Raw genomic sequence first — 72,089 nt, 5'->3', positions numbered from 1 at the left:
CTATGCACTGAGCGTAATGTGCCAGGCTCTGGGTCAGGTACTTTATATCGACTCTAATATACATATATATATAACTCTAAGTCCTGTCAGTCACTGGCAGGCCTTTCTCCAGGGGAAGACCCACCTGGGTGGGCTCATAAATCCCAGAGGTGGAGAAGATGGTTTGTCAGGCATGGCCACTAGGTGGCGGTGTGACACCGTCGTCACCTCTGTACCTCGCTGTGGGGTAGTGAGCAACTTGGACCAATTCTGAAGGGCTGGCACGATGGCTGGGGGCATTTTGGTGACCAAGATGGCCAAAATGGGGCCCGGACACCAAGCCCTGTGGTTGAGGTTGAGGCTTTTCCAGTTTATAACCACGAGGGGCCCTTTGAGAGGACCCTCACTGAGCCAGGGAGCATTTTCTCTTTGTTGACGTCTGAAAATTATTCACTTCACTTCATTCAGTTTAACAAGGAGTTATTAAGTCTCAACTCTCACCAACACCGCCTTTGTCTCCACACTCTCTATTTTAGACGAGGTTGGGAGGGGCAGGAAGGGCATTAGGCCCAGTTCTCACATTCATGAAAGACATGCTTAGACATTTAATGTTACATCCAAACAAGACCATACACAGATGGTTGTATTCCTCCCAAAGTTAAAGTTGTGCACTTGTTCCGTGAAAAATACTTAAATTATACCACTCTTTTTGTACCCTCTTTTAGCTTATCTACATCTTTTAATACAGTAGCATTCTCAAAAATTGGAAATGTCCAGGGCTTGTCTCTCAACTTTTAAAGAACTTCCGCTGAAGTTCCTGTAGTCCCACCGAAATGACTAACTGGTCCTGTTTCCTCTCATCTCACGGTGTTTGTGCTTACTAATTCCCGCTTCTGGAACCCTTCCGCTCCCCCTTCAGTTGACTAGCTCCTGCCTCTTCTTCAGATCTCAGATGGGGCATCAGCTCCTCTGCAAAGCAAGCCCTTTGCTTTGTTAGGTGCTCCTAAAGCACCTCTGTTTACCCCATTGCAGTGCTTAATCCACTATGCTGTAATTCCTGCTTCCTTCACTGTGTCCCCTGAAAGACCACAGGTTCTCAACTTGGGATCTACAGGAACTTTAGGCTATTCATAAAGCCCTTAAAATTTTGAATGGTTTATAACCTGTCACAATAATACTGGATACAAATAACCCCGACGCCTCAGTGGCCTCCCGCAATAAGTGACTATTACTTACATGTCTGGAGTCAGCGGGGGTTCTCTCAGAGGCTCTGCTCATCTTGAATGGGCTTGATTAAATCTCTGGGGATTCCTGGCTGTTGGCTGATCTAGGTCGGCCTTTGCTGGGCAGCTGGGCTCTGCTCTACCCGTCCTTCAACTCCCTTCTGGACTAGAGAGCGACCCCAGGCTCGTCCTTCTCGTGGTGGTGGAGGAAGTGCAAGACATCACGCCTCAAAGTGCAAGCCCATTTCAAGCTTGTGCTGTGTCATTCCCACTAACATCCCATTGGCCAAAGCAAGGTACACGGATAAGCTCAAAACCAAGTTGTGGGGCAGGTCACCCCACCCTACCCATGGTGGGAAGACTCCCCCAAGCTACATGGCCAAGAGCATGACACAGAAAAAAGTGAAGAATGGGGGCCATTGCTGCTCTTTACAAGGACTGTATGCCAAATTACATGTATTTTCTAGAAAGATGATATAAGACCAACTTCTCACTGCAACCCACGTCCCCAAAATTTCAAGAACCTCCAATATGTACACATCCTTGAGTTCAGGGACTACATCTTCTTTATTCTTATATCTTTAAAGCTTAGAATAGGACCTGGAGCATACCAGGTACTCAACAAGTGTTTGTTGAATGAATAATTGAATGAATGAATGAATTAACAAATGAGTGCCTTCTTTGTAGGCTCTATGCTAGCTTCTGGGGATACAGAATTGAACCGAAAAGGCCTCTACTCTCAAAGACCTTCTCTCTCTGAGAGAGTGGTTCGGAGGTTGGGGTCAGTAGGTGAGTGGACAGCCTTCAGCCTCAGCCGGAATAAAGTTTGCATCGTTACGAAGTCCTGGGGTTGAAAGTCAAGGAAGGATAAACTTTAGAGGAGACAGGATAAATCAGTAAGCTTGACTTCCCTGGTTCCCAGTGTGGGTTATCATGTAGAAACCATACACCGTGCAAATCAACATATATGCAGGCTTAAAAAATGCAAGTGGAGACCTCATATTTATTGGTTTCACAAAGTGAATAATGAATTTTCTTAGCAGCTAGTTCCAGAACCCTCTCAGAGAAGGAAATTGCCTCTGTCCAGGAAAATATCTTAATAAGCTGCTCAGGGCAGAAGGTGAGACCTTGAAGACATGGATGTCCAATGAAACGAATTGTTTTCTCTCACACAGAAAGAGAGAGAAAGGGGATGGGGGAGGGGGGCAGGATAAGGGACGAGATAAGACCTGGGGTGTAAACCAGAGCTGAGACCCATGTAGGAGAAAAGAGCAAGAAATCCCTGTAAGAAAACCAGTTAAAAAAAAACAATCCCTGGGTCTTTGCAGAAAATGTCCAGTAAGTGGCTTTTGGCGGATCGCTGAGAGGTGTTGTGTGTGTAGTGACCCCAAAATTGACGACACTCGCAAACTCATCCTGCATTTTGTTTGCTCTTGCTTTTGTGGGAACTGAGAAAAAGGCTGAGTTACTCATCAGGATCAGTGTGGTCCAAACCCATATGGCAGATCTGGAAGCAGGAGCCTGGAGGCAGAGATGCCTGGGCTCATCTCAGGACCCGGGGGAATATTTTGAACATGCAGAGACTGTGGAAGCCAGGGCTGGCCTAAGGTCAGCTAGATGGCAGGTCAGGTGGTCTGTCTGGTCCCTGTCTACGACACTACTTGTGCAACTTTGGGTTGGTTTCTGAAATTCTCTCTGCCTCTGTTTTCCCATCCGTAAGCTGGGGATAACAGTAGTGTCTCCATGGGCTCCTTGGGAGAGTTTATTGAGTTAATGGCTACAAGGCATGCAGCCTAGCACCTGGCATGTACGCTCACAGCAACCTTGTTTTAGTTGTTGTTATTATTGTTTTTGTTGTTATTAATGGCTGACATTTGGGTAGCACTGGCCTGGTGGACTGGAAGTAACACAGGACTGGGAAGCAGAAAGCCAGCGTCTGAGTGCCAAGGTCTCATGGCACTCAGCTCTGCCACTGAGTGCCATGAGACCTTGAGAAAGTCACCAGGCTTCCCCTTCCTCTATTTACTGAGTGTATTTGACAAGGCTCTCTCCAAGGGTTGTTTTCTCTTCTCAACCTTTAGGAGGCACCGTGGCCCCACAGCTCAGCCCATGGGCTCCTGCCCCACAAAGCCTGACTTGACATTGGAGGAAAGAGCCCTAGGTTGCAGTCCACTCAGAAATCCATTTTCCCCACTCAGCATAACACTGAAATGAGACTCACTTGGTGTGTTTGTTTACACCCCTTGGGAAGTTATTTCCCTTTTCACTTAATTACCTGATACCCAGACATTGCTGTGCAAAATTTGCCTCAGATACATTTTGTAAAGTCATCTAGACTCGCTCATTTGGTGCTTTGATTAAAATGTGCAATCTTCCCCAGGCTTCAGCACCTCATTAAATAATTGCACCTTCAGTGAGAAAGTAAACAGCACACTCTGGGGCACAGAGAACAAGATAAATGTAGCGCACATCCAGCATGTTACACTCCGTCCCCCAGGCAAATGCACAACTGCTGGGTCCAGCGCTGGGCAGATGGATGCTGGCTTTAGATTGCTTCCTTTTCGCAATCTTGTTGGGAATAAGTGTGACCCAGAGGCAGAGCAGAATCCACTCTGCCCACCCTTTCCTGCCATCATGTCTGCCTGATTTGGGTCTACTCCTGGGGAAAGACTGGCCAAGGGTTGGTTGCCCACGGGGGAACCTGACTCAGCCTCAGGCAGCATCAAAAATGGAAGTCTCCCTTAACTAACTCACTAACTCACTAACACACTGACTCAGTGTGCAGGGGTCAGGGGGCTGGATGCAAGACCACTTCTCAGAGGGCATTACGATGCTCTTGAGCAGTTGGCAACATTGGTTCAAGTTCCACCTTTCCCACTAATTAATGATGTTGACCTTCAGCATTTCACGTTACCTTTTTTTTGCCTTCTTTTTCTTCTTCTTCTTCTTTTATAAAACGAGGAAGTTTGGCATTGCAGACAGCCCTGGGTGAAATCCATCTGTGCCCCTCACTTGCACTATGACCTTCAATAGGTGATTTATAAATGTCTCTCTGAGACTCAGTTTTTTCATCTGCAAAAAGTGGCTGAGAGTTGACATGAGGATTAAATCACTTGAGGTAATGTGTTTAATGTAAAACACACAGTATCAGGCACAGAGATGGGGCCTGTGGGGGTGACAGTACGGTGGTCTGGAGTGAGCAAGGGTCAGATTTGGGTTTGAATCTTGATTCTGTCGATTTTTAGCTGTACCTTGGGCAAGTTGCTTATCTTCTGTCGGTCTCTGATTCCTAATCTGTAAATAAAGATAATAAATACCTATTTTATAAGATGTGAGGAGAGTGAGATTAAATGAGATGATCTATATTATACACACATTGACCTGTCTGGCATGGAGTTAAGTGCTCTCTAAGCACTGATTTCATAAAAATGATGATGATGACCAAAGGCATAACAAGCCATTTTGAGCTCCAGAATCTTTGTGAAGTTGATCCAAGATGATGTCCCAACTGTTGTGGTTCAAGGAGAGGCTGAATAATGCTGGTTGGCGAGGGCGTTTGTGGAAAGTTCTTGTCCCTAGCATTCCAAATCCAAGGTATAGGAATTGAGAATCTAATCACCAGGCTGACATAGATTCTTCCTGAATTTTTCTTCTTGTTCCACAGAGCATGGCAAAGAACTTGAGGAACTAGAGTGGGAATGAAGCAGACCATCTGACAGCTTCCCAACTTACTAACCATCCTTCCATCCATCCACCCATCCACCCATCTATCCATCCATCCATCCATCCATCCATCCATCCATCCATCCATGCTTCCATCCATCCATCCATCCATCCATCCATCCATCCATCCATCCATCCATCTGTCCATCCATCCATCCATCCTTGATCAAGCTCTCACTAGTGCTGTTCTGTATAAAGTGCATACTTTTTACTCTCGAGGTGTTGATATTGCCAGAGGGAATGAAACTATTCCTCCTCTCTCATGTGTCTACTTGTATCTTCAAGCTGACATAGAGAAGGCTTATTCTAGGCACAGAATGCTGGAAACCTTCCTATCCAATCTTCCCTGGGCCTGGGTGTACCACGGGAACATGTTTACATCTGGGAAAACTGAAAATGCTTTGTCACTAAAGGGTTGAACATACAGGGTCTCCTCTCTCCTTTACCATCTCCCCTGAGTCTGCCTTACATGTAGCTAAAAACAGAGGCAGAGCTATCTGGGTAAATGAATGCCTGAGAATATGGAAAGTTCTAGGACAAATTAATATGGGCGTGTTTATGCCATACTTCTTTTCTTTTTTAAACAGAGGTAAGTAAGAGATAAATCTGATCCTTAAGGAGTTAACATAACTTAGGGTCTGGAAACCATGATCGTTTTTACCTCAGGATCTTGAACATGTTAATTATATACCCTTAATTCACTTTGTACTTATCCTTCACAACACTTATCAGCGATGCGTTGACTTATATGTCATCAATTCCTCAATTTTTGTCTGCCCTACTAGGGTGTAAGCTCCGTGGGGACAGGGGACATTCATACCACAAAGAACTACAACTCACCCACACACATTCCAGGCACTGTTCTGAGCAATGCAGACACAGCCTGCCTCATAGAACTTCCATTCCCGTTCCAGGGATGGGAGTAAAGAGTATCACTACTACTTAATATGGTGGTCAGGTGGCATTCAAGAAGAGACCTGAAAGAAGCAAGAGACCATGTCATGAGGAAGAGCATTTTGAGGAGAGAGAAAGGAAAGTGCAAAGGCCTCGAGGCTGGAACGTGCTTGGTATGTTCAGGAAACAACAGGGAGACCAACGTGGCTGATGCCAAATGATCCAGTTCTAGAGTGGTAACAGATAAAATCAGAGAGGAAGCAGGTGGCCCTGGCTCTTACTCTGAGTGAGATGGGAAGCTATTTTTGAGCAGAATGATGGCATGATCTGATGACCATTTCAAGGATTCCCCTGGCGGCCATGTGAATAGACTGTCATGGGGACAAAGGTGGAAACAAGGAGTTATTTGCTGTTACGCAATCCAGGTAAGAGTGGCTTAGACTGGGGTGGTGAGAAGCAGATGTTCTATGTATTCTGAAGATAGAGTGTCAAGCAGAGTACTATGTGCCGCTTATCAGTCCCAGGGGAGGGCTGCAAACACTTCTGCCCATTGCATCTTGGTATTGGAGTCACCAAGGAAAACACAACAGTCCAGCACTGAATGGAACAGCACTTTTCGTACACAGAGAAGAGACAGAGCAAGATCAGCTCCAATAGTATGCGTCAGTCCCTCATGGCTAGCAGGTTCCCCCAGCAGCTGAGGCAGGGCAATTGGCCTATGTGCATCCCTCTAGTGCCACAGTGGAAAGATCTCAACATCTCCCCTCTTGAGTCTAAAACACTGAAAGCTGGGTGTGTGCCTGAGGGCCATTGATGTATACACGCTTACGCAGAACGAGGGAGCACTAACTGTGCCTAAAACGGAGAAGTATTCCCAGATGATAAGCCCAACACAGGCTGTGTGGGCTCTTTCTCTCTCAGTAAGGAAGTGTTCCAGGCCCAAGACCTATTCTTATGCATCCAAGTAGGGGTTAAAAGATAGTGTGCATGAGACTGCCTTTCTCACTATAGTCTACAGGATTTGTTGTTTGAGTGTTGGGAATGGCGGAAAGAGAGGCGGCGAGATTAACTCCAAGGTTTTTGGATGGAAGAATTAAGGTACCAGTTACTGAAGACCGTGGAGGAACAAGTGAGTGTGTGTGTGTGTGAGTGTGTGTGTGTGTGTGTGTGTGTGTGTGTGTATTGGGGATGAATCAGTTCGGTTTTGTTCATGTAAAATTTGAGGTTCCCATTAGAAGTCCAACTGAGATTTAAAGTTGAGTTGAGGTATCTGGAATTCAGGAGAGAGTTCTATCTGGAGATAGAAATTTAGAAGCCATCAGTGTAAAAGGGATTTAATGCCATGAGACTGCATGAGGTCCCTAGACAGGAAAGTAGACAGACAAAAGAAAGCTGAAGGCTGAGTTGGGTCCCTCCAATGTTCAGAGATCTGGGATATGAGCAGTCAGTGATGTAGAAGGAAAACCTAGCAAGAAAAGCATCCTGGAGGCAAATCATAAAAGGATTTTAGAGAGATGGGAGGGACAGACTTTGTCAAATGTTCCTGTGGTTAAGTAAGATGAGGACTGAGAATTGACCATTGCATTTGGCAACATAGAAGTTATTGATGACCTGGATAAGAACTGTTTTGATGGAGTGATGGGGAAGTAAGTCTGTGAAGACTGCACTTAAGAGAAAAGGGGAGGAGAGAAAGTGGAGACAACTCTGCGAAGGGGAGCAGAGAAATGGGAGGCAGAGTTGGAAGGGAGCAAAAGGTCAGGAAGGTTCTTTTCTTTTGTATCTGATAGGACTGATCAAGAAGAGAGGGAAAATTTGATGATGCAGGGGAGGGAGTGATTGACTGATCAATGACCTTGGTATTGAAAAAGAGAATGAAGATACAGGGTTCAAGCAGAGGGGCTGGCCTCAGAGAGGAGCTTTTCAGTTCATCCATGGCAATGTGAGGGAAGACAGAGTGTATGGGCTAGATGCCCTGAGGTTGGTAGATGTGTTGGTGGGAGGCTATGGGATTCTTTTCTGGTTGGTTCTGTTTTCTTGGCTGAGAGTGAAGAGTGGGAAAGAGGACAAGTTGTAAAATAATTGTTTAATTGTCTGATCAGAGACCCTCAGCATTGCATTGGGCAGGAAAGTGGATGAATGAATGCTTTGGAAAATGTGGTAGGATTGCAAGATAGCATTTGGTTCCACTAGAGGTTGGTCACCACGCGTTTGAAGTAAGCCTGTCAGTATGCTTGTGTATTTTTCTCCCACCAAGTTCCATTGCTTAGATAAAGGTTTAAAATAGTTGAAGAAAGGTTGTATTTTTTTCTAAGTGAGTATTACGGAGAGAGGAAGTAAGGGTTTGGAGTATATACTAGGGAGTTATGATAATAATACATATTTGAATATAAGCAGGGTAAGAAGAAATACGAGGATGTGAAGAAATTGAGGGACAGTAAAAAGGTGGCAACGATCATTGTATTTAGGTTATAGAGGGGTCACTAATTTTTGGAACTGGCAAACTAAAGATGAGAGATAGTAGGAGTTGGAAAGTAGGATCCTTAGAATTAAGATAATGGAGGAGTGAATTACTTGTACGGAGAGGTCTAGGGTATGCCCATGGGAGGGAGTGGTGGAGTTAGGATGAGTTAGAATGGGAATAGAGAAGGTTGCGGAACAGTGAGTTCAGGGCATGGCAGGGATTTTCTCTATGGAAAGTGACATCAATGAGGATCAAAACTGAAGTAGGATTGGAGAGGGTGACAATGAGCTGGGTGCTCAGATCTTGTAGGGACGAGGGGAATGACCCAGGGGTCTGTAGATGACTGCAACAAGGAGAGGTAGTGGGTTATTCAGTCTGGAAGCATGACCTTCAAAACCAAGAGTGTTGGGGAGCAGTGGTACAGAAGATTAATAAAGAGCAAGGAGGATCCCTACCCTACCTCCAGGCCCGGTGGAACAAGGGGTATGAGAATGAGAAAAAAAAATGGCCACCTCTAGAGAGGACAGTAGGGGAAGCTGTGTTCTTAGGGGGAGCTTTGAGATTTTCTTAGGGGCGGGTTCCAGACTCAAGCAGATTTGGACTCCTCCTAGTGCTGCCTCTCTGTTGTCGCCCATGTTACCTCTTCTTGGAGTTGTCTTCTCTTTGACCACAGGCCAGTCTGTGAAACAATATGTCACAGTGGTTGCACGCGTAGGCTTTGGAGTCCAACTGCCTTGATTCAAATCCTGTATTCCTGCGCCACTACTTGTTAACTCTGTGAACTTTGGCTAATTGATTAACCTCCCTGTTTCCTCATCAGAAAACAGGGGGGTAATGGGCTTAATTATCGGGTTGTTGTGAAGATTAATGGAATCGATATAGGCACAGTGCTTGGAACAGTGCCCAGAACATGGAAAGTGTGAATATTAGATTTTGCTGTTAATATTATAATTTTTAAAATTAATATTATGCTCTTGATGGGCTCCTTGTTCTGTTAGGACAGAAAAGTGAAGGGAATGTTTAGAGATGCAACTGAAGCTATAGGGATTTTGCTGATAATGGCCTGTGAGTTCCCAAAGACCCAATGGGGGAATTTGGGGAGGTAGGGGTAGTCAGGTCAGGGGGTGGACAGAGGTTTAAGGAATGAGAGGCAGCATGATGGAGATGAGTTTAGGGAGTCTTAGGGCTTCTTATGCAGAAGTGAGCAGAGATGAAGAGCTGGATGGAACCAGTCCTGTTGGTGTCTCAGGTAAGGAGGGAAGGAAGGAGAGTGTTGCCAGGGGCAGAAAGCCCTGGAACTCCTGTCACATCTGCTACTGGAAGGGCAGTGTTGGGCAAAGGGTGATCTTGCCTGGACAGTGCAGAATTCAGGAGCTTCCTCTTCGCTTCTACCAATAGGCTTTGTTACTGTGGTTCACGGCTACATCCCTGGTGTCTAGTGTGGTGCTTGGCACAAGGAAATCCCCTCAACATCCCTGCTGAAGAAATGAAAGATGCTTCTGAAGATGAACACCTTGTCATGAGTTTTCCCATCAGTTCAGCCTCTTCTAACATCTCCCACTACCCTTTTGGAAATCAGTTTAATCTCTTGGTCAGATTCCCTCTGAATTACACCAGGCACCTTGGCACATCTCTGTATCTGTGATTGTCTTGCTTGTACTTGTAGCTCACCTCACCTAGAGTTTAGATAAAAGGTGTCTATAATGTTCCCACAGCTGTGTCTCATATTGCCTGAGCAGGTGCTACTGCTGCAGAATTAGCAAAGATGTTAAAATTGAGACCATAAAGACTTGTTGAGCACTGTAGTTTTCTTACGGGACAGATAGTTCTCTTCTTCCTTGGCTCAATGCTCAAGATTTCATCAGACATGAAGCCCTCCTGCTGCCTTGCCCATGGCTGCCCATCCTCATATCTGTGCCTGTCTGCTCTTCAGTTATGGGCTGTGCTGTTCAATTCTGAGGGACCCATTGAAGACCTGGGTCCTAGGGGACAGCACTCTTCCAGATGGTAATCTAGGGATCAGAGACCAGATGGAAAATTACCCACAAACATATGCTGTTTGGCTCACATAGTGTTTTAAAAATCAGGAAATTTCATGTAAAATTCCAGATTTATGGCTTTTTTTGGAAAATCAGAAGACCCAGCCACACCGACTCTGGGATCGTACATGGCAACCGTTGGCTGGAGTTGTGTCATGGCACCTCGTCCAGACAGAGCATGTGCTCTCTGAGTCACTAGAGGCCCCTCCGTGTATGCACCTTGGGACACTAACATTTATATTACGGGTCTGCTTCTCATGGCATTGGCATTTGTAACTTGAGCCACCCAACCTCGGTAAAGGGACGTTTGAGGGCATGTGCAGAATATAAAGTAATCTGTGAATGATTAAAGACTACATGGAATATTGACGCGAGGCCACTGAACAGCACTGGGACTCTCCCTGGCTATTTCTGAGAGTAAACAACTTACATAATCTCTAAAAAAAGGCAAAGACCTAACTAATTGACACATTCTGCTCTTCCTGGAAATTTTAGCTTAAATTAGAAGCATGGGGAACTATTGCTTAAATCCTTATCTTATGCTTGAGAATACAGTGGTTTTCAAAGTAGAAAAATGCCTGATTCTTTCTCAGGACAGTGGAGACTTTCACAGTTTCCTGTATTCTTTCATGCTGTAGCAACACCAATTATCACCCGCTGGACTCTTCATGGTGTCTGGGGGCTTTGTCACCCAAAGCTTTCGGAAACAGGTAGTGGAGGGTATTGTGTTTCTTGCAACTGCAGTGTAAAAAACTGAACAGTCTCTGACAGAGGTTATTGTTTTCCCCCAAGAACAACTCAGCCCCTGACTAGCTGTGATCTTGGAAGAGTTATTTAACCTCCCTGAGCCTCGGTTGTCACCTCTATAAATCTGGGAGGAACAGTTTTATTTCACAACAGTTTCGTGAGGATTAAATCAGATGCTCTATGTGGAAGTGACTGGCTCAGAGCCTCTCACTGAGAAAGTTCCCAATACGTCTTTCTATTCATAAGACCCCAAGCAGAGAGGGAATGCCGGGGGATGCCCATAACGAACCCCCAAAGCCTAGACTCAGAATTGTGGTCTCAGGGATGGGGATGCTGAGGTTCTGTCTTGTGGAAGAGGACAAAAAGATTTGAGAGACAGTGGCTGCTCATCTGATTTGAGTTACCAGCCCTGGGAGATTTCTCTTCCTTCAAGAACCAGCTTTATAACATTGCTGCTCAAAGCAGTAATTTCCCCCGGGGAACCAGTGAAGAAAAATTATTTGGCCACAACTCTTTGACTCTGATGTCTATTTTCTGGGGGTCATTTCCCTAGGGAGATGGGCCAATGAGCTAGAATTTTCTAAAATAGTCCAGATTAAAGCTAGTCCTTCCCCTTAGTGGTCAACCTTGCTGAGATCATAAGTATTTATGGAGCTTTTCTAATTGCCAGGCACTGCTTTAGATTCTGGAGATACAATGATGATCAAGACACGTCTCTGCCCTCAAGTCACTAAGAGTCTAGTGGAGGAGATGGATGAGTGAACAGACAACTAAATACAGCATGATAACTCTACAACTGGGGTAAGCTCAGGATGCCATAGGAGTTCATGGGAAGGGCAACAAAACCACTTTGGGAAAATTCAGGAAGGCTTTATAGAAGAGGTAAGTTCAAGTTGAGACGTGAAGAATAAGTAGGGGTCACCAGGCTGATAAGGAGGGGGAAGACGATTCAGCCAGAGAGAGTAGCTTGTGCAAAGGCCTAGGGGCAAGACAATATGGCAGGTTTAGAGGCCTGCTGGTGCTCACCAAGACTAGCTTGCTGTTGGGAAGTCCCCGTGGGGATGGTCAGGGAACCAGGGCCCCATCATGAAGAGCTTTGTTTGCCATACTAAGGAGTTTGAGCTTGATCCTTGAATTGTTCCAGACATCCCAACATTTTTAGGCCCAGTCTACATCTCTGAGATGACTTCACATACCCAGAGGTGGCATACACGCCTCTCCTTTTGAAATGCATGGTCACCGTATCTGTTACCCAGTCAAGAATGGCTGTGCTCCTGATACAGAAAGAAGATGGCCTGGGCACATACACTTCATACTTTCAGGGACAGTCACTTTTACACGTGTTCCATGGTCAGACCAGTGCATCCTGAATTTTGGTTTGGACAAACTAGAATTTATACATGCAGCATAAAAATGACCTACTGCTTCTGCTGCCCCTGCTCCTACCACTGGTGTACCTGTGCTCACATCTTTGAGCTTTCAGGATTTTAAAATATGACAAATGCCCATTTTATAGACTTCCAATTCAGGTTTGCAAAATAAAGGGTAACACTCTACTTTTGCCATAACTGAATTTGATTTCTATCTCCATCTCTATGCCATCAACAGTGGAAACTTAATCCTACTCATTTCAGGGTAAACTCAACCAATTCAAGGTTTTCTTAGTCAGTGCACAGTTCTCCCCTCTCCTCTTTTCTCCTTGATTACACCTAACTTCCGGGAAGCTTGAGTGCTGTCAAGGCTTTGGGAGTGTCATCTGGTTCTTGGCCATCACGTCTTCTCTTCTGCTTCTACCGCCATGACCTCACTTTTACTGGCCTGTTCATCACTGTCCATCCTTGCTGACCTCATTTTGGATGGCTGAGCCCTCATCTTTTCCCTGGTGATTGGTCCATAAAGGCTACTCTTTTATCTCTACAAGCTGACCAGGAGACATTAAGGTCCACCAACCCTAAAGATTGAACGGGAAGCATTCAGCCTCTTACCTTACCATGTGCAGCCTGAGAAAGGAGACCCATTTCCCTAGACCCTTGAGTCAATTTCTCTGTCTGTGGCTCCATGATGGGGCAGAGGTGGAGAACCCCAAGACCTTCCTCACTCTCCTAGGCTTGCTCAGCAAATAAGCTATGGTTCCTTCTGCTCTTGGCTTTACGCTTCTTCCCCATCCCTATAGACTTGACCCCAAAGGGACAGAACACAAAGCCTTCTCTCAGGACCACTCATTGTTACCCCCCTTTTCCACTTTAGGAGATTTTAATCTAATATGAGTGGTAGTAAAAACTCACCCTAACCGATTATGGATGCTTTTTGCCTACTTTTTTGGTAATAAACTTTATGCTCTGGATCTTTATGGGCTCTGCTTTGGAGCTCTAATATCTCTTTCTCTCAAACTTCTGCCTTTGCCATGAGTTCAAATGTTCATTTTGAAACATGAAAGCTGAGCATGGATTTATTTATTTTTTCCTTCTTTACTCCTGTGACGACTTCCCCAAGGGAAGTTGGAACAGAATGGTCTCACTCTCAGTCGATGGAAGGTAGAAATATGGGAGTAACCCGGCAAAACTCTCATGGATTACCTCCATACTAGAGTATTCGTCACAAAGGGGTCACCCATTGTGAGTAATAAACAGGAAGCACTGATAGATCTTAGAGTGGACTACAGCAGCAAGACGATGAACTGAATCCATAGTCCATGTGACTATGACATACGTCCATAGAGCATAGTCCATGCTGTCCATGGTCTAGCATACTAGGTATAAAGGGCCTATTTACCTTCTTCCCTACTCAAAAGATATATCAGAATGCAAGTGAATGATAGAAATACTATGCTAACAAAAACTAATCTCTCTCTCTCTCTCTCTCTCTCTCTCTGTCTCTATCTCTAATCTCTATCTCCACCTCTATTTCAACTCTTTACAAGCCTGTGCACCCAGGAGAAAGTGATAGCTGTTGCTTACTGTGCCCTCCAGTTGCAAAACGATGGCTATCTCAATTCTGTGCAGTAAACTCATTGCAAAGCTAGACCGAAACACACCAGCAGCTTTCTGCTTGCTTCCTCAACCTGGTGTTTGGATCTGGGAGAGTTCTAGCCATGGGGCTCCCAGGAACGTGATCCTAGCACATTATGTAGAGAAGAAATCTTCTGGTCCCTGTTCCACTGTGTTTATAAAGGCCTAATGGGTATCAGGGACTTCTTCTGAACTCTTTTTCCAAGGTTGGGCATTAGAGTTGTCTGTTTAATTGTTTGCTTGATTCTTTTACTGTAACTGAGAGAGTTGAACCTTAGACAGACTATAGAATGGTCTGAAGTATGAAAGTCCTAGGATGAGCCTCAGAAACTGAGCTCATCAGGAGCCCCAAACTCAAAGGATGACATTCTAGCTTTAAATGAAAAGTTTACCCTCAAGTGACTGGGTCATCCCTGGTCCCTAGAGGTCTCTGTGGTGTTCTGGGTCGGAAACGGTCTCAGGTGTCACACATCTGGTTTATTCAGATCTCTGGCACTGGCGTGCTGTAAGGGTTAACTCAGAGGGCTTGGGGCGCTCAAACCCTGCACATTCTATGGAAAGGACTGGCCCTTGACAAGGAAGACCTTCTAAACCCTGGGAGTTTTATTCATGATAAGAGTGTCTTTGTATACCTGGGCCTTGGGCCACCCCAGATAGTTTATGGCCACAAGTGATTTATGGTGAATGCCTGCTTCTGTTTGCCTAGGGCCCTGGGCCATGCTGTACCAGTTTGACCTCTTGAAAGGCTGGAGACTGAGTAGCTAAAGTCAGTCATGTGGGGGCTCCATGCCTTTGTGACTGACCTCCAATAAAAACCCTGGACGCAAAGGCTCAGGTAAGCTTCCCGGCTGGCAATACTTCATCTGTGTTGTCATACATCGTCACTGGGAGAATTACGTCTTGTCTGTGCCACTCTACTGAGAGAGGACAGCTGGGAGCTCACACCTTGTTTCTCCTGGTCTCTGCCCTATGCACCATTTTCCTTTGTGAATTTTAATCTGTATCCTTTCACTGTCACAAACCATAAACATGAGTATAACAGCTTTTCTGAGTTCTAAGAGTCCTTTTGGTGACTCACTGAACCTGAGGGTGATCTTGGGGACCCTGACCCAACTGGGAACCCTGCAAAGGGAGAGATGCCACCTCTTGTCAAGTTTTAGAGTTTCGTTGGCCCTTACAAATTTTTTTTTCAGTTGACTTAGGGCTGGTTCTTCTTCACATAAACCCTCCTAGGCAGTTAAATTTTCCTTGTGATCTCCGAGGTCCCTGACTCCTGGCCCTCTGGCACAACCTCAGCATCCCTGTTGTTGAACCTTTCAACTCTCTGGTCACAGATTGCTTTGACATCCTCAGCTGCAATGATTCAACTTCCATTCACTTCAGCAATCCATGTCCACTGCCACCTCCTATACCTTGTTCATCACTTGGAGTGGCTCAACGTACAAAACCACATGCTCAGAAGTCTAGCACTACGACACCACTGGGCTAGACAATTAAGAGCATGAGCCTTGGAGTCAGAGAAGTTCAGAGTTCTCTGAACTGCAGTTACTCTTCTGTAAAGTGAGAGAGGGCTAAATGAGACCATACATGTAAAGCTCTTAGCATAATGCCTGGTGCACAGATGCCAGGGATTACAATAAGAGCTACTGTTATCAAGCTTGTGATGGTTAATTTTATGTGCCAACTTGACTGGGCCGTGGGATGCCCAGATATCTGGTTAAATATCATTTCTTTCTGTGAAGGTGTTTCCAGAAGAGATTAGCATTTGAATCAATGGACTCAGGAAAGGAGATGGCCCTCCCCAGTGTGGGTGGGCATCATCCAACCCATTGAGGGCCTGAATAAAACAAACAAGCAGAGGACAGTTGAATTTTCTCTTTCTGCCTGACTGCTTCAGCTGAGACATTGGTCTTCTTCTGTCTTTGGGCTTGGACTTACAACATTTGCTCTCTTGGTTCTTGGAATGGAACCACAGCACTGGCTTTCCTGGGTCTCCAGCTTAAAGATGGCAGACGCTGAGACTTCTCAGTCTCCGCAATTGCATGAGCCAATTCCTTATAATGAGACATTATAAGGGATTGGTTCTGTTTCTCGAGAACCTTGACTAATACAAAGCCTTATGCCTAAATACGTGCTCTATATATTTGACACCTGATTTTGCAGGCTGTCAGACCTTTCTTGGCCTTGCCCTTTTCTCCTTCCTAAGCTAGATTTAATTACACAGTCCTTCAAGGGCACTCTCCTCCAAGCTCTCATCTCCCTCTCTCCTTGTCCTCCTTCCACAGCTGTGCCTCCCTTCCATCCCCAGTGCTGTGTCAATCCAACTTCTTGTTTTCTCTCTCTGCTCTGGGACTGCTGGACAATGCTAGAGAAAGATCACATAACCATATGGGATTTGTTCCATTACAAATTTATGGGCCTCCCAGCCTCCGCTGAGCTGCCAGTGCTGCTGGGTCACCTTTTTTTTTTTTTTTTTAAAGATTTCATTTATTTATTTTTTCCCCCAAAGCCCCAGTAGATAGTCGTATGCCATAGCTGCACATCCTTCCAGTTGCTGTATGTGGGACTCAGCCTCAGGATGGAAGGAGAAGTGGTGCCTCGGTGCGCGCCCGGGATCCGAACCCGGGCCGCCAGCATCGGAGCACGCGCACTCAACCACCAAGCCACGGGGCCGGCCTGCTGGGTCACCTTTTAATTACCTCTAGTTGACTTTCTCTCACTTTCCCTTCAGCTACTGCCCCTGACTTCCCCTCACTCTACCCAACCCACTGTCTCCCTCCTCATTCCCAGCACAGGGACCGGCTGAGGCTCCACAGAGAAAATAGAGACCGTCAGAGGTGATCTATCTTATGTATGCCCCTTGTCCTTCTAAATATGTCTATATTATTACCTCTATTTGCTTTCTTCATAATTCTGTCTGAAGGAGTTATTACTCATCGCCAAAGTTAACCTTTCCATCAGCAACTGCTGACTCCTTTGCTTCCTGTTTTCTTCTCTAGGAAAGATTTAATTCCCTCTCTCATATCTTCTCTCTCTCTCTCCCCAGGCTTTTCTCCTTTATATACAAGTATGTCCATATTTCCTCTTTTTCATCCTTTTTGCTTTTCTTTCTACTTTGCTTCCCTTTCAAGATCAGCCCACTGGGTCCCTAGCTTCCTCACTGTCTAAGTCATCCCTACTTGCTCTTGTCAAGTGGCTCTTCCCTTTTCTGCCCAGTGAAATCACATAGGGAAGCTTTTAGAAATCTCCATGCCTGTTCTACCTAGCCAAGGGCTGACAACCACACTCTACTGCCTCACCTCCTATTTAAGTCTCTGTGCATGACAACCACATTTCTTTTTGCTACCTCTGTACTGAAACTGAACTTCCCAAGGTCATCGAAGACTCCTTCAGTCCCAAATTCTGTGCCCACCTTTCAGACCTCAGGCTATTCAACATTTATGGAGCATGCCTCTCTTAATGCACCCTTTACTCTCTGGACTTCCATGCACTGTTCTGTCCCAGCTCTTTGCCCATCTGTATTTCTCTTTCATTGCCCTTTTTGGCTTCTTGTCCTCTGTTGGTGTTTCCATGTCTCTGATCTTACCCATCTGATTCCACTGCGTACATTCTTCAGTGGTAATATCATCCACTCCCATCTCTTTCCTCTCTTGTCTCTGTTCCTTCTGTATGTGCCCAACATTCCTCCTGTCCCCACAGGCTTTTGTCCAAGCTACAAAAACCTGGAGGCATCATTGACGTACCTCCCTCTCTTATGCCTTCATCTAATTGGCTAATAACGTGTCAGTTCAGTCTCACTCTTGCTTGAAAGCCTCTGCTAGGTCTCAATTTGCTACAAGATAAAGTCTAAACCCCTCAGCCCGCACTTGAAGACCCCTCATAACCTGGTTCCAGTCTGCTTTACAGCCCCATTTCCAGCCACATCTTGCACCTGAGTTTCACCCCACTGATGCGCACTGTTCACGGAACACGTTTTTATCCCTCTGTGCTGTACATGCTGTTTCTTGGACTCCCTGTCTATCCTTCTATCTATCTGATGACCTTCTACTCACCTTCAAGGCCCAAATAAAGACTAGGTCTCCCTGGCACTCTCCACTCATTTATATTCCCATAGAGGCTTATAATAAACTCTAATTAAGCACTTACCAAACTGTCTTATGATTACTGATTTATTTCTCTGCCTCTCCTGCTTGATGGTGAACTATTTGAGGCCAGGGGCCATGGCTCATCTATCTTTTTATCTCTAGTTTCCAACATATGGAACACTGCAGGAGACCAGTGGGCATCTGTTGAGTGGAACCAGTAAGGATGGTGTGCAGGTGGTCCAGAGAGAAAGGAAGCGTAGGAAGCTGGCACACCATGGGGCTTTGTGGACCCAGAGCAGCACTTGGCATCCATGTCATGTGAAGCAAGTACTAGAGTTGCTCACAAAATATTCCTTGCTCCTGGTGTCAGGGACAGAATGCTGAGCTAGATAGAGCCTGCATCTGACATAATACGTTATATATTATGGTTTTATGCCTGTGTGCTGGAAAGGAGCAGAATTGGATTATCTCCCTGCCCCAGGAAATAGCCATGTAGTAAGCAGTAATGGGATCAACGTGCGCTGACTGAAATTCTCTGCAACCTCCCGGGCGGAGATCAACGGGAAGAAGTCTGTGTCAGGGAGACAATGTGTGGGCTTCAACCTTGGGGATAAAGAGAGACCTGTCAAATCAGGTGATAGCTTTGGGAGCTGCCAGGGCAGAAGGTGCTGCCAGAGCCCCTAGGTTGGACAGCTTTCCCACATGCCTCTCTAGCCATTTATGCTAAGTGAGATTCTCTCCTTGTGTAAGAAGGGCATCAACAGCCCTTTCTTCAGGGCACAGGGCTACACAAAGCTTCTTTCCCTCTTCTTTTTACTCATTGTGTCTGGATTTTTTGCCCACATCGCCATTATACAATTTTCAACCATATAATGTAGCAGATATTTGGCATTGAGGATGTGACATTAGTGATTTCTGCCTTATGCATCATATCCCAAAGACCCCTGGCATGTAGTAATTTGTCATCCTGCTAAGGCACAAACCTGCATGACTTGCTCTGTGACAGGAGGGCAGGAGTTAGTTAGCAAGTTAGTGAGTCTGGTCACCTTCTCAGCCTCTGCATTTCATTATTGCCTTGTCCATTCATTCATTCAACAAATACTATTTTGAGTATCTACTATATGCCAGCTCTATGCTAGGATGTCAGTTTGGAGGTAAAGTGGTGAATGAAAAAGTTCTCTGTTCCAATTGACTGTACTTTTGGGAGGAGTGTGGGAGGAGGGAAGAAAAAGAAACAAAAAAAAATAATTTCATGTGGTGATATGTTCTATGAAGAAAATAAAACAGAGTGATGTGATGGAAAGTGAGAGAGAGAGGTCACCACTAGAAAGGAGCCCTGCATCATTGCAGCCTTATTCACAATAGCGAAAAGGAGAAAACAACCCAAGTGTCCACCAACAGATGAATGGATAAACAAAATGTGGTGCATTCATGAAATGGAATAGTATGCAGCCAATAAAAAGGAATGAAATTCGGATAGATGCTACAACATGGGTGAAACTTGAAAACATTATGCTAAGTGAAATAAGCCAACACAAAAGGATAAATAGTGCATGATGCCACTTATATGAAATATCTAGAATAGGCAAATTCATCAAGACAGAAAGTGGATTGAAAGTTACCAGGGGTTGGAGAAAGGGGGAGCTGTGGAGTCATTGCTTAGCAGGTACAGAGTTTCTGTTTGGGGTGATGAAAATGTTTGGAAAGAAGGAGTGGTGAGAGTTGTACAACAGTGTGAATATACTTAATGCCACTGAATTGTACACTTAAAATGGTAAAAATGGCAAATTTTATGTATATTTTACCACAATTTGAAAAAAGAAGAAAGGAGACCTGCAATGACAAGAAGGAGCCAACCGTGTGATAATGGTGGGGAGAGGACATTCCTGCCAGAGGGAACCACAAGTGCAAAGGCTGTAAAGCAAGAAAGAGCTTGGATTATTTTTGGTTCTTTATTGCTCTGTGCACAGTAACTACCATGAAGGTCAAAAATATATTTCTTTGTAAAAAAAGAAAAAAAACAGCATCGGAGAGGAAGTCGATTGTCAGGGCTGGAGCGGGTAGTAAGGAGGTCTAAAACCAACGGTATGTGCGAGTTTGGGGATTTTCAATCCCCATCGAATGCGTTCCTCAGGAATGCTGAGAGTCCTCTGCAGTTGCTGGTCTGCATGTCCAGCCTCCCATCAGGCTGTGAGCACCCTGATGCTGCCTGAGATTGTGCTGCTTTAGTTCTGTGCCTCCTGTACCTGCATTTGATGAGCGACGGGGCCATTAAGTAGATGGCCCATGGTCATCTGCTTGTGGGACAAGGAGCTGTAGGGTTGACAGTGCTAAACTAGGAAGCAGGAGAAATGGATTCCAATCCTAGTTCCACCATTAACTAGTTGTACGTTTATAGATAACTGGTTCAGTCTATCTGGGCTTCAGTTTCCTCCCCCATATAATGCTCGCTTTGGACAAAATTAGAGAGAACAGCTACCTGATGTGCATCCTCCTTCCCACCTGTCTGGCGGCAGGGCCAGGTAGTGACGTCTGAGCGTGCCAGGCCTAACTGGCCCTCATCCAAACCAACATTCTTTACAAATATTTTCAATCTTTATTTGTCTGGGGAGGAGGGAGAGGTTAAAAGCAACTGATTTTTTTCTATTAATAAAAATTGTATTTGGTAATTTACTTCAGCAGGGCAAAGCAAAACACTGATAAATTCTCTAAAACATTCCCTTTTTTGTGTGTGTTCTTGTTCTGTCTTCAGGTTTCTTTAGTCCACTCTAAGAACGTATATAGTAAAATCAATTTCGTCTTCTGAGAAAAAGGCAGTATATCATGAGATGGTTAGACTGAGAATTTTAGCTCCCCAGGACTGCCTGAGAAGGTTGTAAAAGGCCTCAGCAGAGACGGACTTTTTAAATGTTCATTTCAGGGTGCTGTCTGCTTTGGTGGGAGAGGGATAAATCACATCTAACTGGTTTATCCTGGGAATGTTTTAGAGTTCCTTTTGGATCAGTAGTTCCCAGCACCCTCCCCAAAGGCCTGGAGTTCCTGCAGTGGTCCAGGGCAGACATTGCTAATGGATCACAGAACTCCAGGGCAGACATTGCTAATGGATCACAGCACTCCAGGGCAGACACTGCTAGTGCATCACAGCTCTCCTTCCTCAGAGCCCAGTTGGGACTCCAGCTCCCTTGCCGCCTTGCACCAGGCAACCACTTCCAGTTATGAATTCTACTGGCCATCCTTGGCCTGAGTGGATGCTGTAATTCCCTCCAACATCAATGTTTTAGGATTCTGTGATCTTAAATTTTACATGGTTTAAAAGGGGTCATCATTTGTCTGGGAGCTGAGTAACTGACATGTAACTTGGTTTTAGACACGTTGATGTTTACGTGACTGTTTGTGCAGAAGAAAATGATGTTGGAAGCTAGAAAAATCCCTCTTAGAAGTTTTTCCTGATTTTATAGCATTTAAAAGAAGCAACAATTGAAGAAAACTTTGTGGGCATATTCTGGGCAACTGTCAAACAGTACAGAGAGCAATTTAAGGCCGAACACAGAGAGTGGACCTAGAACCTGGAAGGAAAGGAAGACCTTGGTTTTTAGGGATGAAACAGCTTTAGCATTGGATTGGGGTGGAACAGGAGCTAAGACTATCTGTAGACAACTGCCAAGGCTTTATTTATGTGAACTCCCTCAAGTGCCAGTCTGAATTTAGTTGAACTTTGAAATAGCCAATGCTGTAGCAGCGTAGCTTTTGTGCCTAAAGTCTGACAGTGAGAGTATTTAAGGAATATGAGCACAGGCTTTAGACATCAACAAACATGGTTTGAATCCTGGCTCCTGCAACTGTTTGCTGTGGGCCCTTGAAATAAGTAATTTATCGTCTTTAAGTCTGTTTGCTTATCTGTGCAACGAGAATACTTACCATTTACCTTTCAGTGTGTGGTGAGGCTTAAATAAGACATTGGTGATGAATCACCTCATCGGGCTCAGAGCAAGCATTAAATACAAACTGGGTGATTGAATTGAGCATGAGGAGTGCTTCATGTACACTGTCCAGGAAGGACCCTGTGCTAAGAGCTCCATGGGGACATGGAAGAACTTGGAACCAGAAACTGGGTCTGTGAAAGAGACTTACGAATCAGTTGGACAACCCAATGGAAAAACAACATCAAGAGGCAAATCACAAATTAATTAAGGAAATGAAAATGGATACAATATTTTCACCTATTGAACGGAGGGAAGATAATCCTACTGTTGGTGGGATTATAAATTAGGATGGCCATTTGGACAGTTTGGTGGTGTCTGTCAAAACTCTATTCAGAAATGTCCCACTCCCCCCAGAGATGATGGTTCTGCCCTCTACAAACCACCAAAAGCTTAGACACAACCTTGGGAAAAGGGGGAAACTCTTGCTATGATTTATTTACTCTGTAGAAGTAATCAATTCCTAACATATTACATATGTATTCATTTATTTATTGTTTATTACCCATTGGAACGTGTAAGCTCAGTGAGGTCAGGGTCTTTGTCTCTCATGTTCATAGTCATATCAACACGAAATTAAGAACATGAGTGTATAGGAAAGATCCTACAAAATTCTAGACAGAGAAGAAAAAAACTTTCATATAAAGAACAGAGAATCAGAAATATGTTGTATTTAAGTACACAGAAATAATACCCTCCTGTAGGCATTATTCTGCACCTTGCCTTTTCAGTCAGTGGTTGGCTTGGAGGTCCAGCCATATTGGCACTTATAGATCTATAGCACTCTATTTAACTTCAGATTCTGTACTCAGTGCTTTATTGCAGGGGTAGCAAACTCAAATTCTACAGAAGTTATGCAGGAAACCTAAATGTGAGGCAGCCCAGGAGGAAGACGTGTTATAATCAAATGTTATGCCTGCCTAATTACATGGCCATATAAAACATTGTATATGCCAAATAAAATCACCAAACAAAACATATACTTGGGCTATATTTTGCCTAAGAACTAGTGGTTTGTGAACTTTGCTATTGTCTTCTCATGTTTAATGTTATGGGTAATCTTTTGTGGGTAAAAATTGGTATTTTAAGTTATTTCCTTTTTCCCTCTCAAGTTAGGACTAACTTTGGGATTGACTTGAGAACACAGAAGATAGGAAAAGGAAGATCAAAATGTCTCTTACATTATCTTAAAGCTGATTGGAGAAAGTGGTTTTAGATCTGTGGCCAGAGGGGCTTATTAATCTCTGTCTTCCAATTTTGACAGAATCATGGGCAGAGTCAGGGTACAGCTGCATGTCCCCACTGAGGGCTGGACTCCTACCGCCTGGCAGGAAAGGAGACACGGTGCATACTTTTTATAGCTGATGAATTTGACCAAAGAGACAGGAGTTAGAGCTGGGCTGGGCATGCACAGTTCCTTCTCTCAAATGCAAATACCAGAGAAATCACAGCTCCTCTCATGTGGAGAAATTAGTAGGGATGGAGAGAGAAGCTAGGAATATTATTGTCATAGAAGTTCCTCTTTGTGGAAGCATGAGACTAAGAGAGAGACTGGTTCCCTTAATAGTAACCAGCATTTTCTATCCGGAAACTTGTTCTTGTTTCATCTTTGTTTTTATAATATAACAAATCTAACTAAGACGGCTCTGGATCTTGATCCCTTGTCATTAATTTTTCCAGCTATGTGGGAAAAACATTTTCATTGGTAGCTTTGGTATTTCTATAAGTCATGGATTCTTTCTTCTGATACAGCTTTGATTACTGTTTCTATTCTATTAGCTTTGATCTGTTCTCTTTTCATTGTCATTTCTTTTATGTTTTTCAACTTTTTGTTATTAAAATATGTTGACTTCCATAGGTGGCTTTATCCCCTCCGATAACTTCTTTTTCCTCCTAAAATTTGTCTCCAGCCCAGACCTCTGTCCTAAGCTTCAGATCCACATAGCCAACTATAGACGAGTTCAGTGAATCAAAAAGAAGTTCTTAACTTCCCCTTAAAACTTGTTCTTTTTCCTGATAATAGCCTATCTTAACCTTTAACCCATGTGGAGTTAAAAATCATGTCTACTTTATAGGGTTCATTGGGCAGATTAGATGAGATAATGCAAGTGATTCCTGCTTAGATATCAAGAAAAATAGGACATAAAAGTCTAATTGCAGAATATAAGCCTGCATTAGACTGTAAAGCACAGCTGTTATCCTCGAACTTCTTCACTGTCCTCTGTTGCATTTAATGTTTTCTTCTTGTGCTTGGTAGGTTCCTAAGAAAGACTGAAGAGCAAGGAAAAGTTTTGAGTCCTTATATATGTCTTAAAATCTCTATATTCTTTCTCATGCTCAATTTATAGCTTGGATGGGTATAAAATTCCAGGTTGGCAGTATGCTTTCCCATACAAAAACTTCAGAATTCAGAAGGGTTTGCCACATTTTATTCTAGTGTCTAATGTTGCTTAAAAGAGGCCAGTTGTGTTTCTGATTTCTTATCCTTAGCATATGACCTATTATTTTTTCCTCTCTGGATATTTTTGGAACTGTTTCTTTATCCTTGGGGTTCTGAAATTTCAGAACAATGTGCCTTATTTGAATTTTTATTATTCATCTTGCAGAGTATTTTATGAGTCCTTTCAATCTGGACATTTACGCCTCTCAGTTCTGAAAAATGTTTTCCTATTATTTCCTTTTCTTTATTTTCTCTGTTGTGTGGAAGTCCAATTATTTAGATATCACAATTTCTGAAAAATACTCTTTTCCTTCTTTTTTCCTATTTTCTACCTCGTGATCTTTTGGTCAATTTCTGGAATATTTCCTCAACTTTATATTCTATTATTGAATTTTTGTTATCTAATGTTTTAATTTCCGAAAGTTCCTTTTTTGTGTTTGAAATAATCATTTGTGTAGTATGCTGTTCTATTTGTACTCTGTGGTTTATAGGGGCAGTATCTTCTCTCAGCCCATTAAAGATACTATTTGTAGATTTTTCTTCTGCCTCTTGAATCATCTCTGTATCATCCAGTGTCCTTATTCATATTTATTGTTTTGCTCTCTTTCTATTAGAGGACTTTCTTAAGTGTCCGGTTATCCTTTGCTGGCCATTTTTTTTGTTGTTGTTGTAAGATATACATAATATAAATTTTACCATTTTAACTATTTTTTCAGTATATAATTCAGTTAAGTACATTCTACATTTTGGGCAACCATCACCACTATCCATCTCCAGAAATTCCCATCATTCCAAACTGAAATTGTGTACCTATTAAACCATAACTCCCCATTCTCCCCTCCCCCAGCCCCTGGTAACCACTATTCTACTTTCTTTCTCTGTGAATTTGACTATTCTAAGTACTTCATATAAGTGGAATCATACAATGTTCGTCCTTTTGTGTCTGGCTTATTTCACTTAGCATAATGTTTTCAAGGTTCATCCATGTTGTAGCATATTGCAGAATTTCATACTTTTTGAAGGCTGAATAATAGTCCATCGTATGTCTACACCACATTTTTTTTATCCATCCATCCACTGATGAGCACCCAGGTTGCTTCCATGTTTTACTATTGTGGATAATTCTGCTGTGAACATGGGTGTACAAATATCTGAGTCCCTGCTTTCAATTTTTTTCATTTGTTTTTTAAAGTGAGACAGTAAAAGCTTATTTGAGACTGTGCGTGTGTACGTGTGCTGCCTGTCATGGAGGTCATGGTGGATGGAAGGGTGTCAAACCAGCTGTTGGTCAGAGGATCCCAGGAAGAGCATATCCATTTCCAAGGCATATCCATCAGGTTCATGCTTTCTCCTCTATATCCAGCAGAAATATCTGAACCTTTATGACATACACAGCACCTGGTCCACTGCCTGGAGCTTACTGAGGGAATGCCATGTGAGTGACTCTCTCTTAACTTCCAGAGTAGTTTCCCCATACCTTGCTATTTCTTTGATCATTGTAGTTGTGATGTGGGAGGTCAGGACTGGGGTGGGAGGGGGAGATCTGTACAGTTATGTGTTTGTGCTCAAGTTGTCTTGATTCTTGGAAATTCCTCTAATATATACTTTTAGTTAGCCCTGGGAGCAGAGCACCAGCTACTTATCTAACTGTGTAGCTAGGACAGGAATAAGCAAATGTTGGCTCCATCTTGGAATGCCATGGAGATGCCTATGGGACACGAAAGTGGACATGGGAGACAGGGAACTGAGAGGGAGATGGTCTCAGGGAGGCTGGGATTCTTGCTCAGGGCCAGCCTCCACCCTTGGTATGTTCTGTTTTCAGATGCTCTGCTCTGGCTTTTCAGTGAGCAAACTCACCAGTTCAATAGGTTTTATAAGAAAAAGTTCACTTTTGTAGTTTTATTCAAATTTTTTTGAGTAAGAATAACTTCCATTTGAGCTTTTCTCAGACAGGGTCAGGGTATCATTATCTCGATTCCAGCTTTTGAGCAAAGCATAAGGATGAGGACAGAACTGGGGAGCAGAGCCTGAGCAGCTGGTGTTTGTTTCAGCCTCTTCCTGAGCTGCTTCGGAGCCATCAGAGAATAGGAATGAGCCATCGCCATTCCCCGCACGACCTCGGTGCAAGGCTTGGGCTGTGATGTGGGGATGTGGAGGTGCATTTGCCCTGGCTTTTAAATGATGTTCTTTCTAATCGCACTTTTCTGCTGCGGGGGAATTTATGTAAAATCCATGCATATCTACTTAAGTTTTGCTCCCACTGATGTTATTGTTATTCATGTATTTGCTTTACACATTCCTAGATGGATTATGTGAGATCTGGCAGTTTCTTCTTTGACGTCTTGCACTTCTATCAGCAGAATGCCATCTGCCATCATTAGAGAGGAGTGGTTGTGGATGTGTCTCAGGAATTGGTTGATGTCCTGTGAACCAGATTTGCATAAGCCTCTACAGCCTCTGCTAATGAGTGTAAGATGGTTACCAGGGCCTGCTATCATGGAGAGTGATTATTAAACCCACAGAGGTCTGGCAGCCTCACGTGTACACAGAATTGAAATGTACTACGCAGGCAGGCAGGAAAACTTTTGATCGTGTCTCTGCCTCCTCCATCCTTTGTAAACAACAAGAAAGCTGACATTTCTTCAAGGAAATGTCAAATATTTCCCCATCACGTACTTCTTCGCAATTCTTTCTTTTTTATTTGGTTTTACTTTTTACTGAGATAAAATTTACAAACAGTGACGGCACAGATCTTAACCTTACACTTTGATGAGTTTTGACAAATGTATCTATTCATGTAACCAACATCCCAGCAAGACATGGAACATTTCCTTCTTGCCAGGATGTTCTTTGTGCCCATTGCAATCAATCCCCATGCTCACAAGCAATCATGGCTCTGATTTCTATCACCAGAGATTAGTGTTGCTGGTGCCAGAACTTCACATAAATGCATGTGTCCACTGGAATTGTGCCCTGTGCATTCCTCTGTGTCTGGCTTCTTTTGCTTTCCCATGTAATTGTGTATATTCGTAGTTTGTTCTCTTTATTGCTGAGTACTATTCCACAGAATAGTGGAATAGTACTGACATCAAATGGGTGGGTTTTTCCCTCACATTAAGCAATTCTGACGCTAACTACCTGGAGTTAGTGCAGACTCCGCAGGGCTCAGTCCCACAAGACTGTCCCCCACTTGAGATACCAACAGCAAGTCCCAGGTTCTCACCCATACTTCAGACCAACCAGTGATAAATCAGGGGTTCCCACGACCTCCTCCCCAGGTTTGATGATTTGCTAGAATGGCTCACAGAACTCATGGAAACACTTACTTACATTTACCAGTTTATTATAAAGGATATGATAAAGTATACCGATGAACAGCCAGTGGAAGAAGTACATCGGGCAAGTTCTGGAAGAGTTTCAAGCTTCTGTCCCCATGGAGTTGAGGTACACCACCCTCTTGGGGTGTGGATGTGTTCACCAACCCAGAAGCTTGGGGATTTTCATGGAGGCGTCATCAAGTAAGCACGGTTGATAATTAACTCAGTCTCCAGCCCCTGTCCTCTCCCCAGGGTTTGAGAGGTGGGGCCAAAAGTTCCAAGCTTCTAATCCTGGTTTGATCTTTCTGGTGACCAGCGCCCATCCTGAAGCTATCTAGGAGCCCACCCAGAGTCATCTTATTAGAACAAAAGACGTTCCTATCACCCAGGAAATTCCGAGGGATTTAGGAGCTCTGTATTAGGAACCAGGGTCCAAGACCAAATATTAGAACAGAGGATGCTCCTAGCACCCCTATCACTCAGGAAATTAGAAGGATTTTAGGAGTTCTGTGTCAGGAACTGGGGACAGACACCAAATATATGTATATTTCTTATGACGTCACACTACTATGACTATTGCACAATATTTTTTATACATTCTCCTGTTGATGGACATTTCGGTTGTTTCCAGTTTGGGGTTTTTATGAATGAAGCTGCTATAAACATATTTATGCAAGTCTTTTTATGGACACGTTTTCACTTTTCTTGGGTAAACACCTACAACTAAATAGCTGTGCCACGGAGTAGATGATCACAGTCCCTTTACATTTATTCCTAACTGTATCGTTGTTACCATCATAAATAGGATTCTTTTCCACTCCATTTTCTAAATGTTATTTCTGATTTATAAGAAAGAGACCAATTTTTTAAAATATTTGTTTGGTAATTAGAATCTTTGTTAATCACTTTTACCGATTCTTTTTAATTGTCTTTTATTTTACCCAAGCAATACATGAATAGCCTCATCATGAAAGATTCAAATATTAAAAATATACATACAAAGTAAAATGTGAAAGCCGCCCCTTACCTTCCCCCCACCTCTCACGTCTTCCTCCAGAGAAACTGGATGCTGGCAGTGGAGTGGCTTGCTTTCAGACGTTTTTCTAAGCATTTAAATCTGTGGTTTTGCACGTTATAAACTGCACAGAATACCACATCTAGATGTTATAGATTCGTATAGTTATCATGGCAGTAGCAGAAGGCAATAAAATGTCTTGTTCTAACAAAATCGGAATATTATTATAATCTTCTGACAGCTGGAAGTAAACCACCTTGAGGAAGGGGCACCTTTTTGTAATTTGCACAAAGGTCTCATATGGGTCTCACATCGAATATCTATAATGTACATATACAGATATATCTTTTTTTTTAAAAAAAAAGCATACACATAGATCTTTTTAAAAATAAGTGCAATCATACAATATTTATTGTCTTATGATTTCCTTTTCTTCAGTTATCAATATACCTGAAATATCTTTGCATTTCAATACATATATAGATTTAGTTCACTTTTATTAATTGCTGCATATGTTTCATAATATCTGTGCCTTAAAATTTATTTAACTTGGACCTTTAAATTGATTTCAAATTTTCACTATTCCTAAGATTCTTAAACATGCATATTTGTACACATATGTAAATATTTATTTAGAGAGGATCCCTAAAAGAACAATTTCTGAATTTAAAGGTATGCACACTTAAGATTGTTTAGATATTACCATTTATGCTTCCAAAAAGCTTTACCAAAGTATACTTCCATCACCCTTGTATGAAAGTGCCTGTTTCCGTCCATTTTGTATAATGCAGGACATTACTTATAACCTTTAATTTTTGTAGAACGTTATTTATCTCTTTAACTTTTGGCCAAACAGTGACTCTGCATTATTGTTTTAATTTACATTTTACTCATTAAAGAATGAGCAACTTTTTGTATGTTTATTGGCTGTATTTATGTTTTTGTTCATGAATGTCCCTTTCAGATTTTCTGCTTATTTTCATTCTGGGTCATTTGCCTTTTTTCTCATTGATTTGTGGGGACTCTTTATATATTCCAGATATTAATCTTAAGTCTACTGTTGCAAATATTTTTGCCAGTCTGTTCCTTGATACTTTGCTATGTGGAGAATTAAAAAATATATATATACTTATAGTTAAATTAAATTTTTTGGTTATGCTCAAGAGTTTTATGTCTTGCTCAAAAAGGGTCTTTCTGAATTCAAAGTTATAAAAATAAATATTTTGTTCATATTACCTTCTATTTAATGCCTATCTATCTGAAACTTATTTTTGTGAATGATGAGAGACAGGGTCCAACATTATTTTTCCCAAGTAGATTCCTAATTCATTCATGCAAGATGTATTTACTAAGTATCTTCTGGGTATTGGGAACTGTGCTAGTTGCCATAGAAACAACAGTGAATGGAGAAGACATGGGTCCTGTTCTTATGTGGCTTAAGTTCTAAGGGGGGGAAACAGATTGCAAACAAGTAAACATTTAAACAAGATAGTTTTTTACTGAATTAAGTGTTCAGTAGAAAATAGATAGGCTCTTATACTGGAGAGTGACTCCTTTCAATTGAGGGGTTAGGGAAGCCCTCTTCAAGGAAGTGAGTTGAGCTAAAATCTGAAGGATAACAAATGGCTGGCTGGCAGAGGCGCTGAGTTAGGTCCAGTGACGTATAAAAAAATTAAAACACCTTCCTAATGTTTTTCTAGGCGTTTTAAGAACATGAAGACAAGGGTGCCACGAGTGAAGCCTGAGTAGGTTTTTCTCCGCCCAGTTCCATCTGCTATGTAATAAGCCCCAGTTCTCTATTTTGGCAGTTGATTATCCATTAGCCTTAGTTTCAAGGATTGTAGGTTTCCACCTTTTCTGAGTCTTCCTGGGAAGTTGAGTGACAATCTTGAAGAGATTGGATTAGGGGTTGCTGCTTGACATCTTTTTGAACAAAAAGTCTCAACAGAGTTTTTGTTAAGTGTTGGGCAACAATGTCTTTCACAGTATTCTCTCTGACAAGTACCTACTGTACAGTTATCCTATTTTGTTAATTAAGGACAGAAAAATGTGAATTATTAAATAACGTTAGAGGTGCTGAGTAGGTTAAGAGGAAATATATCTGAATATAAGGCCATCCCACCACCATACATCATGCCTTCTGGCATTGTTTAGAATAACTTTCCTTGTCTCTTCCTTTTTCTCAGGGACAATGCATTCACCAGAAAGAAATGTGGATTGGTTTCAACATATGAATGAATGAGTGATTAAGGCTCCAAGTTTCTAAGCCATGGAACATAGCTGTAAACATTTTACTTTGAAAGCGTTTTAAAGCAGATACTATCTAATATCCACATGGGTTATAAAAAATGTTAGAATGAACCACTAAATGTCTAATTTTGAGAAATATAAATTCTGGTGTCCTTTATGAAATAAACCATTTGCAATACGGAATTGTCAAAGGGAGTGCCGTATTGCTTTTGGGAAGACTTAGCAACTTAGCAAAAAACAAGAAAAGACAACCTTAGCCATCTCTAAAGACTCGGCAGGAGTGTGCCAGGTAAAGAAGTGTGTTGTGTGTGTAGAGGTTGGGGTTGGGGAGTGTTTTGAGGATGGCAGAGAGGTAGGGGGTGGAGAAGTCATCCAAGCAGATGGAGCACCGGGGGCAAAAGGCTGGAGGTGGGGGAGAACACAGCAAAAGTAGAAAGTCAGCTACAAATTGATGAGAAGTGGGATGGGGTGAGACGTAAACTCCTTTAGATTGATAATTTTGTTTCTCTAACTCAGGGACTCAGCAAACTATGGCCCAGAGGCCAAATGATTTTGTAAATAGAGTTTTATTGGAACACAGCCAAGGCCATTTGGTTATGTATTGTCTATGGCTGCTTTTGCACTACAATGGCAGGGTTGAGTAGTTGCTGCAGAGACTGTATGGCATCAAAGCCAAACCGTTTATTATCCTGCTCCTTCCAGGAAAAGTTTGCTGACTCCTGATATAATTCATTGCCATGTCCTCCGAAATGTAGATTCTAGTGTAACACCTAGCGCATAGTAGGTGCTCAAGATACAGTAATTTACATTGAAGTGAAGCATTCACTGGAATTCAGGTAATGAAGGGGTCTATCTTTGGTCCTTCTTGTTAAAGAAGTGGGGCATTATATTAAATGCAAAAAATTTCTGAGCCATTCATTCACTCATGCATTCATTTATTAATTCTCATTCTTTGAGACTCACCTCAAGCCCCAATTGGCCTTTCTCTAGTGTGTTTCTATAGCAAACTGGGCAAAACATTCATCATGCTGTTTTCCCACATACTCACTGGTTTTCACTATTAGACTGTGATCTACTTGAAGGTAGAGGGTATTTCCTTTGCCTTTATCTCCACAAAGCATGACATAATGCCTGGAACATTGGGAGCGCTTGATAAATATTTTTGAATGAATTAAACAAGCATTTATCAAATGCTATTTTGAAAGAATCAAGAAATCCAGAAATAATGCTGATTTGAGGAGACACTTATGTTCATAAGAATTGTGTGGAAGTGCTTTGTAATCTGAAAAGTACTATAGAAATGGAAAAATTCTCCTATTGCCTAAAAGCTTTTTCTGCTTATGTGCATATGTTAAGTGTGTAAGCTCCTTGGGGATTGCTGGCAGAAAATGTGTGGAGTTTGGGTCCAGAGATATCTGAGTTCAAACTCCAGCTTTTCTTCATCAGTTTCTACAGTGATGAGCTACCTGTTTACACAGGCCCAACCCAGGGGCCACGTTTTAATAAAGCAATGAAAAATGAAAACTTTAATTGAATCTCATAGATAAATGTCCATTCTTACAATTTGGATGATCCATATTTTTCAATGGAAAAATGTCCCTGAGAAAAGTGACTCTGTTTTAGCCACTGGAATGTTAATATCTGGGTATATTTGGGAAGCAGCAATACAAACCTTTAAGAAAGATATTTTGGCTTATATATTTCTGTAGTGCTCAAAGTGAGTTTGTATGCATTATCTCATTCCATCACCAAAATACGTGGTGAGGTATTATTAAACATATCATCCCAGTTAGAAATAGAGTTACTCAGAAATTCCACTCCTAGGTAAACACCCAAAAGAATTGAAAACAGGTGTTCAAAAAAAAATTTGTACACAAATGTTCATAGGAGCCCTGTTCACAATAGCCAAAAGATACAAACAACCCAAATGTCCATCAACAGATGAATGGATAAACCAAATGTGGTAAATCCATACAATGGAATATTATTCAGCCATAAAAAGAAATGAAGTACTGATACATTCTACAGCATGGATGAATTTTGAAAACATTATGCTAAGTGAAAGAAGGCAGGCACAAATGGCCACATATTATATGATTCAATGTATATGAAATATCCTGAAGAGGCAAATCTACAGGGGCAGAAAGCAGATTAGTGGTTGCAGGAACTTGGGGGAGGGTGGAGTGAGGAGTGATTGTTTAATGAGTGTGGGGTTTCCATAAAATGTTCTGAAACTAAATAGTGGTGATAATTGTACAAGATGTGAATGTACTAAATGCCATTGAATTGTACACTTTAAAATGGTTAAAATGGTAAATTTTATGTTATGTGGATTTTACCACATGCCAAAAAAAATTGACCCAATTTTATGGATGGAAAAACTGAGTCTCAGATATGTAAATACTTGCCCAAGCTCACACAGAGAGATAACATCAGAGCTGGGGATTAATTAGATCCATTTGATTTGGCCAGTGGTGTGCTGAGTGCTGAGGAGGTAGAAGGACACAGTCCTTTCTCCTTTCGCCTCCCACTGAGGCCCCTTTCTTGTGCTTTCCTAGTTTTCCTCTCTGCTTGGGCTGGCCCAGCAGGTGCAGGGTGAGCTCTGCCACTCTGAGCCATACCACTGCCACCATGTTTCTGGATGACGACGTGCTCAGGCTGGGCCACTCTATGTCGTACTGGCTCACTGGGCACCTGGCACACAGAGACTGGTGATGTTCCAGGTTTTGGCTTCAGCCCTTCCTGGCAGGGTACAGCTTTGCCACACCCCCCATCCCAGCATCCCTCCTTAGCCAGCTGGAAGGCTCTCTCCTGTCAGCAGGTAGTCACCCTGGAGATCTTTGTTCTTCTGATCTTTATTCTCTCATAAGAACGGAAAGGTTACTTCTGAAATTAGACCACCGGCCATGAAAGATATTGGATGGGCATTCGCTCAACAGTGGGCATCCATTGCTTAATGTTGTCTGTCCTAATAGCTTGTGTTGCCCCTATCCCCTCCTTATACCTTTTGGGCTCAGTTACTTAATCCTTCTGGATTTTTGTTCCCAACACCCTTAAGTCCTAGAGCCTTGTAAGGCTATAAATAACTGGAAATCCTTCCTTGTAGAAAGGAAGAAAAAGGGTGTATTGTGCGGTTGAAATATCTAATTCTTTATCATCAAGTCCCACCCTCAGTTCAGTCCCAACTCATTTCCCTCTTATTGAGTCTGAATTTTCCTGGGTGTGTATCACCTCCCTCCCACTTGGTCTTCTGGGCCTGTGAAGTTGTCCCCAAGGCCTGCACTCAGCATGAGAGGGGAGGAGTTGAGACTTATTTACATGTGACCATTCTACATTTGAAGGCCAAGGAGTCTTTCAACTGGAACAGAGAGGCAGGGCCTTGGAGAAGGGTCGTCCTTTGTGCTTGTGCCCTTGTCTCCCTCTCCCAGATGGGAAGGGTCCATCTTCAGTCCTCGGTGTGCAGTGCTTTCACCTTTTCCCTACGTACTTACACTCAGTAACAGAGGACTCTTCCTGCAGCCTAGTGCTCACGCTCCAAGAGGAGACCCAGTGGGCAAGACGCATTTATAACTCTAACAGTCTAGATATCGGACCCACTGTAATTATGGGAGAGGACCCGGATGTGTCCTCCTCTGTCCAGATAAACCAGGAAGATCTGATGAGACAAGACCATGAGCTTACAGAGTTTATCTGGAGGAGAAATGTGAGATTGTTCTAGTTTTATAGAATAATGCGGAGACCGAGCCTGACAGACCGTATTTAAAGCATCCAAGCCAGTCTTAGCCTTAGTTCACACTCAATAATATTGGTCCCTTCATTAATTTATTTCTCAATAGACTTATCAATTTTATCAATGCTAAGTAGGCTCTGTTCAGGGGAAAATCCCATGGGTGTATTGATTTATTTCCTCCTGACCCAGAAACGGGGAATTTCTGGAGCTGGATGAGGCATTTTGCACATCTTAGTTTCCCTACTCCAGGAGGACAAAGATCCACTGAGTCCTTTCTGAAGGTGACCTCTTTGTTCTTTCTCAAAATGCCCAAGCCACACAGGCTTCTATACTCCTCTCAGGTTTCTGAGTGAGGGGTGAGCTGCTCTGCTAAGAGCCCAGGCACCCCACGTAGCACATGAAAATTTGATATGTGCAATAAAGCCTGTCTTGCTTAATGCGTCGGCCCCTTTGTCCGCAAGAGCTAATACCCCTTTGGGAAATGCTGTGCTTTAAGCTGAAATGTCGGGGAAGGGGAGGGTGGAGAGGGAATGTGGGACTCTGCCATACAACCCCCTATCTCCAACCACTTAATAACTTGGCTGAAAGCCACAATCAATACAGAGCCATCAGCCACGCTCCAGCCCCTCACTGCCTTCCCAATCAATCAACAAGATTTAGTAAGCTACCAGTTGGAATTTATGTCACTTAAAAAGTGTGGGTTTCTAGACCAGTCCTACAGAGACTGATTAATTCCTCCCAGGCACTTTGATTAGCTTCCATTTGGAGAACAGTAGCCTGTGGATGGAGGTCCAGCTGTTTGGCCTTCCAAATGCATCCCCAGGAAAAGTAGGCATTCAGCACAGGATCTACTCATCTGCATGTTTTTCTCACTAAACAAAACTCTTCCACCAATTAATAGCACAGTTTTTGATGGAGTTGTGATGGAGAGGAAAGAAACCATCAGCATCTTTAAAGTGTGCCAAACTTTTTACATTCTTTCTTTTTGCATTCATTCTTAAAACAACTTTGTGAGGTAGCTGTAATTATGCCTTGCTTTTTCATACAAGGAAATTGAGGCAAGGCCACCCTCGCCCTCAACAGGAATCAAGAGTGAGTCCCAGGCACTGTGCCTAAGACCTCACCTTCCCAGGAAACCTATCAGCCACTGACAGGGATTGGGAAGGAGCCTGTGGACTCTGGAGTAAGACTTAGCTTCCCCAAACCTCCTCATCTCCAATGAGAGTCCAGAGTAAGCCCCAGACACCCCTACTTCTCTGTGGTCCCACTGCTACTTCTGGCCCTACTGCTACTAATTTCCTTGAGTCCTTCACAATTAATTTCTTGGTTTCCTTTATCTTTGTTCATGTCCACCACACACAAAACCTCAGATTCCCAGATCACTGCACCTCGAGCTCATAAAATCCCCAAAGATGCTCTACATCTCTGTTGTATCTCCCGCCCCTCCCAATTCATAGAAACTGTCTGCTGTGACTTCTGGAATTCCTGATCCATCATCAGTAAAATCCTCTATGTCTTCAACATCTTCTCTGGGTGTTCTCTTTTCCTTCTTGCTCTAATGGGAAGCTGGCTCTCACTGGGGACATTTTCCTCTGCAGCTCTTAGGTGATGATTATCTTCTCTTCCATACCTCTCCCTCAGACCCCTGGGCCTCCTGGTTCCTCATTTCTGCTTCCAGACCAGCCTTCCTTCCACCTTTGTTAAAACTCTGATTTGACTCTCCAGTTATGAGGCTACATCAGTCCCTACCCTGCAGTGCTTCTGTCCTCTGCCAACTCCTCAGGTCTGTCCTCTCATTTCTGGACAATTTGGTCTCCTGTATGGCTGTCTCACTCTCTCCAACACCGCTCCCATCTTCATTCTTGGTGATTTCCCCTATCCTTGGGTAATTTTCTCAGTTCTTGAATTCCTTTCTTCTTTTGAGCTTACATTCCACTCTACCTTGACTATTCACTCTCACGGTCTTATTCTAGACCTTGTCATTACCAATAATTGCATCTTTCCATAATCTCTATTTTATACAACTGTCTCTGACCCCTACCACCTATCTTTCAACTCACTCCATCTAGTATCCAATTCTAACAATCCTTCAGTCTCACTGGGACACCCAAGACATTGATTCAATTGCCTTTTCCCTGCTCACACCATCTTGATGTTACTGCTTCCCTCCTCTTCCAGTCTAAATTCCATGGTTGAACATTATTTTTACTCCCTGGCATGTGCCCTCAACAACCTTGTCATTTCACTTTGTTTTACTGTCCCTGCTCTAGGCCTATACCCACGCAGCTGAATATGGCTGTTAAAAAAAACCCCTAAATCACAACTAAGCTGAATCTCTTTTATTTTAATTCATAACTACAAACTTAATGCTGCCAGCAGTCATGCCTTATTTTCCTAGTTCAATCACTCTCCTTCTCTCCCAAGTTTCTATTTTGTACCTTCTCCTCTTGCCCCCAAATCTCCCAAACTTCCCCACCCATCCACACTCTCAGATATGACCTTGCTTCCTATCTCACTGGAAAAAGGAAGCATATGAAGAGGGTTTCCTCAGGATCCCACCACCAAATCCACCCACTCACCAGCATCTGCACCATATGCTCTGCCTTGCCTGTTTTTGTAGATGAACTGCCTGTGCTCCCACAACAAGCCAGTCATGCCCTTGCACATTAATTCTATCGCTTCCCCTCTACTTATGACATCACCCTAGTATTCTGCCCCCTCTCTTTTTCAGCATCAATCTCCTCCCTCTCTACTGGATCATTTCTATTAGTATACAAGCCTACTATTGTCCTATCTTAAAGAGAAAATCTTCTGTTGGCCCCATTTTCCCCACTAGCTACCACCTACCTTCCTTCCTTTTGGATTTAGCAATAACCTTGACTAGAGCATTTTTGATGGAATGATTGAGGCAAAACCTAATTAGAGTAGGTTTAGGAGAGAAGAGAAGAAGAATTGGAGGCAGTGAGTCTAGACTCTTCTTTTAAGGAGTTTGCTGCAAAGAGGAGCAGCAGACCCCTCTTGTATCAGCAGTATAGTTAGTTTAAATTTAATGAGTTAAAGTTATAGGAAATGAGCCTGGGAAAGTAGGTTTACATTGATCTGGTGCTCACTAGAAGCTAGGCATGTTCACAGGCTGGGAGGTGTATGTCTGCAGAGAGATACAGAAGTCTGTCCCTTCTCTCAAAGTGCTTTGGCTGAGTGGGAGAGACAGAGGGGTGAACAGAATGGGGTGGGCTGGATGGGGACTTGATTGCATGCTAACAACCAGACAGGGGCCTTTGGTCTATCTTTATCTGCCTAGGACCTTAGCTTGCAGACTCTCACACCTTTGCTTTCTCAAGTCCCCATGCTGTTTCCTTTCTAACCTCACTGGAGCTGGACAACATCTTCTTAGGCAGACCATGTGTGGGACTCACCCGAGGGCAGACCTGACCCTGTGCGAGATGGAGCAATCTCCTCCATCCAGCTCTTGGGACTCTGGTCTTGGAGACTGGGGACATTCACATGGTGGGGTTGGCTGTGCTCGTCTCTGGTGCTGTCTGATGGGAGACCAACCAGCTAACTCTGCCTGCCTTCCAAGGTTGTCTCTTGGATCCCTGGAATATTCTTCTTCATCCAAGAAATGGGACCAGCTCTCTACACCCACACGTCTCAACCCTGCTCCTGGCACGAGACGGACAGGTGATGTTCACACACCTGTGTCCAGCCTACCTCCTGGCTTTAACTCTCCCCTTCTCCCTCTCCTTCCAGAAGCATGTCAGAATACAAGTAACTGAGCATAATACAAAGTTATTCCAAGGATAACTTTGGCGCTGTTCTGTTTTAAAAGTAAATTACTTGCAGATATTGAGGCTGTAACCAGCATCAGCATCTTATTACTAGCGTCCTGCCCCATGAGGGGTCAGGACACTCCCTGCAGTTGAAAACTGCAATTAACACGTGCAAGCTAAGTGCAAGCAGAGGCCGGACAGATCATTTGAGTGTTTGAAAGGGCTGGATGAGGACTGTGGCAAACTTGAGAGCATGTGTCTGTCAGCAGGGGCAAAAGACCACTCTTCTCCAATCCGTTGCTGGTGTTGCTGCCCAGACATGACCCATCTTATGAGTTTTCAAGGGAAGCTGGAAATTCAAATTTTGAGGGGAACCTTCTGATTTTTAAATACTGAAAAATAATCCAAAATCTTCAAAAACGCTTTGCGTGACAGACAAAATACAACTGCAAGCTGAGTTTGGTCCACGGGCAGATATCCCGCCAATTCACTCTCACACCTCCGGGTCTGGGCACTCCCAGGATGGTCTTCTCTCTGTCTTCCTCCTCTGTGTGTCTATCTGAGACCCCACTCAGCTTCTTCCAGGTCCATAGTTCTGCTTCATGCCCTTAAAGCCAGGTTTCACCCTTGCTCTGCCTGCATTGTCGGGAGGTGGAGAGAGCAAAGTTGAGGCTTTTCACAATTAACACTCTAATGGGTCACTTGCCTGCTGGAGAACGTGGAGAAGATTTGCAATGACATTTCCAGAACACTGAGAAACAAACTCGTGAGGAGCTGGCTCAGCTAGTCCTGTGAGCTTCAGGATTTCTTGTAATCAGAGTGCAGGCTGCTAGTGGCAGCTATAGCGGCATGACAGCCTCTCCAGGTGCTGGGACACCAGCTAACTTGGCCTTGGGCTTGACACTCTTGGAGAGCCAGGTGGCCTTCAGGTGGGGAGGAGGGAAGAAGGGACTGAGGGGGATAAGTGCTGAGGAGGCAGGGAGTCCACCTGCCAGCTTCAGCCAGGGTCCCAAGATACATCCACAGGCCAACTACACTTCACCTAGAGTCACAGGGACAGAGAATGGGGTTAGGCGGGCTTTGGAGAGGGCGGCTTACCTCCCTCCTCCACACCTCCAGCACCCTCCTGCTGGGACTCAGGACTCAGTGTGCACTGCAGTTTGCTTTAACTTGGGAGAGGAGGCTGTTTGCATGTTTGTTTGTTTTTGTTTAGGGGGCAAGGGTGCACATAGTCTTTCCTTTTAAGGAAAGACATAACAGTAAGGCATTGATGAATTTGCTGAGAAACTGACTCTCTGGTCTCTGAGCCTCCACGAGGTCAGGCAATATTCTCTGTGAAATCACTAGGTTCAGCACAGTGGCTGGCACACACATAGTAGGGCTTCAAAAATATTGTTGAAAGGAAGGAAGAAGGAAGGGAAGGAGAGAGGGAGGGTGTCTGTGGGAGGTGACCCTGGATGGGAAGCCTTATGGAGCAGATGATAAAGACTATTTCATTTTGAGAGGGAGGGTGTTGAATACCAGGTCAGGCCTTTCTCTTATACAAACAACACAGAGAAAGGGGGAAGGGGAAGTCTGTGCAGAATTACATTGTTTTTCCACCACTGCACACTTAGGCAGTTTCCTTTCTGTTAAAATCCAAAGTTTCCCCTCCTATCTGGAGAGAAATAGTTCTAGTAATGTGGCAGTTTCAATTTTGAGCCAGACAAGTAATTTATGAACAGAAAAGTAAAACATTTCTTTAAGAACGACTATGTAATTTAAAGCCCAAAATGATCATATTAAGGGTTTAGTTAATATTATGCCTGCTTTGAAAGAGGGAGAAAAAGGCAGAGCCACCAGCATGCAGTCATACTGAGTAGCCAAGCAGTGGGTGTCAGGAGGTCGGCTTTCTCTTCATTGCGGTGGACGCGAGTCCCCCAGAGCTGCCGCGGATGCCCAGATTTGTTTCTGGAGCTGAATCAATAGAGGGCCTGCGTTTCCCTGGCTACTGAACTCAAAGCACAGTGTAGACAGGGTTCTCTCCACTTCATCTCACTAATGGGTACAACATCTCCGGAAGCATTAATTGCATGATTCATTAGCAAGTCACATGCATCCTCTCCATTAGAGAAGGGACTGCCATTTTGTCCTGGGAAGGAGAGTATTATGTTCTTTGCTTCTCGTGCAAATCCCTCCGCAATTTGCTTCTGATATTCATCCAGTGAATGCTTTGGGGTTATCTTCCTCGTGCCTCCAAACAGTCCTCTAGGTTTACCACAATGCACATAATGCCTGCTGTAGAAGGGAACCGTTTTCTCCGTCTTCTCATAGGAAGAAAACTTCTTTCCAACCCCATTGCTATTTCTTCTCCAGAAAGGAGGAGCGACTTATCCAAATGTTAAAACTGAGGAAAGCTTGCCTGTGCATTTTCAGTCTCCTTCTTGCTTCTCTCTTGGATCCTGGCTGCATGCATTCTTATTTCTCCGTGTAGTAAATGCCCTGCCCTGCCTCCCTCCCTGGTCAGTGGGAGAGAGAGGATCTAAAGTTGAAGGATAAAGTAATTTCCATGGGGGAGGGGTAATTATTATGGAGTAAGGGCTAAATTTCTTTCCCCAATGCGACTTGCTAATAATAAAGTTAATGTTGTGGTTCCCATCTGATTTTTATCTAAGTTCATTCAGACTTTGAAGGAGAGAGAGGCATGATTATTGAACTCATGAACTCTAGCATCGGTCTTCAAGGAGCTCACAGTCTACTTTGGAAGCAGACCAGTAAGCCCAATGCAATAGTGAAAAGAGTGATAAGTATAAAGCTCTGTGGCAGCCCATATGAACCACATCTAACCAGGGAAGCCTTGAGGGATGAGCAGGAATTAGCCGGATGAAGGGAAGGACAAGCAGTCAGCACAGCTGGAATGTATGGTGGAAGGTGGGGAGCAGCAGGAAATAAGCAGAGACCAGGTAATCAAGAGCCATATAGGTCTTTGTGGAGGAGTTTGGATTTTATCTTGAGGACGATGGGAGACATGGTAGGGTTTTAAGGAAAAGATTACTCTGACCCGTAGTGAAGAGGTTGGAGGGAGGCAGGTTTGGAAAGAGGAAATGTTTTAGGAGACTATTGAAATTATTCCAGGTGAGACAATGGTGGCTTGAAGTAGGGTATAGATAAAAGTGGTTGGATTTGAGAGACATTTAGCAGGTAAAATCAAGAGGGCTCAGTGAGTAATTAGCTAGGTGGGAAAAGCCAGATAAAAGAGTCTTTGCTGACTAACTTGGGTCCTGGGTGGGTGGTGCACTTTTCACCAAAGTAGGGAACCTGGGAAGAGGACACAGTTTTGAGAGGAAGATGATGAGTTCCACTTGGCACCATTGAATGTAGATGTTGCTGAGATATCCAAGTGAGGATGCTTGCTTGGTAGTTAGCTAAGAGGATGTGTGTCTGAGGAGATCTGGGCTGTAGGTAACGGATGTGGGAGTCATCAGTTTGCATCCGACAGGTGAGATCTCCCAGGCAGAATGTGTAGAATGGGAGGAGAAGTGAGTGGAGGACTGAACTCTGAGGAATGCAACATTTAAGGTTCAGGAAGAGAAAAGGGAAGCAACAGAGTCAGATAAAGTATGGACAAGAGAGTAGAAAGAAAACCAGGAGAAGCTGTTTGAGCTAGTCTATGTGTACCATAGGAGAGCATGCTGCCTAAGGGAACCTGGAAGGGTTCTTGGTAAGTATTGAGGCACCGTTTGTATTTTGAGTCCAATTAATGTACCCGGGCTGGGCATGGCATGTTAATTACTGAATCACTCCTACCAAGAAGTCTAGAGCATTCCTTTCTGAAATTCCTCCCTCCTTGCTCAGCCTTTACTTTGGGTCACACCCTTAAAGTAGCACTAGTTGGTTCTGAGTAAATGGGGACACTCAGGGCTTCTAACTAAAGATTTCAAGAAATGTCTATTTGCCTTCGTTAGCTTCAAAATAAACTGATTTCTGTGACCCTGCAGTTCAGGGACTGCTGGGCTGGTGTTTACACGTGTGGTGAGAAATGCTTCCCTCCATCTCCCTCTAAGGCGCTCTATTGCCCTTTCTTTAGCCAGTCATTGCACTTTGGAAACACCTGCAGAGCTTTCAAAAGCTGTAGATGCTCTGGGCCCCGCCCCTGCCCATCTAAATTAGAATCTCCCATGGTGGAGCGCCACAGGCATTGACATTTTTTAAAAGCTCCCCAGGCATTTCTAATGGGTAGTCAGGACTGTGAACTACTGATCTAGGCAGACTCAAGACCTGTGAGTCATTAACCTTCACCAAGTTAAATAACCAATCCTCTGTAAATGGGACATACCTGCAAATCTGGAGATGCTGTCAATAGTGTTATAGAAAAGGTTTGTTTTTTTTTGCTTTTTGTTTTGTTTTTATACTAGAGTCTTCCAGCTGTAGGATAAGCTGCAGTATCTTTTATCAGAATGGACGAACTCTGGGAGCATGGAGGAATAATGTCTGGGCTTATCTGTTGGGCCCCCTTAGGGGATCGGGTTCGGCCATGTGCACGACACTGTGAAGATTCCTCTGGACCAATATTGTTTGCTTGCATGCTGGTTCTCACATACTTAGACCCCGTCTTCATCTGGGGAGAGGTAGAAGGTAATGTGCTGGGAATTGTGAATCTGCTTTAATCAAGATGGGTTAAGTTTCACTGGGAGGAGAATTCAGGGTTCAGCACTGTCCTATACAACATAACCAATTCTCAGCCCCAATGAATCAAAGAATTGTTAAGCTCTGCCAATGGGCTGGGCCCACGCATGCCCTACAGTCACTCAAAGTTGAGGATCAGACATTTGTCTTTATGTCTTCTGCTCAAACAGGACAATCCCCACTCTCCAGCCCTGTGGGCACTTGTTTAGATGAGCACCAGAGCCCACAGGCAGGCTTCTTAAGGCTTCAGAGGGCAAGAGGGCAAGCTCACCTTTTTTCCTAGGCTACACCAGTTTTTTCACTGACAGGAGGTGCCAATTTTCTGCTTTTGCAACAACAAAATGAGCTTTATCCTATGCCCAAGACAAGTTGTAATTCACCAAATCCACTCATACTCTATTCCCTTGCTTTTTACTCAAAGAATGCAGCAGAGAGTTTATTAAATCCTTTTCTAGGGGTGAAATGCATAGAAAGGCTGTGTGATTCAGTAAAGCACTCCAAGAATTTAAGTAAATTTGCTACGCTTGCTCTCCCTGTTATGAAGCCAAATTTGCCACTCCTTACATGATAATACACAAAAAATGTATTCAGCACACACAGCCCCTAATATTCCCTGCTGTTCTCAACAATAGGAGCTGAGCTTCCTGCTTTAGCTTGTATTTTTCTGAATAAGAGGAAATGTATGGACAATTTTCTGCCCCTTCCTCCTGTGCCTGGAATTTCAACCACATCCCCAGAAGGTTTTTTCAGTGTTTCTCCCCCATAGTTCAGTATTTCTACTGGGCCATCATATTTATCCACATTTAATGGTACAGGAAGTCCCACTTTTAGATATAATGCAGATGTGGAAACTGTGTCTTAGAAGTGACTTGCTTTTAGGTGAAATGGACTGCATATTTGATAATTTCGACTGTTTATTTGGACATCAAAGAAATAATATAATAGCTTTTATTTATTGAGCATTGTGGGATATCAAAATTGACCACTCTGAAATATATCTCTTTACCTTGATTATTTTCTCTGCTGGACATTTGACCTCCCCCAAGCTGCCTAAAGAGTTTAACATAGAAGACCTGTTCCAGAAAGTAGTTACTATCATAAAATGGCTGTAATATAAGGTAAAATGGATGTTGCAATAGGAAAGGCACCACAAGCCCCTCTTGTCAAGGATTCTGTCTCTCCCTGGCCACGTTCTCTAGGTGGCCCTACAGAGAGTTGCCAGACAAACATTTACATTTTTAAGGGAAATCTCCATTTGTAAAGGTATATTCCTCTCTGTGCTGGGGGGAAGGGGGGATGGCCTCTCTAGAAACTTATCAGTGTGGAGGATGAGGCCTTAAATCTGCATACTCTTGATTACTGTGATTTCTGTCTCCCTCCCCACCCCCAACATCTTCCTTTGTCTTTAGCTAAAGATGATATTTAAGATGAGAATCACCGCTATTGTGTTGAGAAACTCAGTTTCCCTGGTTTCTCCCATGTATATATGTTATTAAACTTGGTATTATTTTCTCCTGCTAACCTGTCTTTTAATTATTTAGCCAGCCATAAGAACCTTAAGGGAAAGGGCAGAGGGGGATTCTTCTTCTCCGACAGCATCTAATATGTGCTAAGTTCTGTGCAGGACCCTTCACTACTTTAGTTCACGTAATCCTCATGATAACCTTGCAAGATAATCATTACGATCTCAGTTTACAGATGATAAGTCAGTGTTAAGAGAAGTTATGTTTCATGCTCAAGACTAGAATTAAAACCTAGTTAATCAATTTGCTAATTTATTTGATTGAAAAGTTCATATGGAAAACTAAACAAATAGTAGCCAGGACAGACCTGAAAAAGAAGCATGACCAGGTATTAAAATATATTATAAAGCCTCAATAATTAAAGCAGTGTGGTATTGATCCTTTAATAGACAGGAAGACCAAAGTAATGGAAGCTTAAGTCCAGCAATAGAAAAGATGGCCTGCTGTGGAGGGAACCCTAATAGGTGTGTAGACCCAATAGCTAGCTTTGTGAGTCAATCCCCTTCCCTCCAGAGCTGGGTTTCTGCCATCCTGTGGCAGAGCTTGAAGTGGGAGCTGAGGCATTGAATGCTGTGAACAACCTTAGACTTCACTGATTCTAACTCTTTCGTTTTAGAAATAAGGAAACTGAGACTCAGAGATGGGAAGGGACTTGCTCCTTTTTTCATTACTATTATAGTGGGATGACATTTCAAAGTATTAGTAAATATTCTATTTACTTACATATACCATATATATGGTATAGCTGCTGACTCCCTCCCATTCACAGAAAAATAGTAGAAGCTTCCACCATTCTGGGGCCAGCCCACCATGAAAGCAAAGGCACCAGATTCCACAATGCCAGCTCAAAGAAGAGTTGAAGATTTACCTGCATGTGTTTAGATAGAACTACTTTTACAGTCCTGTGATCTAGGTCAGTGGTTCTCAACAAAGGGCAATGTCTGGGGACATTTTTGGTTGTCACAACTGGGGAAGAAAGAGCTCCTGGCATCTAGTGGGTAGAGTCCAGGGATGCTGCTAATCATCTTACAGTGCACAGGACAGCCCCACAACAAAGGATTATCTGGCCCCAAATGTCAATAGTGGCAAGGCTGAGAAAGCCTGTTCTAGATAAAGAGAGCTAAAGGTGGGAAGGAGAGTTTAGGATAGAGGAAATGGAGAAAAGCAGAAGAGTGAAAGACACTGTGCGAAGCAGGGACAGATCCAGGGACCTGAAGTGGAGGGGACTACTTTAGGTGAAAGAATACATTTTCCTGCAAGGCAGGAAATTTATTCAGATTATATTTCTGATAAGAGAGGACTTCTGTCTTGACTAAGGATTGATGAAAAACAAATCTTCCTCTTACAAAGTTATTTGTCTGAAGGGATGGAAAAAATGTTCCACAGACTAGCTTATGGCTCAGAACATTTCAAGTCTTGTTTTCCTCTCCTGTGCCTATACATTGTCTACGGTGAGATGCGGGGCAGATTCATATGCTGACCCAATTCTGGCCCTGCACCATGTTGTACAAAGTCGAGACCTGGGTGATTGGCACAGTGGATGATAGTTGTCTTCCTGGAAGCCGTTCCTGTGTCAGGACGGCCAGCAACAGCTCTACTATATATGGCAGTGACTGGGAAACACATAATTATATCCCACTAAACCCAAAATGTATTTCCAACTCAACTTACCCTTAACTATATCCCAAAAATGCTCATGGCCGTCCCAGTGCCACCAGACATGAGAGGAGGTGTGGTGGAGGGGAAGTCAGAGCAGAAAGAAACAGTGATCTTAACCAACGGAGATTAAAATATTTGACTTTTGCAAATTTTACAGTATGTGACTATGTAAAGATATTGCTAGGTTCCTCCCAGGAACTTAGAAGGGGGCTGTGCAGGTGAGGGGCATTGAAGCTTAAACTTTGTTAGGGTCACAGTAAACATGCCTTGGTAGTAGTCTTCACCTTCCCCATTCCCTGCCCCTCTGGTCCTGTGTGATATGAGAAAGTATTTGCGAATAAGAGAGGGTGGCAGGTTATTTCTTGACTTCGAAACTAAGAGTCCTGGTAGTGTGGAGTGTGTAGGCATACTCTAAGACCTAGACCCCTTCTTAGATTTGCACATTTGTCAAAGGTGATAGAAGAAGTTTCCTAAAATTCCTCTTGCTCCTGAGTTGGGGAATCTGAAATGTAGAGTCCGTCAAGATTGCCAGAGACCACTGTGGTGGGCTCCAGAGCCACGCAGCAGGGGTGTTCAAGGTAGATGCAGCCAGAGTCAGATAGGAAGGATGGAAAGTGCCCCAGAATCTCTTAGGGAGAGGGGAGATTGTGATATAATACGAAATATATATTTGGTCTTTCTCTCCGGTTCCTGGCACAGAGCTCCTTAAAACTCTTGGAATTTCCTGAGTGAAAGGGGGTGAGGAGAGCATCTTTTCTTATTCATAATAAGACCCTTTCAACCATATCTGAGTTTATGCCAGTGCAGTGGCTCTGGGGGGATAGGGGCTGGTTGCCAGAGAAACCAACCTTATGATTAGTGGGTGGGAATTTTCAGCCCCATCCCTGGACCTCCAGGGAGGGGAAAGGGGCTGGAGATTGAGTTAATTACCATTGGCCGATGATCTAATCAATCATGCCTATGTAATGGAACTGCCATAGAGACCCTAAACAGAGGGGTTCAGAGAGCTTCTGGGTTGCTGAATATATGGAGGTGCTGGGGGGTGTTGCACCTGGAGAGGGCATGGAAATTCGATGCACACCTTCCCCTATACCTTGCCCTGTGCCTCTCTTCTATTTGGCTGTTCCTGAGCTGTATCCTTTATAATAAACTGGTAACAGTAAGTGAAGCTCTTTCCTGACTTCTGTGCTCCATTCTAGCAAGTTATTGAACCCGAGGAAGGGATCAAGGGAACCCCTGATTTATAGCCAGTCATTCAGTAGTAAGGGAGGCCTGGACTGGTGATTGTCACCTGAAGTGGGGCCAGTCTTGTAGGACTGAGCCCTTAACCTGTGGGGTCTGTGCTAACTCTGGATGGGTAGGGTCAGAAATGTTGTGAGTAGAGAAAGGACATAGTTTTTCCCATCTAGGGGTCACATGAGGGTCTAGCCTGATGAGGCCCATGGAAACTAATCTTCCCCAGGAGAACTTGCTGGCTTCCAGTGTCCAGACTCAGCCCTCTGGCCAGTGCTGAGGGCACAGACAGAGGACAAGGAAGGGACCAGCTCACAGGAGACCAAGATGGACCACTTCCTCTCATCTCTACCAACATTGGGCCAATCACAAAGATGACCTCTCTGCTGTTACCTCAAGTGTGGTTGCCATGGCCAGGCAACACTCCAGAGAGTTTAGGGCTGGTTGGGAAAGTGGAAGGAAAGTAGAGAGAGGAATGGCTTTGTTACAAGTAATTTTAAATCAGACTGGGGGGATGAGTTAATGATCCTAGATTTAATTTAAAAAATCACATTGGAATATGAAAACTCCAAATGGACTGTATTATTTTACCTCCTCCAGGGCAGAGTGGGGGCTCAGAGTCAGAAATTAAAGTCAGCCCTAGAAATTAAGAAAGCTACATTTTTTTGCATATCGAAGCCCGAGATTCTTGAAATTTTGATTAAACCTGTTAAATCAGTATCTGAACTGCCACTGCACCGCAGACATTCCTTAATTAGTGCCTTCAGACTGCTCTCTCCCTGGCCCCTAGCTGAGTTTCTCCCTGGAGATTGAGGGGGTGGAGGAGGCAGGAGGGTGATGTTGGAGCTCTAGGGGCACCAGCTTGACGTGAGCGAATGTGGTGAATTCTTCTGTGGGCAGCACCACAGAACTGAATTTTGTGACCTGGTATCAGGAGTGGGGTGTGAGCGTTGGTGGGGCATCTTCACCGGTGCTGAGTTCTGCCTAGAGCAGACCCTTGTCCCCTTCACACCACCCACCCTGCCCTGCCCTGAAGCAAAGGTGAAGATGGGCAGCATTTGAAGCCTCTTGTGCTTGGCCAGGGGCGTGGAGTCTCTCGCTCTGCCTCCAGGAGAGCTGCCCTCCGCGGGCCGAAGGCTAGACTGTTTGGGTCAAAGCCACAAGAAAACAAGCCTTTCACACAGTATTTCTGTTCTTCACAATTCAAGATAACACAACATATTGTGCTCGGCTTTCATGGGAGTGTTTTAAAAAATTGTGTCCTCATGCACCTCACGAAAAATGTGAGTTGAGCAATGAACCCTCAGGGCAGAGAGACGTAGGTCCTACCTCCAGGAAAGTCAGGATTTCTTTGGTGGCACCCAGACGGAGCAGCTGCACTTGGCTTTGAGGGGAAGCAGGAAGGGCTTCTTAGGAGAAGAGAAGTCCTGAAACCTGAATGGGAATCTCTCAGTGCACTCAGAACGGAGAGACCTGGGCTCAGAAACAGGGAGAACCGTCACACACGCCATGTTTTGTTTGGGGGTCTGTGTAACTTTCGCTCCACAGCCGGAGCCTCTGGTCCAGAAACAGAAACTGAGCTTCTATTCTGCTCACTGCCTGGAGATCACAGTAGAAGGGAAGGTGGGAGGGACGATTTTATTTCATTGAATGGATATGCTTCCTAATTTCCTGTTGCCCTGGGGCCCTTGGGGAACCCTGCAGGCAGTCAGAGGGAGTCATAGGAGTCTGGAAGCCTTGCTTGCTATACTGACAAAGCGTAGCAGGGGCAGGCAGCCCTTTCCCTCTTCTAGGAGCAGCGTGGAACAGCTAAAGCCCTGGTATTTGGCTACTGAGAGGGGCAGAGAATACTCACACTTTACAAATGAGTCCAAGACAGTGGAGTGGAAAAAAACTGAATGGGTGTGCCTCATGCCTGCCAAGGGTTTGTATGTGGAAGACAGGCAGGCAGCTCCTGGGGAAGTGGCTGAGTGCATCAATCTGGTGTGGGGCTTAGATCAGGACACCGGAGACGTCAGGGTGATTCCTGGCTCTGCCCGCTGTTGCTCTGGGAGCTGAGTCCAATGACTACACCTCTTGTGCCTCAGTTTCCTTATCTGTATATTTTATCTGTTCAACCAATATTTATTGAGCCCTTTCTCTGTGCCAGGCCTTGCCAAGTGTTAGGAACACTGAGAAAAAAGTCACTGCTCTTGGCTTCAAGTTGCATACTCCCTGGTGGGTCAGACGAGACAGCCTCTAAACCCTCGCTAGTCAAATACTATTTGTTCTGTTCTGAGATTTTAAAACCCTCTAGAGAATTTCCTATAGGATCTCTTCTACATAAATCTCCTGTCTCTCCAAGTGCTTAGCAGAAGTTGTGCTTGGCTCCCTACGCCTCGTTCTTTATCCTTCTGAAGCCTGTCCCCACCCCCATCAGATTCCCAGGGCCAAAGGCTGCCACTCTTCCCATCTCCTACTTGCTACCTTCCCTTGCTGCCATTGCTGAATCTGTAGGCACCGATGGGACAAACTAATTCCAGCCAAGGTATTTGTTATTGATTTGCATGTTTACATGTTTAATCTGCTACTCCTTTCAGGTAACATTTGCCTATTAACAGCAATTTCCAGCACATTGATCCCAACATTGATCTCAAGAAGGGTTTGATGATGCTTGAAAACTCATTGATTACATAGAAGAAATAAAGGGAAGGAAAGTGTCAGAGACTAATACTATGGATTTGAGTCTGGTGATTAAAGAATAGCAGTATCAGCCGAATGGGGAATTGTGTGGGAGAATCACATTTTTTCAAAAAGAACTTTTATTACTCAAATAATATATGCAAATACTATCCTGAGTAAAACACGAAAACTTTACAATCTTTATTGATTACCTCCCAACAAACTCAATTCCCTTCTTAGAGATGAACACTATTATTATTTTGATATATATTTCTCTAGACCTTTCTTTTTACACTTAAGAACTTAGAACAGCGCCCCAGCGTAGTAAGCTCTATATGGGTTAACAATTATTGTCCTTTTTAATTGCTGCATGGGAGTCCACAGTAGGGACCTGCCATAGTTCATTTATACATTACTCTCTATTGATACACTATCGGGTGGTTTCCATTTTTGCCGTTGTAAATAACGCTCTAATGAACATCCTCGTACCTGCTTCCTATATACACGTCTGAGTGTTTTTCTAGGGTAAATGGGTCATGCATTTTTAAAATTTCAGTATTTACTGTCACATTGCCATTTGGATGTGTTGCCTCCAAAACGGCTGTGCCCACCTACATGGGGAAGCAGTGTTTGTGAGCAGAAGATGGCTTTAGCTGAGAATATGTTGAGTCTGAAGGGTCAGCACAAAGCATCTCTACTTAAATACCTTGTAAGTGTTGGAGAGAAGATGGGGTGAAGGTTTAAGGCTTGAGATGCAGAGTTTTAGCAACAGCTCCATAAGATCTCTGAGAGAGTGGGAGGTAATCAGAGCAAAATATTGAATGATTTGTTGGCAGAGGAGAAAGCTTCCACTAGTATGCAGAAAGAGATGGGAGAAAAGCTCTACGTTAGGATCAACAACCTTCCTGCTTTGCTGACACTGAGGGAGTTCCCGGAACATTGGACTTTCAATGCTAAAACTGGGCGATTCCCAGGTAAACCTGGGTGAATTGGTCACCCTATGGAGTGGAGGGATCAATTTCAAGCAGGAAGGACACTGCTTCCTCTAAAACTGTGGGGAAGGAGGCTTGAATCATATGACTTAACAGCAGCTAGAAAATACAAAGATATTGGAGGAGGAGGCTTAATTTCTTTGCTGGAGGAAGTTTTTGAAGCATGGTATAGCAGTTTAACGTCTCGCACCATGTGATGATTTGCTTACAAGCAACAGAACATGGCTCTAGCTGACTTCAGCAGGAGGGAATGTATGGAAAGACTCTTAGAGAGTCACAGAAGGAGGAAAGGCTGAGGAGCTGTCATCGTCCATGCTGGCAGGTAGGCAACAGAAGTGTGGCTGCCATTTTGTGGCAGAGAGAGCATCATCAAAACAGAGGTACACAAATGGCATGGAATTGCCAACACTTTCGTTAAGTTCGGGAGGGAACACCTGACTGGCCTGGCCCATACCTGACCAGGAGAGGGTGGATGTTCTGAATACAGGCCCCCATGATCAATCCAAGAGGAAAGAGGTGACTCCTTAAAAGGAAAATAAGGTGTTGTCAAGAAGCAGAAATTGATACCAGTTAGTCAAAACAGTCAAATACATTAACAAAATTTCACTGTCAGTCCCTAAAGATTGGAGCTCACTTCCTGGACACTCCATGTGCAGCATGCGTGTATTCTTGTGCATAGTAGGTGCTCAATACCATGTGATGTATACTCCTACAGAGGCACACACACTCCAAATAGCAGCAAGCAGGATGAGCTGTTATTCTCATACAAACCAGGGGCAACCACCACCCACGCAAATCCAGACTCTGTATTCACTGGGCTGGTCCCATGAGAGAGCAAATAAAATGTCCCAGACTTGCTGACATAAATCTGTCCCATAGATATGGGTCACTTTATATAACTAACGTCTTCCTAAGAAGTTGTCCTTAAGCCTATTTTTTGGAAAGAGTTAAATTTTAGATTCAGTAGAGGAACTTACTGCTTATAGGAATATCACAGCAAATTGTTTTATAATATATTATTTATTTTATAAATCTAGGTTTTCTTCATACATTGGATTTGTTTAAAGTGGAATAAACCCCCCTGTTGAGGGGTAGGCTAATCAGAGTTACGTTTTAAAAAAGCCCTTAACTTCTTATACCGAATTTCAAATACATACAACACTAATTGCTGACAAAGTATTTCTGAGTGATGCCCTGGAGGACCACTTTGGAAACTCTCTGAAACCACTGGTAATTGGTTGTATCCATCTTTATTCCAGCGATTAATGTGCTAAAGTCCTTAAAATCAGTTTGTTCTTGTAATTCCCTTAAATGGGATTTATGCAATCTATTTTACTTTGCAAGCCCTTTTGTTGCAGGGAATGCAAGCATGAACTTTACTCCCAATTCAGAGGCCTGATTAACAAAGTTAAGGTGTAATTTCAAATAGCAACCCATGAACGCTCTGAAATCTCCAGTCACAAGGTCTGAGCTTCTTCTTGGAGACTACTCAGTCTGAGTTGGGGGAAGCCACCCTGGGCTCCCATTAAGGGGTAGGGGTCTGAAGTCAGGTCTCCCTTGGCTAGTATTTTGCTCCTCTTTTTCCTTTGGGTTAAATCCTGTTACTGCTCAGGAAAATTCTGCATTCCTTACATACAGATGGGCTATCTAGTGATTCTAGCCTGCATTCCTTTTGATGTCACAATATTTACTTTCACTATTCCCCTAATACATAGGATTTGTGTCATTTGGCATTTGTCTTGTCCTTTGTTGCTTGTTTTGGGGAATTGTACATGGATTCAGAGAGTCTCAGTGCCAAGATTCTGGATCCATCTACAGTTTTCCAGTGCTTACAGTTGGATGCTATAATATGCCTCAGGATGCTTAAAAAATACACAACAAGATGAGATTATTGGATGGGATCTCCAAAGAAACTGGGAATCTCCAAATTTGGGGCATACGACCTACATAAACCTTTGTCCAAATATATGTCTGGTAGTTGGACTTGAGGTGTACCATTACTTACTTCCAAGTAGCTGACCAAGGGGCCAACAGAGCTTTAACAATTCTCCATTCAGGCTGGTTTTGCCTGTCATGTGTCACCCCAGTGGTTACAGAGGCCAGGCCTCTTTAGCAGGAAGATTTCTCATCACCAGCAACACTGCTGACAGGTGAACTCAGAGACAGCAAATGACCTTGCACAAGGGCTATAACTGCTCCCACCAGAGCCCTTGCCAGATATCACACGTCATTCTTTCTTGACGAATCGAAATGTGGCCACACAGACCTCAACTACAGGAAGCCCCTGCTAGTTATGAATGGGTTTATGAATTAAAACCTAATTAAAATCCCAGTTTGGATAATGCGGTCTTGGGAAAAGGATTCCAACATCTAGCAGAAGACAGGTTCTGGTGATCTTGGATATTTTTTTTGATTCTCTAACCTGGTGGGAGTAACCTCAGTGTAAACCCTCCTTTATGTGAAAAGAAAACATATGTGTTTGGTTGTAATACATCCCGCACTTTGCCTGAACCTCATATCTTCCCGGCTTGTCTCGGTGAAGCTTTGGAGAGCCCAGGGTGACCTGGCCCAATCGGCTTTTCTGTGTTAGGTGCTGATTCTAGAGACCCATCTGCTACTAGCTGCAGCTGTCGCTCAGAGTGACACTAGCTGACCAAAGCCCTCCTCTTTCTGAACATAAAATGAAATCCGAAAAGTAAGGCCATAGTGCTGACACCTTTTGGGAAAAGCCTTTTGCGAGGGGGGAATGTCAGCACTGGTGGGTCTCATTGTCATATCCTTCCTGAGTCCTGGCAGCCCAGCTGGCAGCTGGCAGCAGCTGAGAGGCACCAGGAGTGTGGAAAATCAAAGCTTTCTTGAGCTACCAGAGAGTTAAACCCCAAAGGGCCTGTATGGAATGATTACTTGGAATGCTGTAAGGGGCTTTTTATTCTCTTTCAGGTCAGCTTGCTGATATCCAGGGGCTAAGTATAACTGTAAGCATGTGAATTTCAATAAATATGTTTCCTTCAATTACCCAGCTGGACAGCTTAGTTCACCAGAGCCTGCAATCATACAAAAGCTGCCAGGGAATTGTTGTGATTTAGATAATTTCTAATCTTCTCTCTGCTTAACCTGCAGGGGCAGCCTCAGAGCCCGGGGGATGGAGAGAGGGAGGTGGAGAGAGCCTGTTCTCATCTACCCAGAGAAGCGGGTCCTTGGCTCAGCTTCAGAGACTGATGCTGTGTTCAAACAGAGAGGCTGAAAAATATTGTGGAGGGTGGAGGTGTGTGTGGGAGGTGGTTTGGGAGAGAGGGGGTGGGAAGGAATGGAGAATGTGGAGCAGCCATACAGATGGCAGAATAGGGCTGGCTACCCAACTTGGGTGCTAAGAAGCAGAAGATCCCCAGTGAGAACTCAGATTTGAGTCCCTGATCTTACACCCAACACACCTTCTGCAAATTCCCGAGGGACTGTCTCTAGTCAACAGAGACCACCATTTTAATGTATTATTCTTAAATGCAATTTGGTAGACCACTTGCCATGACAGCATTACTTGCGCAATGTCTCCCTAGCTAAGCTTATTAGCTATGCAGAAGATTTCTCCTCAAAGTTACTTGGTGGGGGGTTAGTGACCAAAGGACTCTTGGTCTTCATGGAAAAACTGCAAAAGACAGTGGAGAACCAGGTAGAGGTACAGCTATTGTTTGGGGGCTGCGTTGGCATGCTGTGACCTTGGAAGTTCTCTATAGGTGCACATGTGGTTAGGCCTGTTGGAATTCTAGACTTGTGGAGAAAGAGGGGCTTCTCATCTAATGGCAGCTTTCGTCTCTCCTCTTTCACAAATGTTTTCTGGATCTGTCTCTATTCTGAAGGGTCCTCTGATTTCCTTTGAGGCATCGTTTCTTCCTTGTTAGATACTGTCTGATGGAAACGTCACCAGGGTCCAGCCACCCCATGACCCAATCTAGGCCAAGTAGGTGGTTCCTCCTTGACAATGAGACAGGACTCCTGAAAATGGCTGGACACCAGAGGTGGCGTCCTGGCTAGATACTTCTGCTGTGGGACAAGTGTGGTACCTGGATGCCTGCCTCTGGATCACCTCTGAGTTCTGACGTTCCCAAGCCTGGCTCTCCAAACTCCCTTCAGTCTTACGTGACCCAGTGCCCCTTGTGCTCAACTTCACCAGAATTAGATTCTGTTTCCTGTAACTGAGAAGCTCTAACACCCAAAAGATCTGGATCTGGTCCCGTCAGCAAGGGCTTTTATTCATTTGTTGAAGCTTTTATTCATTCCAGGGCAGGGACTTTAGAGATCAAAGACTCCTCCATGATTCTGCTCTTGATTTTATTTTTTAACAGAGGGGGAGACAGAAGTGAGACTTGGCTGACTTGCCCAAGGTCTCCTGGCTGGTTAGTGACAGAGCAGGGACTCAGGACTTTGGTTGACTCCACTGCTCTCCCTGCTACAGATTCCTCGGCTTGAACATTCTGACAACTTTGTGGCCAGTCAGGTCCTTTGGTGTGTGATGTGGAGCAGTGAGAGGAGCATGGGGATGACAGTCTCGCCCTCTGCATGTGGGCTGGTTGGGGTGTGTGTGCAGAGAGAGGAGTGGGAACTGGCAGCGCTTCCAGGAGGAGAAGCAAGTTGTGTTTCGGAAAGCACCTTCATCTGCCCTTCTACTTGGTCAGAGGACTCAGGTCTGTAATAGTAGGAAGCTGCAGATAATGAGAGTGCATTAATATAAATGGGAAATAAATAAGCAATAACCACAACATGCACAGGTCAGGAAGAAAGTCCTTAGGATCCCCCAGGGGGCTGTGGAGGAGGCAGGGCTGGGGTCTGCCCTGGAGATGTTCTTCCTCCCTCTGCCTTATTTCTGTTTAACTCACTCCTCCCCCCCCAAGGCACTGCAGCTGCTGTCTCTGACACTCACTCCAGGTTCTTGGCAGGAAGCTGACCTCTGAAACTCACCAGGGCCCTGGGTAGGCCCTTCCTCCTGTGAATGGCCCCACTAACGAGGGTGATATTTCCACTGCCCCTCCTGTTGGCTTTGTCTTCCTATAACATCCTGGGCCTGGTCTCCCGGGATACCTAATTAAAGGGCTGACAGTGCTTTTACCAATATTCATGCTTGGAGCTGAGTATTATATCTCTGTGACAAAAAAAATAGCATCTTTGTATCTGTCCCAGAGGCCTATATTCCATATAGTGATGTAGCCCACATCCAGCAGGCTGTAGGCATTCGGTGTTAGAGGGGGTGCCACATCTACAGCCTGCGAGGACACCGTGTGTTATGGCACAGGGTAAGAGTTGATGGTTTTCATGATAACCCTGACTGCATTGGTTTGTTCCACTGACTGATTTATTAAACATGACGTGCCTTGAATGTGCTTGGTACTGTGTTAGGAGATGAAGATGCATGGATGAGCAAGAGGGCGAGGTCCCTGCTCTCAAGGCATCCAGTGGTACTGGACCTCTGTTGTTTGCGGCTTGCACGGCATCTATTTTTCCTTCTTTTGATAATTACAACTTAATTTCCTCTTGAGGGACCCCCTCTCCCATTTTCTACTAACAAGGATCTGTAGGAAGGGACTGATTCTACTCCCTGGCTTCACAGTTGGGCAGGTGAGCTAGGCCTCGCCAATCAGAGCACATTTTCACTTTTTCCAAGCCACAATGATTGGTTCAGGGAGAGAACATGAGCCATGTCAGTCCGAGAGAGAGTAGGTCCTGGAACTTTTGCTAGAACTCTTGGTACTGAGGAGTTCTCCTTCTGTCAGTGTTGCTAAGAGGCAGGATAGAAGCCTAGAGATTCTGGGGGCCATCCCTGCTACCATCTGGGAGAGCCTGCTTGAGAATGAAGCCAGAACAAAGGAGAATAGAACTGAGAGTTGGGATGAGTAAGATTTCTGAATGTGTCATTTGAACACCTAGATCCAATGGTGCCAGATCTACCCACGAATTTTGCAATTACCTAGCTAATCAATTCTCTTTTTCCCTTAAATCAATTAGAGATAGGTTTCTGTCTTTTGAAATAAAAATAGTCCTTATTAGTAACGCTATAGTAAAGTAGGGGAGCAAGATGAGTTGATCACTTATTATAACACCTTGTGACAAAAAAAGGCACAGAAATGGGAACCTCATCCAACCTGAGGGATTTGGGGAAAAGATTCCAAGAAGAGGGACTATTTGGGCTTAGTTATAAAGGATGAGTGGGAATTGTCCAGGTACATGGGACATTCCAGGAAGAAGGAAGAACACAGATAAAAAGAAGCTGAAATTCATTCAATACACTGTTTTTTAAAAAGTGGCTTTACATTTCAGAAAGATTTGGATCTGAAATGATTTACTTAAAAAACCCTTGGCGCTCAAAAGAGGAAACTTCAATTTTATAAATTGATGAATATGGGCCAGCTTGTTCCTTTATGATGCTGTATAACTGCTGCTACATTAATGAGCTAACGCTTCCCAGACACACCTTTCTAATTCTTTAAGAATTCTGGAAGGGAACCATGCCCACACAAGAGGATAGAATCTACAGTAATGGTCCACAAACCTGGATGTTCATCAGAGTCACTTAGGAGAGCGAAAATACAGACACATGGACCCCCACTTCTGACCAACTGAAAATTAAAATGGGGTCCAGTGTTTTATTAAGGTTCCCCAGGTGATTTTGACATGTAGCTAGTTTTGGGGTACACTGAATCTAAAGAAAGAAGAAAAAAATATAATGATAGAAAGCACCAAGATTTGGAAATCAAGCATATCTAAGACTCCAGTTCATCATTTATTAGCCACACTGCAGTTTATTACATCATTTGTAAAACAGAAATAATTACATTCATTTATCCTCCATAATTATTTGTGGGATGTTTCCTTGGCAATAGTTGCTCTATATGTGCTTGAGATGTATCAGTGAACAAAACAGTTGAAGATCTCTGCCAAGCAGAGACAGACTGTGACAATAATTCAATGAGTAAGTTATATGTGTTGTAGAAGTTAATAAGTTCCATGAGAAAAAGAAAAAGAACAGAAGCACAAGGAAAATCAAGAGTGCTAGGGAAGGAAGTTGATCAAATGTGATATTACATAGGGCTGGTCAGGGTAGGCTCATGGAGAAGGCGATTGGAGCAAGGACTTGAAGGAAGAGAGGGAATTAGCTATGTCACTCTCTTGGGCTAGAACATTACAGGCAGAGGGATGGGATAGTACTGGGTTTCAGAGTCAAGTCAGGGATGACTCCACATTTTTGGCCTGAGAAATTGGAAGGATGCAGTTACCATACATTGAGACAGGGAATTGGTTTCTATATGAAGCAGGTTTTGGGGAGAAGATCAGCAGTTCTGTTTGGAGCATGTTAAATTTGAGATGTCAGTTAGATATCCAAGTGGAGATATTGAGCATGCAGTTAAATATATAGGTTTGGAGTTTAGAAGAGAGGTCTTGGCTGGATATATAAGTTTGGGATTCAATATAGATGAGTTTTGGAAGCCTTGGGAGTCTAAAAGCCCAACAAGGGATTTCCAATATGGAAAGGTGAGGAAGAGAAAGAACCAGCAAAGGAGACTGAGATTAACCAGCAAGATGTTCTAGAAGCCATGTAAGGAAGTGTTTTGAGGAGGAGTGAATGATAAATTCTGTCAAATAGTGACAACAGTCCAAGTAAGATGAGGGCTGAGAATTGACCATAGGAATGGAGAAAACTGTTGGCTTTAACCAAAGAAGCTTTGGGGAATCGTAGAGTCAAAAGCTTTGTTGTAGAGAGTGTGACTTTCCATTATTTGATTGTCATGAGGATTATGTAATAGCTTTCATGTTGTGTAAATTAATTATTATCATGGGCAGTATTAAGGAATGAATCTTAACTCTCCTATTCAATCTTGAAACACTTTCCCATGTCTTCATCTTCAGCTGAGAGCACTACCCAATACTATAATACTGGACAAAAATCCAGGGATTTTGATTGGGATTGTGTTGAATCTATAGATCAATTTGGGAAGAATTGACATCTTAACAATATTGAGTCCTCCAGTTCATGAACATGGAATATATCTTTCCATTTATTTAGATCTTTGATTTCTTTCCTCAGAGTTTTATAGTTTCTGCACATAGATCCTGTACACATTTTGTTATATTTACACCTAAATATTTCCTTTTTCTGGTGTTGAGATTTTAATTTCAAGTTCCAATTGTTCATTGCTGTTATATAGGAAAGCAATTGACTTTTGTATATTAACATTTTATTCTGTGACCTTGCTGGGCTCACATATTAGTTCCAGGAGTTTTTGTCAATTCTTTGGGATATTTCACATAGATAATAACATCACCTGTGAACAAAGACAGTTTTATTTCTTCTTTCCCAAACTGTATGTATTTTATTTATTTTTCTTGTCTTTTTGCACTAGCTAGCACTTTCAGTATGATGTTGAATAGGAGGAGTGGGGAGAGGGGACATCCTTGCTGTGTAGTCAGTCTTAGGGGAAAAACATCGATTTTCTCACCATTAAGTATGATGTTTGCTGTAAGTTTTTTGTAGATGTTCTTTGTCAGGTTGAGGAAGTTTCCCTCTATTACTAGTTTTCTGAGAAATTTTACCATGAATGGGTGTTAGATTTTGTCAAAAGCTTTTCTGAATCAGTTGACATAATTATGTTATTTTTCTTTTTTAGCTTGTTAATGTGCTGGATTATATTGATTGATTTTCAAATGTTTTACCAGCATTGCATACCTGGAATAAATCCCACTTGGTTGTGATGTCTAATTATTTTTATGTAGTTAGATTTGCTAATATTTTGTTGAGGATTTTTGCATCTATATCCATGAGAAATATTTGTCTGCAATTTTCCTTTCTTATAATGCCTTTGTGTTTTGGTTTTGGTGTTAGAGTAATTCTGGCCTCATAGTATGAGTTAGAAAGTGTTCCCTCTGTTTCTATTTTCTGGAAGAGATTGTGGAGAATTGGTATCAATTCTTCTTGAAGTATTTGGAAGAATTAAACAGTAAAATCATCTAGGCACGTTGCTTTTTTTGGGGGAAGGTTATTAATTTTTGCTTCAATTTTTTAAAATAGACATAGGCCTATTTAGATTATCTATTTCTTCTTGTGTGATGTTTGGTACTTTGTGTCTCTCAAGAATTCATGCCATTTCATTGACATTATGAAATTCATGGGCATAGTGTTGTTCATAGTATTTCTTTATTACACTTTCAGTGTCATTGAGGTCAGTGGTGATGACCTCCCTTTCATTTCTGATATTGGTTATTCGTGTCGTCTTTCTTTTTTCTTGGTTAGCTGGGCTAGAAGTTTATCATTTTATTGATCTTTTTAAAAAAACATATTTTGGTTTTGTTGATTTTCTGTATTGTTTCCCTGTTTTCAATTTTGTTGATTTATGCTCTAATTTTTCTTATGCCTGTTTTTCTACTTGCTTTAGGTTTAATTTGCTCTTCTTTCCCTAGTTCCTAAGGCAAAAGCTTAGGTTATTAATTTTAGATTTTTCTGCTTTTCAAATGTATGTATTTAATGCTATAAATTTTACCCTAAGCACTACTTTCACTTCATCCCACATGTTTTGGGCAGCTTTATTTTTATTTAGTTCAAAATATTTATAATTTCTTTTAAGACTTATTTTTGTTCCATGGGTTATTTAAAAGGGTGTGTTTAATTTCAAAACATTTGGGAATTTTCCAGATATTTTTATTATTGATTGATTTATTAAGATTGATTATTGATTTCTTGTTTAATTCTATGATCTGAGAACATACTTTGTATGATTTTTGTTCTTTTAAAATTATTGAGGTGTGTTTTATGGCCCCCAATTTTTTCTATCTTGGTGAATGTTATATTAGAATTTGGTTACATTAGAACTTGAATGGGTATTCTCCTGTTGTTGATTGGAATATTCTATAAATGTCAATTAATCTGAGTTGATTGATAATGTTATTCAAGCCATCTATATCTTTACTGATTTTCCACCTGCTAGACCTCTCTTTTACTGACAGAGCTGTGTTGAGGTCTTCAAATATGCAGTGGATTTGTCTATTTCTTCTTTAAGTTCTGTCAGTTTTGGCCATATGTATTTTGATTCTCTGTTATTAGGTACATACACATTTAGGATTATCATGTCTTCTTAGAATCAGCCCCTTTGTCGTTACGTAATTTCTCTCTTTATCTCTGGCAATCTTCTTTGTTCAGAAGTCTGCTTTGTCTGAAATTAAGGCAGCTACTCTAGCTTTCTTTTGATTACTGTTAGATGGTATATCTTTCCCATTGTTTTATTTTTAACCTACTTGAGTCTTTATATTTAAAGTGTATTTTTTGTTTTTTTCATCCACTCTGAAAATGTCTGTCTTTTAATTGACATATTTAGAGCATTCACATTTAAAATGACTATCGATACAGTTGAATTAATATTTAGTATTATTGACATTGTTTTTTATCCTTTGCATTTGTTCTTTGTCCCCCACCCCAACCTTTTTTTTTTCTGTCTCTGGTTTTAACTGAGCATTTTATACAGTTCCATTTTACCTTGTCCTTTAGCATATCAATTATACTTATTTTAAAAGTTAAGTGATTGCCCTATAAATATATAGTCCCATGAACATTGTTAACTGACTTGCCCAAGATCCTGTGGCTCATAAGCTGTGGCCAGTAAGCTCCATCCTAATTCTCTTCCTTCCCTACTCTATCCCATTGATGACAATTCCTCTGTCTCCCCTCCTGAAAACCTTCAAGTATAAATGTAAAACACATGATGCTGTGGCTGGTGCATGTTAAGACCTATTATTGTTATTCATTTTTATTAGTTTACGTTATCATTCCAAGCCTCAAATTTGTGTAGTTTCTGTTGAATGGGTTTCCACCAGAAAAACCTACTTCATGTAAATATGAACTGAGGAGAACTCTTTTATTCCTTGAACTACCAACTCAGCTACTTTTTTTCCTTTACTTTTTTAATCCTCCAGTAAATGAGGATTTTTCCAGGTTGATTACTGCGTAACTTTGCTAGGGCTATCATAGCAAAGTGCTACAAACTGAGTGGCTTAAACAACAGAAATTTCTTTTCTCATGGTTCTGGAGGCTAGAAGTCCAAGATCAAGGTGTCAGCATGTTGGTTCCTTCTGAGGGTTGTGAGAGAAGGATCTGTTCTGTCTCTGTTTGGCTTATAGATGGCCATCATCTCTTTATGTCTCTTTACATAATGTCTTCCCTCCATGCATATCTCTGTGCCTAAATTTTCCCTCTTTGTAAGGGATACCAGGCATAGTGGATTAGGGCCCACTCTGATTACCTCACTTTAACTTGATTACCTCTGTAAAGACCATATCTCCAAATAAGGTCATACTTGGAGGTACTAGGGGTTAGGATTAAATATGAATTTTGGGGGGACACAATTCAACCTGTAACAATGACCTTGCCAGTAATTTCTTTCTGCTGCTACTTCTATCCCGTTTTGTTCTCTGCCAATGGCGAATTTGAGAGATCTCCAAATTCTCTGTAAAACGAAGTCACCTGATCCACACATCTTTCCCTTTTTCAGAAGTTTGGCTTGATTTATTCTCTGCTGTTCGGTTTTCATTACCTTTTCTGACTCCTTCTTGATCCATTGAGGGGGAATTTTATCACTGGTTGGCTGTTCTCACATTCTTGCTGTGTTTATCTTGGTTTTTGAATGAATTCCAAAAATAATCCTTTGTAACCTGTAATTTTACTTCCACATTGTCTTTTGTTTTTCTCTACATTGCTGGAACCATGACAGAAGATTCTCAGAGTAATTCTGATCAGCATATATTCATGACAGCTTCAAAAATGCTATTTTATCCTTAGGCAGATGCATTTGTAACTTTGTGTGTCACAGTACCTTTGGACATAACAGAGAATTCATATGTGAAGTTGGCTTTGGAATGCTATATATTTGTATGTTTAGACATTTTGTTTAATTTATTTCAATTTAACAAATATTTATTGAGCACCTACTATGCTTCAAAACCTGAAGATATAATAATTCATAAGATTTAGTTAGTTGCTGATTGCCAGAAGCTCTTGGTCCAGCAGAGAAGACACAAGTAGACACTGTATTGACACAGTGTAACAAATGATATGAAAATAATGGGTATAAAATGCTATAGGAGCTCATGCTGCTAAGTTTTTCATTTTATTTCATTTTGGAGAGTAACTTGAAGCTTATTTTATTTCTTGAAAAATGGGTGTTGGTCCAGAGTATTAATGATGATTTGACTTGATTTCATGGCTTTCCAGTGCTCTTAGGATATATTTTAAATCCTCAGAATGGACTATGGAGACCTGTGTACCTAGCCCCTGCCCACCATTCCTGCCTGAACTTGAGTCACCCTATTCCTAGGACAATTTTCCCTACAACACTGGTAGTCTTTCATTGGGCCAAGTCTCTATACTTTCACTCTCTTCAAGATCTGAGCACAGCACTCTGCCTGGAATGTCCTCATCCACCCCACTTGGCCAACACCTCTGTTTCCTATACCCTTCAGATTAAAAGCCACTTCTTTTTTTTTCTTTTTTGGTAAGGAAGATCAGCACTGAGCTAACATGCATGCCAATCCTCCTCTTTTTGCTGAGGAAGACTGGCCTTGAGCTAACATCCATGCCCATCTTCCTCCACTTTATGTGGGACGCCGCCACAGCATGGCCTGACAAGCTGTGCGTTGGTGTATGCCCAGGATCTGAACCCAGGCTGCCAGCAGCAGAGCATGCACACTTAACCGCTACACCACGGGGCTGGGCCCTAAAAGCCACTTCTTAAAAAAGAGCTCTGCTGGGGTCTCCTCTGTCCTTCTCATTTAGTTCCCTAGCCCCAAATCTCCTTCCTTGTGTCAGAATCACATTCTGAGATCATTTGGTCTTCCATTTTTATGGCTGGAGACACGCTTTCTGAAGATTGTAAGTCTGGATGTAGCTTACAAAATGTAATCCCCTGCTCACATTTATATTTGTCCTGTTTCTTTTTTTTAATACACTAAATTAAGATCAAGGAGACAAAGTTAGTCACCTGAAGGTAAATTAACTCTTTGTAAGCATTTTGCCTGCACTTAGAGCAGGCATAACTAATCAAATGGACGTACCCGTTTGGGATGACACGGGTCCCAGGCAGCAAATAGGTTTAGTCTCATGCCAGTTCCAGAAGACGGTTGGTGGCTGCCTGGAGTGTTCTGTTGAAGATTCTGTGTGAGGTCTTGTCTTGCCTCAGAGTGAAAAAAAAATGCCATAATTGATTAACAATATCTACTGTGGGCATAGAGAGGAGAGGAGCACATGTACAGATGGCCTAGGGATTGGGTTAACTTAATAGATAAATGAAAATGGAAAATGTACTCAGTATTTTCAGCAGATGCTGAACAAAGTTTTTTCCTCATTATTTTAAATTTTTGCATAATTTACAACAGTAAAATCCACACTTTTTAGAGTAGAGTTCTGAGTGTTTTGACAAACATATACAGTTGTGTAACCACCACCACACAATTGTGATACACAAAAGTTTCTTTACCCCTCAACTTACCCCCTCTTCTCACGCTCTTTTGTAGCCAACTCCGCACCTCACTCTCAGCCCTTGGGAACCATTGATCTGTTTTCTATCCTTATATATTTGCTTTTGCAAGAATGTTATATAAATGGAATCAAAAGTACGTACCCTTTTGAGTCTGACTTCTTTCCCTTAGCATAATGCATTTGAGAGTCATCCATATAGTTGTATGTCAACAGTTTTAATGCAGCTTTGTCAAAAAATCAATCAATGAAATACATTTTCATTTACCTATTTAAAAATATTTATTGAACAAATCTATGATCATTAATATTCTTACAAATACAAAGAAATATCTATAAGCATGCTCTTTTCCCCTTCCAAATATCTATCCATCTATCTATACAACTATCTATCATGTATCTATCATCTTTATATCTCAAAGTAAGTTATCATAAAACAAATTTTAAATGAATGCTTAGAGACAGTAGGTTCTGAAGGAGTTAGAGGAGAGAAGTTTTTGTTTACAGTTGAGGATATTTTCATAAAGTAGATGGCATTGGAGTGAGCCTTGAAGAGTGGCTGGAACATTCCTTCAGGAAATGTCAGACATCACTCAAAAGGTATCAAAGGATTCTCTTTTGCTTCCCAGGGGTTCATCAAGCCTTTCTTATGTCTAGCCCAAATTTATGGCTATGCACAAGCAGGAAAAAGAATGGTCTGGAGGCTGAGAGATTTTATTTTATTTTTATTGTAACAAACACTTACTAACTATATACTAGTTGTGAAGTTCAACGCAAGGTGCTCTGAGCCACACAAAAGTAAACAAGACATAGTTTTATCTACTTGATTTATTATTTATACCCCACTTTTCTTTATTCTCTTCTCATTTTTCCGTTTTCTTTCTTCCTATCTTGCTTCATAAACAAGAGGCAGCTTCCAAAAACACATGAAAAATAAATCATTAAAAATGTTGGGACAAAGAGATAATATGGGTCAGAAAACAATCCAAGCGTAAATTTACCTACTTCTCAGGAATTTAGGCCCAATTGTTTTATACAGATACTAGAGATGGGCCATAGATTGGACTGTACATTTTCTGCATACTAAAGTAAGTAAGGAAATATTCTCAGTTAAAAGAGCCATATTGTCCACAGGATAAAGACAAACCAGTTGCTTAAGCTTTTCATCTTGCTGACCTGAAAAGAATTTCTCCATTGAGTCTTCATAAAGAAAACACTTTTTGATCCAGAAAATAACATCCTGACTCCATCTCAGCAATAAACACAAGAACAAATTTTGCTCGGTTGCTCCTTACAGCATCCCTCAATGCAAGCCAGTATTGGAACAGTATTTACTTCAATTCTGTCAAGTAAATTTGACAACAGTCAGAATGACGCCATCTGGGTATGTAGCTCTCAGATGGTGTGATTTGATCCAAGGGTAAAATTTATCACTTCTGGAGAATAGATGAATAGCATGTTCTTCAGGCAATCCTCCATGAATATCTATTCTCATAAACAGGATTTTGATAAGATTTGGACAACAGAGAGTTATCTGACAAGTAGCTAGAGTACATCTATTCAGTAGTTCCATTAAGGATTGATACGTGTATTTTGACACTGATCAGACAGAAGCTAGATAAGATTTTTTATTAAAAATCAAGGAGACTAGGGGGCTGGCCCGGTGGTGCAAGTGGTTAAGTGCGCGTGCTCCACTGCAGTGGCCCGGGGTTCGCCGGTTCAGATCCCAGGCTCGCACCTATGCACTGCTTGGCAAGCCATGCTGTGGCGGCCTCCCATATAAAGTGGAGGAAGATGGGCATCAATGTTAGCCCAGGGCCAGTCTTCCTTGGCAAAAAGAGGAGGATTGGCAGATGTTAGCTCAGGGCCGATCTTCCTCACAAAAAAAAAAAATCAAGGAGACTATATGAGGTGTGTTTAAACAGAAGTCATTCCTCTTTGGCACAAAGGGATACTTATTCTAGCACGAGGCAATATGCTAAGGGCTTTAAATGTATCCTGTCATTTTAATATCTTATAGCATTCCTATGTAGTAGCTTCTATTTTTTCCCCATTTTACAGAAAAGCAAACTAACATTTAGGGGAGTTCAGTGATTTGCTCAGCGTCACACAGCTTATAAGTAACAGAGCCAAGATTCAAAACCAGGTCTCTCTGGCATCATTTTTGTTTGCTTAAATACATTTTAGACATAAAATATATAAGGTATAAAATATTGAACACCCAGGTTCCCATTGCCCAGCTTATGACATAAAATATTAGAAATAAAGTTGACAGCCCTGCACACTCTTCCCTGATCTCCTTCTCCTCTTGCACCCCAGAAATAGCCACTATTCTTGAAATCAATATCATTCCAATGATTGCCTTTATAATTACTATTTATATGGATAGCCCTAAATAATGCATAATATTGTTTTGTATATTTCAAAGTATTAAATAATTGGTATCATATTGCATGCATCTTTCTTCAACTTCTTTTTTTGTTCAACTATACATACTTTAGATTTATCCATCTTGGTAGATGTAGTTCACATTCATTCATTGTCACTGCTGGATAGCATTTCATTGTTGGACTTGCATTTATTCTTCTTTTGATGGCAACGGGTTATTTTCAATATTTTGCTATTATAACAATACCACCCTGAACATTCTTGTACATGTCTCCAGGTGGACATGTTTAAAAGTTTCTCTAGGACAGTGATTCTCAGTGGGATATTTTGGAAAATTGTGGGTGAGATTTATGTTTGTGACAGCATGTGGGGTGTACCACTGGTATCTAGTGGATGAAGTCAAGAGAAGCTAGATGTACTGCAACATGTGATTATAAACAAAGATTTGTCTGCACATCTCATGTGACTTTGGAGTGTCCTGCCTGAACTTCAGGTGAAAAATCAGTTTGTAATTATCTGAGTCTATAAAATAATTCTATTTTACATAAAAACATAAAGTATTCTGCATAGCTTTAATCTAATGAGTTTTCCAAGAATGTAACTACCATGGATATTTTTTAAAGCATTTTGTTTGGTTCAGAACGTTACCAAGTAGTCACCATTTTGGAAAATCACATCACCAACAGCAGTTCCACTGGTAGCACTTGAGTTGCCCATTCAACATGCCTGTGTCAATCTGCCTTAGTTACTGCTGTGTGTATGGTGATTCTACACAAAGGTATGTTCTAGTTTAGTCAAGGTTAAGCATTTCCCATGAAATGGGAGAATCATAAGGGATTAATATACAGAATATATAAAGAACTCCTACAACTCAACAACAGCAATCAAATAACCCTATTAAAAGATGGACGAAGGACATTTGCATAGACATTTCTCTAAAGAAGATATACAAATGACCAACAAGCACATGAAAAGATGATCAACATCACTAATCATTAGGGAAACACAAATCAAAACCATAATGAGATATCACATCACACCCGTTAGGATGGCTATTATCAAAAAAGCACAAAATAAATGGTGGTGAGGATGTGGAGAAATTGGATCCTTCTGCTTTGCTGGAGGGAATGTAAAATGGTACCGCCACTGTGAAAACGGTATGGTGGTTCCTCAAAAAATTAAACTTAGAATGACAAAATGATCCAGTAGTTCTACTTCTGGGTATATACCCAAAAGAATTGAAAGCAGGGACTCAAAACATATGTGTACACCCATGTACACAGCAGCATTAGTCACAGTAGCCAAAAGGTAAAAGCAACCCAAGTGTCCATCAACAGATGAATAGATAAACAAAATGTAATAGATATGTACAATGGAATATTATTCAGCCTTAAAAAAGAGGAAATTCTGACACATGCTACAACGTGGATGAACCTTGAAGACATTACGCTAACTGAAATAAACCAATCTCAAGAGGATGAATATTGTATGATTCCACATATATGAGATACCTAGAGTAGTCAAATTCATAGTGACAGAAAGTAGAATGGTGGTTGTCAGGGGGTGGGGGGAGGGAGTAATGAGGAGTTACTGTATAATGGATATAGAATTTCAGATTTGCAAGAATAAAAACTTCTGAAGAAGGGTGGTGGTGATGGTTGCACAACAGTGTGAATATACTTAATGTCACTGAAAATGGCTAAAATTGTAAATTTTATGTTATGTATATTTTACCACAATAAAAAAATACATTTTCTTAAAAAAGGACAAATCACTTTGTCCATTCTACTTCTACTTTGTACTTCTGGGTGTATATCCAAATATTGAAATAATATTATTTTATTATAAGCTATTTCCTTTTATTCATTACAGTTAGATATCATGTTAATTTTTTATGACTTTATAAATATCTTTAATTGAAGAATCAAGTAGTGCTCTACAATTATTTTTCCTTCTTCGCAGGTTTAATGCTCCTCAGAAGAGAATGTTCCTAGCCTCAAGGGAAAGTAAAGTTCCCTTCCTATTCACCATCAGTTGCTGAAAATCAGGCTGCAATTTAGTTTACTTCATAGCAGATCCTTGATTCTCTGGTTTCTCTTGACTTTGAAATTATGTGTACAGGTAAGTTATATTGTTTATGAATTTCATATAAGGATAGTAAAGAGGGCATTTATTATCAAAAGAGCACCTTGAGTCTGATCAGGTTGTCAACTATTGCTCTAGGATAGATGCTTAGGAGTGGCATTTCTGATTGTGGGGCATGCACATCTTCACATTAACTGAAAATGACAAATTATTTTTTACAGTAATTTAAAAAAATCACGCCACCAGCAGTGTTTCAGAGGTCCTATTTGTTGTTCCACATCCTCACCAACCCTTGGTATCACCAGATTTCGAAGTTGCTGCTAATCTATGTGTACGATGTGAGTTAGGTTCCAATTTCACTTTTTAATTATGAATAATCAATTGACCCAGCCCCATTTATTGAATAGTTCATCCTTCATTAATTCAAAAATCCATGACTATTATATATCAAATTTCCTTACATGTATAGATTTGTTTCTGGGCTCTCTCTTCTGTCCTATTGTTCTATTTATGTATTCTGTGAAAATATTCATCTGTGATAATTACCACAGCTTTATAATAAGTCTTTATAAAACTCTGAGTTTTTTCACTGCTAATATATATTACCTCCAAAAGCAGTTAAATATTTTGCAATGCAGCTTTATGGTGAACGCTTTAGGATACATTAGTTGTAAATTACACACACAGGTAAATCATTATTTGAATTTTAAATAAATGTGTTGGAAGTAATCCAAATAAGTGGAAACAAATCCATCAAAGATAATAATGATTTTGGAGCGATGGGTGTCAAGCTTTTATTTCTTAATCTGGCAGTGATTAAATTACCAAATTGCCCACTGAGAGCAGTTTTAGTAGTTGACATTATAAGAAGATCAATGTATAGAGAATTACCCTTAACTTTATATTCTCATTGGTGGGTAGACATACATTTAACTTATCTATTTATATACATAAAGATGTAAAAAAAAAGATGCACATCCCTATCTTCATTGTTTGAAATTACTATCTGATCTTTCCAAGACCCATTCTTCCTAATCACAGTGGGTGAGGTCTATTTGCTCATTTTGTTCCCTTGATGTCACCAGTTCAGTAAGGGCTACATGCAGTCGGCTCTACCAATTACCTATCTGGGAAGATAAATTATAAAAAGGATTTCCTTCCCTCGGGCTAATATATCCTCTGGCCCACAGCTTAAACAGAACAGAAGGACTAGACTCATTCCTTCTGCCTGTTGACTTTGTACAGGGCACAGCTTAAGAATGAAGACCAGACCCTACATTCAAGCAGCCAATGTCAATCACAATGGCTGGGGTATGTATGTATTGAGACAAATATAATTAAACATAGTGAATGAAATCAGGACCAAAATATTCCTGTTATACTAACAGGCAAGCTTAAAAATGCATTCCCACCTTGATCCACAAAGGACTTGAGTTGTAGGAAGCAGTCACATCCCTTCCCTCAAGAAAGTTGAGAGCCAGAGAAAGGATAGATTTATACCAGCAACATTAGTGCAAGGCTAGAGGAGATGAAGGTGTGAATGTACAGTATGGATAGAAATGACCCACATGGAGCTTCTAAAGTGAGCAGCTTTGAAAACATCCCACTCCTATGAAGCAGTGGGTAGCCATCACAATGCTAAGCAATGACCATGGATTCTGTTTCTCTATTGCTCTGACAAGACACTTGAGCCCAGTTTTAACCAATTAGATGATCCTTCTTCCTGTGAAGTCAGGTAGGGAGTGAAGGTAGTGACCATGTGATGAGTTTTTCATATTACATGTGATTCCTACAAATGGTAGTAAGGAAAGAGCTAGTGATAAGTGGCCTCTGGGCCAAAAATTATCAGCTAGTTTGCTATAATTGACACAATTGTCGTGGCTTGTTGATGCTTAACTAGAGAAGTGATCCTCCTTGAAGGCAAAGGGAATACTCATTTGACCCTTGAACAAATGAATTTCCTCTACAGCAAGCCCTATACATATGGAGAGTGTCACAATTACAATAACGTGCAATGCCCCGCCAAAGGGGGTATATATCTGGCCTTGGGGTACTTGGAATATGTTCTATTTAGTAAGAATATAGTAAATGAATGAAAACATAAATGGACACCTGATTCTGCATCACCCCTTGAACCTACTCCTTAATGCCATCTTCTCTTACAAGATATCACACTTCACGGGAAAATTGCAAAGACTTCCTTGTGAGGACTTTCTCAGCGTAGTCTCTAGGATTTTATCAAGTTGTTGACAGATGTTTTAGCAGTTTCAGTGGAAAAATTAATAAGGGGGAAAAAACTCTTTTTTCTTTGTGAAAAACATGTATTTCATAAGAAAGAAATGTGTGATTTGTGATTTTTCTTAGAAATCCTGTTACTTTATAAGTCATTGAAACATTGAAGGCCACGTGAGCACCACAAGGAATGTACTCCTCAGTCCATCTCAGTTCAAAAATGGAGTAAGGTTATCTCACTGCTGTAGCTTCATGGTGTTTTTGATTGTTTTTTTGTTGTATTTGCCTTTCTGTGGTCAGGCTGTGTTGTGTTTATCTCAAGTGCACCAAAAGGGATTAGAGAATCATAGTGATCCCTTGAGGTGTATGAATATCACTCATAGTGATCTACTGAATAGTATGAAGAGACTTCCAGTTTCAGCTCTCATACGTAAAGATCCTGGAAATCATCATTGTCATCCTTAAAACAAGAAACAGCTGGACAAATGA

The 72,089-nt window shown here is 42.3% G+C and overlaps 1 long non-coding RNA gene across 1 annotated transcript; it reads left to right on the top strand.

The window, feature by feature from the left end:
• Positions 1 to 11,634: 11,634 nt before the first annotated feature.
• LOC131416908 (uncharacterized) lies at positions 11,635 to 28,748 on the top strand. Its single transcript, XR_009222652.1, has 3 exons — positions 11,635 to 11,867; positions 25,772 to 26,014; positions 27,919 to 28,748. It is a non-coding gene; the product is annotated as an uncharacterized LOC131416908 (long non-coding RNA).
• Positions 28,749 to 72,089: the final 43,341 nt, after the last annotated feature.

The sequence above is a fragment of the Diceros bicornis genome, chromosome 18 (genome assembly GCF_020826845.1).
Source record: "Diceros bicornis minor isolate mBicDic1 chromosome 18, mDicBic1.mat.cur, whole genome shotgun sequence".
Classification (NCBI taxonomy): domain Eukaryota; kingdom Metazoa; phylum Chordata; class Mammalia; order Perissodactyla; family Rhinocerotidae; genus Diceros; species Diceros bicornis.
The sequence above is the reverse complement of the archived record's forward strand: the minus strand, read 5'-3'. Positions and strand labels throughout refer to the sequence as shown.